The sequence below is a fragment of the Chiloscyllium plagiosum genome, unplaced genomic scaffold (assembly GCF_037043375.1).
Source record: "Chiloscyllium plagiosum isolate Xiang-an unplaced genomic scaffold, Cpla_swu_hap1 HiC_scaffold_18, whole genome shotgun sequence".
Classification (NCBI taxonomy): Eukaryota; Metazoa; Chordata; class Chondrichthyes; order Orectolobiformes; family Hemiscylliidae; genus Chiloscyllium; species Chiloscyllium plagiosum.
In genome coordinates, this window is record NW_028270156.1 from 107148861 (window position 1) to 107220949 (window position 72089).

Sequence of the window (72089 nt, forward strand, 5' to 3'; positions counted from 1 at the left end):
AGAGGTGGTGGAGGCTGGTACAGTTACACCATTTAAAGGGCATTTGGATGGATACATGCATGGGAAGTGTTTAGAGGGAGATGGGCCAAGTGTTGGCAAGGGGGTCGAGATTTATTTAGGATGTTTGGTCGGTATGGACGATCAGACTGAAAGGTATTTTTCCGTGCTGTACTCCTCTGAGACTCTATTGTCTCTTGAGTGTATAACACAGGAACAGGAGGAGGCTATTCAGCTTCTGAATTCTGTCAGTCAGCTTGTTTGCTCAATTGCTGAGAGTAAAATACAAAAATACATTATTCAGATTTTAATGGTGTTTCACAGAAACAGGGGAAAGGCTTTTAGTCAAGAGAAGCTGGAAGTAATGTAAAGAGGCCATTCAGGCCCTCAACTCCATTCCACAGGAGCAGCAGGTGAGCACAGAGATATTGGAGCCTGTTACTCAGTAGCAGGAGGAGGACATCTACTATCGCAAACCTTGGATCAGGAGGCAGTCACTCAGCTGCCCAAGATTGGGACACAGGAACAGGACACAGTCATTTAACTGCTTGAGATTGGGGCACAGGGAAAGGAGGGAGTCACTCAGAGCTCGAGACTGGGACACAGGAACAGGAGGCAGTTACTCATTTTCTTGACACTACGACACAGGAACGGGACGCAGTCATTGAACTGCTTGAGACTGGGAGACAGGGACAGGAGGGAGTCACTCAGAGCTCAAAACTGGGGTACAGGGAAATCTGGAGGTTAGTGAGGCCCCAGCATCCTGTTATGCAAGGACAGCAGAAGGTGACTCCCTCTCCGCCAGTATGGGACACTGGAAGAGAAGGGGAGTTTGCTTGGAACAAACAGAAATGTATGAGTTGCATTAGTGGTCCGTTCAATCCTGCCCCACCATTCACTAAGACCACGGCTGATCTGAATGTGATTCCCTCATTCCATTATACGGAGACGCCGCTCTCTGCAGCCTCTGGTCCTTTTGTTGGTACTGTTGGTCATGTTGCAGACTCAGATGTTGCAACAACACTCACCATGACTCATCCAGAAGGATGGGTCTAACAGGATGAGTCAGGATTTGAAGAGTCCAATCACAAGAATGAAAACTCAAAATAAAGGCATTGCCAGATGTTTAGTACTCTCACATTCGCAATCCAACTCGCATAATCAGCCCATCCTTTATACTTTCAGGATGGAGCACTGTGTAGATCCGGCTGCTGTACTGCTGAATGCAACCCAGCAATATCCAGAATGGAACTCTGTGCAACCCACACCAAACTTGATCTATAATCCTGGGCTAAATGTTCAGCTTGGGGAGCTGTGCAGACCGCACTGGTTCATTCATATATAAACCCAGGCTGTTGCATTGTTCGGTAACACTGTGTTAGATCACTGCCCAGTGTGGGGAAACATATAACAAATGCTGGAAGTGACAGGATGTGCAGTTCCCATCCATTTACAGCTCCATATCTCGACTGTACCTTGACAAGGGGTGCTGCGAATGTGAAAATCACTACGAGGAAGAGATGTAAATGGAAACAATTTAAATACCAATAGTTCTGATTAAGGCGCATATCACTCTAGCATTTAAAGTTGAAATAACTGAGATAATATCGAATGAGGTTTTGTGAACGGTGCAAAGAAGTAAGTGGTTGCACTATAAGCCTCCAACTAATCAATGGGAATTAGAGGAACAAATATTCAGGGAGACTGGCGAGACCTGCAGGAGCAATAGGGTTGTTATAATAGGTGGTTTTAATTTTCCTAACATAGACAGGGACATCTAGAGTGTTAAGAACTTAGATGGAACTTAATTTGTTAAGTGTGTTCAGAAAGCTTCCACAAGAAGCATGTAGAGGGTCCTACTCGGGAAGTGACTAGAGCTGTATTAATTTTAAAATAGGTATGGTAGGGACAAAATTGGTCCATAGTTTCAAGTTCTAAATTGGGGCAAGGCATATTTTGTTGGAATTAGACAGGGAATTGAAGGGGTTGATGGGAGTAGGTTGTTTCGAGGTAAAAGGATCCCGGGGAATTTGGAGGGCTTCAAAAGTAAGATAGCTCGAGTTCAAGGGTCTATATGTTCCTGTGAGGGTGAAGGAAAATGAGGCTAGAAGAGAGAACCCTGGATGACAAGAGATATTGAGGCTCTGACAAGTAAAGAAATGAGGCGTGGCTCAGGTACAGGCAGCTGGGACCAAGGGAATCTCTGGAGGTACACAGGGGATATAGGAGTTTACTGAAGAAGGAAATCAGCCAGGCGAAAAGGGGGTATGACAGAGCCTTGGCTGAGCAGATTAATGTGAATCCAAATTCAGTATAGGAAAGAAAAAGAACAACCAGAGTGAGAATACGATGCCTTAAAATCCAAATAGGCATGCATGTGTAAAACCTCAAGAAATGGGTGAGGTCCTCAACTTCCCCTCTGTGTTTACCATGAAGAAAGACATGAAGACCTGTGACCTTTGGGAGGTTAGTTGTGATGTCTTGGTACAGTCCATATCACAGTCGAGGTGCTGATGGTCATATTAGAATGCATAAAGTCAGATAAATCTCTTGATCCTGACCAGATATATCCAAGAGGACTGCAAGAGGCGAGAGAAGACAGTTCAGGGACCAAGAACCCGGAAGACTGGGCGGTAACAAATGTGCCCTAATTCAAGAAGGGCTGCAAATAAATGCCTGGGAAATATAGACTAGTAAGCTTCACATCTGGTTTCGGTAAGCCACATGAGAAGGTTCGGAGATATGAGATATGCATGCATTTGGAAAGACAGAGTTTGACTTGGAGCAGTCAGCTTAGCATTGTGCGTGGCAGATCATGCCTTACAATTTTTTTGAGGAAGTGACCGGGAAGGTTGAAGAGGGCAGGGTAGTGGACATAGTCTATATGTATTTCAGTAAGTGCTTTGATCAGGTACCACATGGTAGGCCGCTGTAGAAGGTTAGATCGCATGGACTCCGATATAAACTGGCAAATTGGCAACACAATTGGCTTGACGTTATGAAGCAATTGGCTATGGTGGAGGTATGATTGTCGGACTGGAGACCTGTGACTAGTGGAGTGCCTCAGTGGTCGTTCCTGGGCCCATTGCTGTTTGTTATCTATGATTTGGACCAGAGTGCACAACGCAATGTTAGTAAGTTTGCAGATGACTCTAAATTAGGAGGCATCATTTACAATGAGGAACATTATCAGAAATTGCAGCAGTACCTTGGTCAGCTGAGGAAGTGGGCTGAGAAATAGAAAATGGCGTTTAATATAGGTAAGGGAGACGTCTTGCATTTTGGAAAGTCAAATCTCGGTAGGAGTTTAATGATGAATGAGAGGGCCTTAAGGCGTGTAGTAGAACAAAAGGACGTTGGAGATCAGGTGCACGGTTATCTGAAATTTGAGTCACAGATACACAGGAGAGTGAAGAAGGCTGTTGGCACACTGGCCTACATCAGCACATTGAGTTTAGAGGTTGGGACGTTATGTTGCAGTTGTAGAAGATGTTGTTATGGCTGCAGTTGGAGTATTGTGTTCAGTTTTGTTCACCTTGCTCTGGAAAGGATATTATTGAACGAGAAAGAGTGTAGAAGAAATTTACAATGATGTTTCCAGGGCTAAAGGCTCTAAGTTATCGGCAGAGGTTGGACAGGTCAGAACTTATTTCTTTACAGCGTAGGAACTGTGAGGGTTCTTGTAGAAGTGTAACTCTTATAAAATCATGAGAGGCGTGCATGGGGTGAATACTTCAAAATTTTTCCAAAGGTAGTGGAATCGAGGACTAGAGGATATCCATTAATGTTTGGAAAGGAAAAAATATGTAAAAAAGGAACCTGAGGGGCAACTTTCTTTGACGCAGAGTGTGATACGCATATGGACTGAGCTGCCAGTGGAAGTGATTGAGGTGAGTACAATAACAACATTGAAAAGGCAGTTGGACAAAGACACAGATAAGTAAGGATTAGAGGGATACAGGGCAGGGAAATGGGGTGAGTGTGGATAGACATTTTGGTTGGCATGGACCAGCTGGGCCAAATGGCCAGTCATACTGGCAGTCTCGTGCAGTATGACTGTAAGTGAGTGTGTCTTGGAGTGGAGGCAGAGTGGGGGAGACTGAGAAAAAATGTCATGGATATGTTCACAGGTTTCAGAATGCTGAAATTAAGACTTTTCGATAGGATCATGCAACACGGGTCAGTATTATGAAAATTATGAGTGAAAGGGATATTGCTGTGAAAACAGGCGATGGAGAGTTTTGGATGAGCATTTGTTCTGCAGCTTTGTAACTGGGAGTGAGGACAGACGAGTCTTCGCCTCACTGGGCTGAACCTAACAAAAAACTGTCTCAGTGACATTTTCATTGAGTGTAACAGGGGGGTTGTCTGCACGAGGCGAGCTAGTTTCCTGGTTATCTTACTAAACTCATCTCATTAACTACCCACCCCACCCCATAGTGTCCCTCTCATACAATGCCAGACCAATTCTCCCAACCATCACGACTGGAGGTACTCACCATCGCCTGGATGCCCCTGGATATTCCTTGATCCCTGACACTGGGGTCATCTTTAAAAGGACAATGGGCACACGGTTGAGCTTTCTCAGTTTGGAGCTGCCCTGCACAGTTTGCCACGAGCATGCCAGATAAGGGGTAATTACACCACGGTTTCTTTACAGGGGCATGGAGGTCCTGGTGGATGGGCTAGTACAGAGGGGAACCAATGTCTTCCCAGAGGGATCACACCACCAGACCCACCGAGCGTTGTCTGAGCTCACCATCCACCTCAGTGCAGTATCTGCGGTCTGAAGAAATGTCCAGCAAAACAGGACAAGCATCAATAACCTTCCCCATTCTGTCAGGATAAGGATCACTGTATTGTCTCTGCTTCCTCACACTCACTGTATATCTGTTATAGCACGGACCCCCGAACAAGGCTCATGCTCCACCAATCTTACTACTGTATTCACCACCTCCCCTCTGTTTCTCTCTTGCATTTCTAATGCCCCCCCACACAGTTACAGAATATTCTGGAGAATGCCCATTATGGAATGTTTCAGACAATGTTCCAACTTATTCCCAGTTTCAGGAAAACGGCTGTGCCCCAGTGTGTAACACGTAAGAGGATGGAGTAGAATGTACGTTTTTCAAATCACACACAGTTAAAATCCATGATGAGGCCATTCGGTACTTTAAACATGCTCCAACATTCAATATGTTTGGGGGTGATGTGATGGTTTTTTCAGCCCCATGTTACAGGAACTTTCAGTCATTCACCCCAGCTTCCTGTTAGCGAGCAGATGATTCTCAGAAACTTTTTACCCTGTGTTTCTTCTAGCATGTGTTTAGAAGGCATTTCACATGGGGACGGACTCTCCTAACAATATATTTCATCTGCTTTATAAATTCATGCAACAATCAGCATGCTTTCCACAGACCAATCAAAAACATGCACTTATTTTATGGTTATCGATATCCAATCACCATTAGTCATTATGGTTATTTCACTTGTCTCGCCTTATTGTCTTCAGCCAAAGACAGCTTCCAAACACTTGTCTCATTATAAAATACAATTTCTAGCAGAGAACGTTTTTATCCTCAGCCGTTATCATGACGGCTATCTCAAATATACATTTTTCCTTGTCATGAATGTTTCTCTTGCTCTTTGTCTGTGACTGATTTTGTGTGTAACAGTTACACAGTCTCCCACTCAGTTGGCTGGATGGTTGGTTTGTGATGCAGAGGGAGGCCACCACCACAGGTTCAATTCCCCACACTGACTGAGGTTACCATGAAGGGGATGCTCTCTCAACCTCACCCCATCACCCGAAGTGTGGTGACATTCAGCGTAAACCACCATGAGTGGTCTATCTAATGAGAGTTATTTGGGACTCTATTCTATCAATGTTACCATTTAATTTTTTTTAAAAGTCATTTTTTCTGAAACATAGATCCTTACTATTATATCAAACCAATAACAAAACAACTCAAATAACTGAACAAAATTACACCCATGTGAATGTGCATACAAAACAAGTTAAAGTCTCTTAACAGACAGAAGAAAAACAAAAACAATCAATAAATAGTAAATAAATAATACGGCTCAACATAACAAAGTTCTTCGAGAGCATTAATTGATACACATTCATATGTTCACAATTCTTCATATTAGATTCATTAGACAATATTGTCATTGCTATATAAAAGCCCTTTGTAGATTGGCAGGTAAGCCTGCATCGCGGTAATCCAAAAAGGGCTGCCATATCTTATATAAATCTCTGCTTTTTGGTGCACCATTCTGGTGAGCAAGTCCAAAGGGATATTCTCCATGACGAGCTTATGACGACCCAACAGACCCGGCGGGGGTTTCAGAAATCCAACACAACAGAATATTTTTCCTGGCATAGGAAGTATAGGGGAGATACTAAACGAGTATGTTGCATCAATATTTACTGGGGAAAAGGATATGGAAGATATAACATGTAGGGAAACAGATGGTGACACCTTGCAAAGTGTCCATACTACAAAGGAGAAAGTGCTGGATGTCTTAAAACGGGTAAAGGTGCATAAATCCCCAGGACTTGATCAGGTGTACCCTAGAACTTTGTGGGAAACTAGAGAAGTGATTGCAGGGCCTCTTGCTGAGATATTTGTAATATGGATAGTCACAGGTGAGGTGCTGGAAGACTGGAGGTTAGCTAACGTAGTGCCACTGTTTAAGAAGGGTGGTAAGGACAAGCCAGGGAACTATAGACCAGTGAGCCTGACGTTGGTGGTGGGCAAGTTGTTGGAGGGAATCCTGAGGGACAGGATGTGCATGCATTTGGAAAGGCAAGGACTGATTAGGGATAGTCAACATGGCTTTGTGCGTGGGAAATCATGTCTCACAAACTTGATTGAGTTTTTTGTGGAAGTAACAAAGAGGATTGATGAGTGCAGAGGGGTAGATGTGATCTTCATGGACTTCAGTAAACGTTTCGACAAGGTTCCCCATGGGAGACTGATTATCAAGGTGAGATCTCCTGTAATACAGGGAGAACTAGCCATTTGGATGCAGAACTGGCTCAAAGGAAGAAGACAGAGGGTGGTGGTGGAGGGTTGTTTTTCAGAATGGAGGCCTGTGACCAGTGGAATGCCACAAGGATCGATGCTGGATTCACTACTTCTTGTCATTGACATGAATGTTTTGGATGCGACCAGAAGAGGTGCAGTTAATAAGTTTGCAGATGACACCAAAATTGGAGGTACAGTGGACAGTGAAGCAGGTCACCTCACATTGCAACAGGATCTTGACCAGATGGGCCAATGGGCTGAAAGTGTCAGATGGAGTTTAATTCAGCTAAATGCGAGGTGCTGCATTTTGGGAAAGCAAATCTTAGCAGGACTTATACACTTAATGGTAAGGTCCCAGGGACTGTTGCTGAACAAAGAGACCTTGGGGTGCAGGTTCATAGCTCCTTGAAAGTGTTGTCGCAGATAGATAGGATAGTGAAGAAGGCGTTTTGTATGCTTTCCTTTATTGGTCAGAGTATTGAGTGCAGGAGTTGAAAGATCATGTTGCAGCTGTACAGGGCATTGGTTAGGCCACTGTTGGAATATTGCGTGCAATTCTGCTCTCCTTCCTATCGGAAAGATGTTGTGAAACTTGAAATGGTTCAGAAAAGATTTACAAGGATGTTGCCAAAGTTGGAGGATTTGAGCTACAGGGAGAGGCTGAATAGTCTGGGGCTGTTTTCGCTGGAGCATCTGATGCTGAGGGGTGACATTAAAGAGATTTTTCAAAATTATAAGGGCCATGGATAGGGTAATTAGGTAAAGTCTTTTCCCTGGGGTCAGGGAGTCCAGAAGTGGAGGGCATAGTTTTAGGGTGAGAGGGGAAAGATACAAAAGATACCTACGGGGCAACTATTTCACACAGAGAGTGGTACGTGTATAGAATGAGCTGCCAGGTGAAGTGGTGGAGGCTGGTACAAGTATAACACTTAAGAGGCATTTGGATGAGTATATGAATAAGAAAGGTTTGGAGTGTTATGGGCCGGGTGCTGGAAGTTGGGACTAGATTGGTTTGGGATATGTGGTCAGCATGGATGGGTTGGATCGAAGGGTGTGTCTCCATGCTGTATATCTCTATGACTCTATTACTTGTATTAATCTCTGTTTTTTGGTGCACCATACTGGTGAGAAGGTCCAAAGGGATATTCTCCATGATGAGCTTACAAAGACCCAACAGGCCCTTGGAGTTTCAGACATCTAACACAACAGAATATTATTTCCTAGCACAGAAAGTAAGGATGTATTTTTTTCCCATGTACACAGAGAAACTGTATCCATCTCCAATTCTGTCCCCAAGACCCACTCTACCACACCTAACACAGTGATCCAACATATACAAAGCCTGCAGCAGGACCACATGCAATGAGTAAGAGTGCCTGTAGTCATTCTGCATTTAGGACATGCTGAAGATAATCCCACACTGATTTTGTGAGAAAATCTGGTGTCAGAAGAATTTTCAACTGCATAGAATGGGTTCTATTACAGATCAAAGTCCTTCGAGCATTTTCACAAACATCCTCCCATGTCTCCAAAGAGATCTATACCCCCCAACTCTTTCGCACAGATGTCACGAAGCTGCACAGTCTTGTCTGAGGGGACACACTTCAACAAATGATAAAGGGTACTAACAAAGAGTGTATCCTTAGCAATATGCACCCACTTCTCTGTATTCGATCTGGAAGAGTCTGTTAAAAGTGTTTTTAAAATCAATTCTCTAATCTGGAAAAAAAAAGCAGAAGAAGTCCCTACCAGGTAGTCCATACTTACGAGTTATTTGATCAAATGGTATAATTGTTTCTCCCTCACGTAACACGTGGTGGCTCAGTGGTTTGCATTGCTGACTCACCGCACAGGGTCACGGGTTTGGTCCAGTCTTGGGTGACTGGCTGTGTGGAGGTAGTATGTTCTCAACTGTGTCTGCGTAGGTTTCCTCCTACAGTCACAAAGATGTGCAGGTTAGATGAATCGGCAATAGCTAAATCGCTCATAGTGTTCCAGGATCTGTAAGTTTAGACATCAGTCAGGATAAATATAGGATGATAGGGGAATGGATCTGGGTGGGTTACTCTTCAGAGTATCGAAATGGACTTGCTGGTCCCAAGGGTTGTATCCACACTGTAGGGCTTCTACCAATTCTAAATCACCCAAGCAAGGTACCCCCCTCGCTGCCCACAGTTTAAACCTGGAATCCATTATCCCCGGTTGACAACCCGGCATACCAGTTATAGGGGTAATAAACATGGTTTTGGCTGTATTGCCCTCGATCTGACGCATTGTCCTTAAAGTTTTAACAGTATTGATAATCATTAGTTTTTAACAATACTCCATAAATGTTGTCATTTTATCAAAGAACAACAGACTAATGAGGGTTCACTTTGTCTGAGAGGGCTCAATGTCTAGCCGTATTGACGCCGAGTCCTCAGCGGCCCAGGCACTAACATAGGATGATAAAAGAGCTTAATTGATAGCTTTTAATTGGGGAGATCAACTCCCCACAATCTGTGGAGCAGTTGCAATTTTGTTAGCTTGATAAAGAATCGCTTATGATGCCAAATAAAAAAGCTAAAAGAGCCATTATGTTTCCAAAATATCTGTCTGGGAAACATCAAAGAAAGCATTCACATGGGGGGTAGGAAATGAGGAAGGACATTCATTTTAATAACAGCTATCCGAATTAGCCAGGATATTGGAAATGCCTCCCATTTTTGAAGGTCTTGTTTAATTTTGTCAAACAAATGGACACAGTTCACGTTAAAAAAAAAGATCAAAGACAGATGTAATGAATATACTGAAACAGGGAAACCACCCCAGTGACATTTAAAAGGAAATCAAGATTTGCCTTCAGTATCAGGTATTTCCCTAAGAACTTCCATAGGCAGAGCCTCCAACTTTGTAAAATTAATCTTATCGCCCAGAAAGGCAACAAGTGAACTAATGCATGACATCACATGAACTACCGAAATTACGGGATTTGACAAAAAGCATAAGACAATCATCAATGTAATTGTGAACAAACAAAGCTCACTCACTTCAATAATTTCAGTCCGAGACAAGATCTGAATCAGTAATCAGTAGTGTCATTTATTTTACCCTTGCAAGAGGGTGCGATGTCCACTGTCTACAAGGCAGGGACACACACACTGAATTCAACGAAAACACGATATTTATGTAATTTGGTTCCTTTTTTTATCCCATTGCTTCTCCCCGTTTACATCTTCCACTTCTCTAAGACTGGCACCCATTACTCCTGATTATCTCTTGCCTTATCCGGCCTTGTCTGTGACAAAATGCTTATATCTGGCCTCACAAGGCTGTTTGACCACATCCCGCTGTGGCCCATTGTTAGGTATATCGTTTCTTCACCATTATCTACTCCCTTCATCTGTGCTTTCCCCAACCACACTGATCCTTATGACCTGTTAATTGGGGTTTGTTTCTGTGTTTCTGTAAAAGTAGGAAACAGATGCTTATAACTACTGTTTGTGCAAGCATATCTGGCTTAACCTACATCCGCACAGCAGCTTATCTATTTGTCTGTAACATCTACCATTGTTTTGCAGTCACGTTTCATTCTTGCATACAATTTTAGCTAATACAAAAACAATTATGTATTTCCTTCACATAGTTCGCATTCTAGTTGACTCAGCTCTTAGCTGAAACAATTACACACTGGTGTGAGTTCATTTACCTTGCATAAGTAATTATAATTGCAGAAATAACACTACTTTACCTATATCCCCACAGTAATCTTACATGACTCCTGTCCTATTTCTGGGGCAGATATGTTGACATCCCTACCGATGGCCTCTGCCAGTGGGTCAATCACCAACGTAAACAACAATGGTGAAAGATGTCAGCCTTGTCGGCTGCCTCGAGAAATATTAATATTACTGGTTGGCACACCATTAGTGAGAACCGCAGCCAGAGGATCACCGTCAAGGACCCTCAGCAACTTGATAAAAACTTTGCATAGACCAAACCGTTCTAACGTCCAGAAGGGATCCGGCCACTCAACCCAATAAAATGCCTTCTCTCAACTAAAGAGATCAATAATCCCTGGATAGATTGTAGTCGACACTCTTGGATCATATTGAGTAACCTCTTCACATTGTCGGAAGATCTGCGGCCCTTTATAAAGCCTGTTTGGTCCTCTTTGGTAACGGAAGGCAGCAAAGTTTCCAGCCTTAATGCACGTGTCTCAGAATGGATTTTGAAACCCATATTTAAAAGTGAGATTGGCGTGTAAGAACCACAATCCTTCAGGGTCTTCCTTTCTTCATCATCCTTAAGGATGGAGGGAGGGGTTCGTGACAGTATGATTGATGGAACATGTGAAACATCAGCCCTGACAATAGGTTTATAAATTATGCATAAAATTCACTCGGAAATCCGTCAGGAGCGTGCGCCTTTACATTCTGAACCTGCTTCACACCTTCAAGTCCTGACAATGGTGCATTAAGGCACAAGACCTATTCAGGGGTTACTCCTTGAAGACCCAGGTTCTTGAAAAATTACTCCATCTTAATCCATCTATCCTCAAAATGTTCAGTCTGAAATAATTTGGAGAAAAATCTCGGACAGGAGGCATTAATCTTTTTGGAATCAAAAGTAAGGATCCCAGAACCTTCCCTAAGTTAGGTAATGGCTTGAGATGGGCGCTCGTTTTCCTGGCAAGATAGGCTAAATACTAGCCTGGCTTATTGCCATGTTCAAACAGCCTTTGTTTTGCAAAAATAAGTTCCTTCTTGGCTGTCTGTTTGAGCGTGGAATTCACTGTCGACCGAAGCGTTGTGATCCTCTGCAGCTTAGCCACTGAAGGTCTATCACAGTATGCCCTCTCGACTGCCCTCAGCTGTGCCTCAAACCAGCGTTCCTGCTCGCCCTTCTGCTGCATCCTAAGGAATAATTATTCCTTTGGCATAAGCCTTAGCAATTTCCCATAGAATGGATGGCTTACTGGTTGAATCTGAATTAATGGCTAAGAAAGATCTGAATACATTACAGAAATACTCAATGAACTAATTAGCCTTAAGAACGAAGGGATACATTCGCCAGTGTCTCGAATCTGTTATATTGCCCTTAATCTTAATCAATACGTATACTGCTTCATAGTCAGAAATGGTACTATTCCCAATTGTGCAGGATGCCACCGAATCTAACATTTCTGTAGGGATGGGGAAGATATCAACCCTCGTGCGGTATTTCTGCAGGTTAAAGAAGAAAATAAAATCCCTACTTGTGAGGTAGATTTGCCTCCAGGCATCCACCAGCTCTAGTTCTGCACACAAATCCACTAATTGCTTACATTATAACGAGGGTATTCGGGGACCTTTGGACATTCTGTCCACTGTGGGGTACGTAAGGCAGTTGAAATCGTCTATAATAACGTGGCACGAGGCAAGATAACTTAATTTGGAAAATGCATCTACCACGGTTTTAAGAGGGTGCGCCGGGAGGCATTAAACTTTCAAAATACTGTATTCTTTCCCATAGTTCAAGGATTTCAGGATTATGATCCTCCTGTGAATGTCAAATTTAATCTAGTAATTTAACTGGAAGATTCTTCCTATCTGGTATGGCTCTCCCCTACTCCTACTATTAAAATACGAGAAATAAACTCGACCAAACCCGCCCTGCTGTAATGTCAAATGTTCGTTGTCATCAAGGTGCATCTCCTGCAATAGGACAACATCCATCCTCTCCTTTCTAAGACTAGAAAGTACATTTTTCCTCTTGACTGGACGATGGTTCCGCTTATTGTTCCAGGTACACCATTTAAGAACATCATTATCCATCATATACTGTAGCAACATTTGAGGTCTAGAGAGGAAGAACTCGAATTACACATCACTGATCATGAATGACAAAAGACTCATAGAGCTTAAAAACAACACGAACGAAGACTACTACAACAACAAGCTCTCAAAACCTTCCAAAACTAAACTCATAAAAAAAAAGAAACAAAATCCAAAGTGCCAATGACATGCGATAGGGAATTTACCCCACACACGCCCAGTGGGGACAGTTCCATATCACAAAACTTTATCTTCTGCCCGCTACCAATATGACATCCAGGGCAATTAACAACAAAAATCGGGCTTCAACTGCCCTTTGGTCGGTATTTAATCATCACAAGTACCTTTGTAACCCGCTCCAGCTTGAGCCACACTCCAGACACAAGCAAGGAAAGAGAAAAAGTGTAGTAATTCTAATGAAGAAGTTAAAAGTGAATACTCTACCCATCCCCGACTACAATTTAACACTGGTTAATACCAGAAAATTCCAAGAAAATTTCTTGAAGAGAGAAACATGATTATCTAAACATCCATCTTACTTTAAAATGTCACAAAGTTTTCGCTTTCTCTGGAGTGTCAGACGAGTGTATGGATCCATTGAAAGCAATACGGAGCACCGCTGAGTACCGTAAGGAATACTGAATCTCGAGTTCCCTTACTCTTCTCTTGATGTCATCAAAAGATTTTCTTTCTTGAGTCACCACCGTTGAAAAGTCCTGAACGAACATAATACTGGAGCCCTCGTGAATTTAAGCCATCGGATCTGTCCCCTGTGTTCTGGAAGATTCCATCAGTCTTTGTTTATCCCAATAACTATGTAACCACACAAGGACAGGGCGAAGGCACTGGTCTGAGTCTGACCTCCGCACCGTAACCCGATGAACTGCCTCAGTCTTCACCTGTCCCTTTTCAGTTTTGAAGTGAAGGAATCACAGCAGCCAGTTCTCAATAAACTCACCCCCTGACCATCTTCCGTCCGGTCCAGCAAACCGACGATGTGAACATTCTTCATCTTACCCCTGTTCTCGAGGTCGTCGTCATGTTCAGTTAAGGTATGGACCTGGTTTTCAAAGGAATCAAATGAGAGGAATCGATCGCGGTCTGTGTCGCTGCAGTTCGGCGCTTGACATCATTTGTTCTGTTTCTAAGGCTGTCAAGTTGCTGCTCATGTTTTTGGAGCACGGCTGAGAGCGGCTCTAGCCACTGCTGAACCCTTCTTCAATAATGGCTTCAATCATTTCACAAACTTGGTGAACTCAGTGACCAAGGCTTGGTGAGGAACTGGGTCCATGGAACGAGCAGAGTGGGTTGCAGCTACAGCCTCAGGTAGGCTCGATGCTTCTGACGGGTGCACCGTGTGTTGGGACTTATTCAATCCTTTTCCATGTTTTGTCATCTCCCTTTGACAAAACGGGATTAGTAAAGATTCTATCGCTCTTTTAGTGTTGAATTTCACGTAAATGGCTGGGATGGGATGGGTTAGAGAACCACTTTGCCCGTGCTGTGATGCAGAGCCCGGCAAAGCAGACCTTCCGGATCGCCGGCATGTTGGATTCCCCCTTAATGTTGTATCGATATCATCGTTTAATTTTGCATTATATTCCTGTCTGTTCTGGACCACTGTACTTTGATACCATTGTCTACATGTTCCCCTACGCTGCAAATTGCTGCCCATTCGTCGTTAATCCCTGACTCTGTTGTTATTCATGAACCTTCTGTCAGTGCCTCAAAAATATTCAATATTTCTGCCTCCAATAGTCTATGGGGAAGAGTGTTCCAATGACTCACAGCACTTTGAGTAAACAAATATAGTGAGTGAACAAACCTTCAGCAGAAATAACACAAAGTAAGTTGACTATTTTGGCATGAAGGATGAAACCATTGGAATCAATTTAAATGGAGATAAATTGCAGAATTCTGTGATACAGGCGGTTTCCATGTTCTTGGTAGATGAATCATATGAAGTCAGTCTGCAGATGCAGCAAGTGATTTGGGAGGTAAATGGAATGATACTGCTTTTGGCAAAATGTATCAGGTTCAATCGCAGGAATGTTTAACTGCATCTGTACAGGGCATTGCTGAGACCACACCTGATGAACTGAGTGAAATTTTGATCCCCTAATCTAAAATAAAAGGATATAATTATTTTCGAAGATTCTCAAAGAGATTTCCCTTTACTCATTCCTGGAATGCCTGCCTTTTGTTATGGGGGATTATCAGTTTCAATCTTAGCTGAGAAATAGTATTGAACCATCCATGACTTTCTGAAAAGTGTATAAACTGGATGTGCATTCTCTCTTGAATAAATTTTAAGAAAAAGATGTATTGATATTAACACAAATACTATGACGACACTTACTGATAGTTCCAACTTACACAGACACATGGCTTTAAATTAAAAAACGCGAACATTTTTTGCGATTGAAAGGAATGACACACTTGCATGTAATCTATAATCAAGTTTTCCAGAGAATGTTCCAGGAGAGCACACATGGTCCAGTTTACTGTTCAGTTGACATTATTGTATGCTCCAACACAGAGAGGGAGAAAAATGTTCCCTGGCTGAGATGTAGCAGCCAATTGATCCCTCTCTCTTACTTTGTTCCGCCCGATAGCAAAGTGTGAGACCAGAAAATCCCTGAGTTATCTGTGCCACTTGTGAAGGATTCATGGTGAGGATTCATTGAAATCTCTCCACTGCCTGAAACAAAAGGAATTCAGCTAAGTCTAACTGTTCTCGGAAGAAATCCCACGACCAGTATATTGTGTGAGCAGAATAACTTCAAAGGCAGAATAACATTTGGGGCAATCCATCATTTTAACATTTGTTCTGAGTTCAGCTTTCTGTGTCTCATATTTCTCTCGAAAATGACCTACTCTGAGACCTATATCATTGGCCACTTCACTAAACTGGTTACATTTAAGGTTGGTGTAACCAGTGGAGGAGTGGGACTGAAAAGGAAAACAGTGACCCTCCAACTTTGGCTGGAACACAAATGAGAAATTCTCAAAGGGCTGTTCAAGTGTAATTCCCTTCCTCAGACGTTTGTGGTGCCTGGATGTTTACATTTAATCAAAGCTGTATTTGGTGAGATTTGACAGGCAAGTGAATTTAGGAAAATGGTATACAGACAGAAAAGTGCTGCTGAGACGACAATCACATCACCCATGATCTTTGTGTGTTTTAGAACGGTGACAAAGTGTCTAATGGCCCATTCCTGCTGTTCAGCCCTATGTTCCTATGTTCCATTCAACCCCTCACCGTTCCTGCAAGGAGCAGATCGAGGCCACTTCCTCCAAATACTTGGTCCACAGTAACACAGGATATCATTCATGCCCTCCAGACTATCACACATGGTTTAGTGTGGTTGGAAAATGTTATTGGGAAATAGAGGCTGGGTTCGAAAGGCGCCTGTGGTCTCTTTACAGAGTGTCTCCTCTCTGCAACTCGTGCTTTATTTGTTGGTCATATTATAGACCCAGATTGCGTGTGAATACAGCCCCCATACCTCACCCAGAGATGACTCACAAAATACTTTACTCTCTATAATTGCAACATTCAATAACAGAACATTCAGGAAATTTTCAACCATTAACTTTGTAATTACAGAATATGAGGACATAAGGAACAGGATCAGTAATTCGGACGATCAAGCCATTGTATACAATCATGGCTGATCTACTGTTGACTTTAACTCCTCTTTAATGTCAATTCGTCACACCCCTTAGCTCTTTGACAGGTCAAAAATCAATCTACATCCTCCTTAAATACTTTCAGTGATGTAGCTCCAATAACTCTCTAGCCCAGATAATGTCTGACAGTGATTACCCTCTGTGAGAGGAAAACACTTCCTACACATACACCGTCACCTATTGATGTGAAAAAGAGATGAACACAGGGGCTCAGAAAAGAGTGAATGGTTTGATATCAAGGCAGTATTTGACTGAGGATGGCATCGGGACAGCTTACTTACTTGAGCTGAATGGGAATCAGGTGTAACCTCCCACTTGTCTGGGTCTTTCAGAGCACAAAGAAAGATGCTTGTAGTCAGTGGCCAACAGTCCTCTCAGTTCCGGGACATCTCTGCAGAAGATCCTCAGGTTAACCTCCTCAGCACAAATATCTTCAGCTGCTCCATCAATGTCTTTCTCCATCATAAGTGGGGATGATGACTGAAGATCACACAATGCTCAGAACATTTTGTCCCTCATCAACCTTTCTGTGTCCATGTGCAGCAAGACGGGGGCAACATTCCGGTTTGAGCTGTTAAAGTGTCTGTGACATTCATGTAACTGCACGGCCAGACACTGCACATTTCTACAGTTAAAAGAGGAGCTCACTCACCATCTCAAGCCGGTTACACACGAATATATGGAAGCCATTCAGCAAACTACTGAACAAGAAGAGGGACATTCCATTCAGTCCTCTGCCTGTTCCATCGGAAGAAAAGGGGTCTGTCAGTTCATTGAGCTGTTAAACCGGAATAGGCAGAGCCCAATCAAACCCTTAAACCTGTTCCATGAGACCAGGAGGAAGATATTCAGCCCCACGAGACACTTATACAGGAATAGGAGGGTGTCATTGATAGTCCAACATGACAAACCAATGAAACCGAGACTGCACTGATAGAGGGCTCTATGGTATTTTTCTTGGCTCCACTATTTGTAGAACGTGTGCTACTATAACACGATTTGCTGGCAGTGAGGAGGGAAGAAAATTTTTTGTGTAAAGTCTCAAGGAACATCTTCCATCTCCGAGAAGACACACCCACATTCTTCATGAAGGTCAGATGTTGCTGGGAAGAGTTAACTCTTGTATAATGAATGTCTTTTGGCTGCTGTCGGGATTATGGATAACATGACGTTCATTGCAGGATTTCACACCAATTGAACAGTATTAATATTTGGAGAGTTTATTCAAAAGCCTGAATCTCTCTCTCTATCTCTTTCTCTCTCTCTGTGTCTCAATCAAAATAGGGAGTGCATGCTGTTGAGTGGAATGTTCGCAGAGGCTGCTAAACTATCGAGAATCATGTAACCCGAGTGACAAAAATGCCATGGAATTCATCTCTGTATCAGTGCCTGTTTAGAACATCATGAGTGATTGTCCATCTCCCTTAAGGTTCAATGCAATTACCTCTTATTCTCTCAGTGAGCTTCACTCACTGCTCATGGTGCCATTATCTCAGGGATTAGTCTAGTGAAACTTCAGAGAAAGTCTATCCACAGTACCCCAAATACTGCCTCAAAAACACTGTCAGGAATGATTGCAATAATCCTTATCTCTCACTTAGACATCGCCATTTTTTTTCCTGTGCCACAAAAAGCCATTTCTTCTCCATACACTATAGAGAAGCAAATCTTACATCCGTACATCAGCATCAATAAAGCTAGCACCAGCGATGCCTATGGAGATATGCAACACACTCGGGGAGAACTTCAATGAGATTGAATACACCCAGAATAGGGGATGATCGCTTACCTGAATAGAAATGAGCTGTAGGAAGTCTCTCACAGAATGTATGCAGCCCTGGTGAGGCCAGCATGTTATGCTGATCTTGAACTGAGTAGCTGGTTCAACTGTTCCACAGGACAGTAAAGAGTGAAACACATTGCTGGAGGTTTGTAGTGTTACAACACAGGAGCAATTCTCCTGCTTAATTAAAACCAGAAACAGAAAAAAGATTTATCCCATGCAGTAATATGTGATAATTCTAGAGTCTAAAACTAATAAAAGTAAAAATTAACAACTTTATTTCTTAAAGTATAAAAGAGAATAATAAACGAACGACTGTTTACAACTTCTTCCTCTAACCTATCTTCTACCTTCCCCCTCCACAATATTAGTCCGATAAAATGGCGAATGAAGATTTACAAAGCAAAACCTCTAACCTCAAAACCAGGAAGCTTTCGGTTCTTCTCCATATTCCTGTTTTCTTTTCGTCATGGGGATTCTGCTTCACCACTTGCTAATCAATAAAAGTACCCTTAAGAGAACAATTTTTCAGGCAGTCTTTGCATGCTAGTAGATTGGTAGTACTCCTCTCAACTGTTCAATTTTCCACCCCAAACCATTGGATTGTGTCATTGGCCTTTACGATTGTCAATTTCCTCAATTCAAACTTGATTAGAGGTGGGTATTTTGGAATATATTTTAAAGTGTTCTGCTGAATTTGTTTTTGGCTCGTGACACTGAGCTAATCAAGTTTTTCAACCAAAGGTTACATTATATCTATTTTTTCAGAGTACTTGATGCTGTCAGGTAGCTTTTGCTGGCTTTTAATTCTCTTAAAGGTACAGTACACCAACATGTTCATCACAGAAGTTACACGGAAACCTGACGAGGGAAGCATGACACATTGACTTCCCTAAAGGACATGAGGAAAGCAGATGGGTTTTTATAACAAATGATAATGGTTGCTTTTAAATTCCACCAATTTCCTTCATGAGATATTCTGTGGTTCTAAATTATGAGTCAATGCCTTGACCATCATAAACTGTCTTCCCATATGTGCACAGAACAAGTTAAACATCCTCAAGAGCAATTATTTATTGATGGACATGTGGTTAGAAGGAACTTAAAACTGTTGCATCCGGATTGTACAAAGTCACAATTCATGGTTTATTCAGAAATTGCACTGAGACTGAGGACGAGACTGGGATATCATGATGGTGGTATTGGACACGATTCGTGGGTGGGAAGGACATGGAGATGTATATCTGTGAAGGACAAAATGAATTATGGAGTTTCAGAGCAGTCTGGTTCCGTCTCGCATATCAGTGAGTAATTCATAAATAGTACTTTGTTAGTTATAATTTATAAGGAAATGAATTTTTGTTCGGAACTGAAAACATTGACTTCCACTTTCCAAAATTTATATATCATGAGCAGACATTCAGATCAACCCGGTTTAGTAGACAAATATAATGACTTACCAGGAACACCAACTATGGCGAGGATGGGATAGTAACCACCTTGGATAATCCAAAGGATATCCAGGATCCGCGATGTTAATGATATCCAAGGCTAGGAAAGCCAGTAAAGACCCGAGTATAAACTCCTGCCCATTGTTGGAACATTCCAGTCTAATGTTCTCAGATTCTGATCCATTGTTGGAACATTCCAGGCTAATGTTCTCAGCTCCTGATCCATTGTTGTACCATTCCAGTCTAATGTTCTCTGATTCTGATCCATTATGGAACAATCCAATCCTAGGTCCTTAGATTTTGAACCATTATTGTAACGTTCCAGTCTAATGTTTGCAGATTCTGATCTCTTCGACACCCCACTCCCCCCCACTCCGAGCTGCTGATCCCTATTAGTGCTGTCAGTGATGCTCCTACTCATACTATGGGATAACACATTTACAGAGCCCATTCATTAGTCAATGATGGAAACTCTCCACTGGGATAATTAGGATCCACAGAGATTGACATTAATCACAGTCACTGAACAAATCGCTCCAGTTAACCTCTTTCATTTCAATATTGATTTTATTAAAAATCAAAACAACGTTTAAAATTTACACATTTGTGATGAGATATATGGGGATGACTAAAGGAAGGAATATTGGAGATGGAAGTTTGATTGTATGTAATCATTCAATCTACCTTGGATATGGGAGTAATGTCAAAGGATTATCAGAGTATAAACACATTTCTCCGGTTATAAATGGAAACATAAAGTCTGTAATTACTGATCAGTGATTATAATGCAAGTAAAATATGGAGGGAACTTTTCAAGTCCACAATTAGACAGGAAAATGTGCTACAACAATATGAGTTATAGCAAACAAATGGCATGGATATGTTAACAGAGAATATGATGTGTCACACAATTCAGATGATTATTCGAGGATCAGAGAGGGCAGGTGAGGGTCATGCTGTTAATGTTGTCGATGTCAATCAATTGTGATTAAGTACCATTCACTGGATTTCAATTGCAGTGTGATTATGATATTGGTGACATGGCTGCTGAGACTGGAGGGAGGGAACATGATATTTCCCAGTCATCAGTATTGGAATGTTACTCTTTATAAATCATAGGTAGATCAAATTGCATGGTATATCTCCAATGAGGAATGAGGAGAGCCAATATTAACCAAGCAACCAGAAGACATTGGAGCAGAAATTTGGCCATTCAGCGCATTGAGCCTGCTCCACCATTCGATTATGAACTTTTCATCCCCATTCTCCCACTTTCTATCTGTAACCGTTGATCCACTTTGCATTCAAGGACCTATCTGTCTCACTCTTAAATATACTCAATGACCTTGCCTCGACGGTCTTCTGTAGCAGTGAATTCCATAGATTCACCACTCTCTGGCTGAAGAGTTTCCTCCTTACCTTTGTTCCAAAAGGTCTCCTCTTTATGCTGTCCCCTCGGGACCTAGTCTCCACTACCATTGGAAATTAATTTCCAATATCAACTCTGTCCAGGTAATTCAGTATTCTGTAAGTTTCAATTAGACTTCCCAGTATCTTTCTGAATTCTATTAAATATAGACCCAGAGCCCTCAGATGTTCTTCATATGTTAAGCTTTTCATTCCGGGGACTATTCTCGTGAATCTCCTTGAAAAACGCTCCAGGGCCAGTACATTCTTCCTGAGATATGGGACCCAAAACTGTGCACAATCATCTAGATGTGCCCTGACCAAAGCCTTATAGAGCTTCAGAAGTACATCCCTGCATTTATATTCAAGCCCTCTTGAAATAAATCCCATAATTGTATTTGTCTTCATAACTACTGACAACGTGCAAGTTTATCTTTCGAGCCTCCTGGACTGGAACTCCCTTGTCTTTTTGCACTTCAGACTTCTGAACTTGCTCGCTATTTAGAAAATAGTCCATGCCTGTATTCTTCCTGGCAAAGTGCATGACGTCACACTTTCCCACGTTGTATTCCATCTGCCACTTCTTTGCGCACTCCCCCAACCTGTGCAAATCCTTCAGCAGGAGAAAGTGAAGACCCCAGATGCTGGAGATCAGAGGGAAAACGTATGGTGCTACAAATGCACAGTCAGTCAGGGAGCATCCGAGGAGCAGGAGATTCGACGTTTCAGGCATAAAGCCTTCATCAGGAATGAGGGGAGTGGGTGAAATAGGGTTGAGAGATAAATGAGAGGGGCTGAGGCTGGCGGGACGTTAGCTTGGAAGGCGATATCTAGATGAAGGTGGGTGGTGATAGTGATAGGTCACAGTGGAAGGTGGAGTGGATAGATGGGAAGAAAGATGGACAGGTAGTTCAGTTAAATAGGGTGGTGCTGAGTTGGAGGGATAGGTGGTGGGAAGGGAGATGAGGAAACTGGTGAAATTGCCCTTGATACCGTATGGTTAGTGGGTCCCACGGCGGAAGATGATGCATTTTTCCTCCAGACGACTGCTGGCTAGAATTTGGCAGTGGAGGAGGCCAACAACTTGCACGTCCTTGGTGCAGTGGGAGGGGGAGTTGAAGTATTTAAGCACAGGGAAGTGGTGTTGTTGGGTGTGTGCGTCTGAGAGTGTTCCCTAAACCGTTCTGCAAGTTGATGTCCTTTCTCTCCAATGGAGAAGAGACCAGGAGCAATGGATAGATTAGGTGAAGTGTTTGGATGCATAGGATGTTCTTTGCATGATATAGAAAGATCCTTCGGGGCCTTGGATTGAGGTGAAAAGGGAGGTGTTGACACAGGTTTCATACCTCTTGTAGTGGCAAAAAGGGTGTCAGGAGTGGAAGGTGGCTTGGTGGGGGTGGGGGAGCATGAACCTCACGAGGTAGTTGTGAAGGGAATGGTCTCTACAGACTGATGATAGGGGTCGGGAAGGAAGTAAATCTCAGGTGGTGGATCTGACTCTTAGTGGATCTGACTCTTAGAAGATGATGCGTTGTATCCTAAGGTTGATGGGATGGAAGGCGAGCACCAGAGGGATTCTATCCTTGTTTTAGTTGGAAGGGTGGAGTGCAAGCGCGGAGGTATGGGAAGTTGAGGAGATGCGCTAGAGCACCCTCCTGCAGCCGAACCACCTCTACAATGCTACCTGTCCCTCTATCTGGTTTTGCACTGTTTCAAAACTTAGCTAGAATCCCCTCAGTTCCTTCATTTAAATCATTAATGCACAAAATGAATAGTTGTGGTCCCAACACTGAGTCTTGTGGAACACCACTTGTCCCTGCCTGCCATCCTGAGAAGGACCCTCTTATCCCTACTCTTTGCTTTCTGTCAGACAGCCATGCTTCTATCCATGCTAGCAGCTTGTCTCTAACACCATGGGTCCTTATCTTTCTCAGTAGCCTTCTTTGTGGCACCTTGTCAAAGCATTCTTGAGGAACAAGTGGATAACATCTATTGGTTCTCCTTGGTCTAATCTGCTCGCTACTCCCTCAATGTATTCTAGCAGGTTTATCAGGCCAGATGTCCCCTTGAAGAAACCATGCTGACGCTGTCCTACTTTACCAAAGACCTCCAAGTATTCAGAAGTCCCATCCTTCAGATGGATTCCAGGGTGTTACCCACAACTAAGGTTAGGCTAATCAGTCTGCAATTTTCCAACTTTTGCCTAACTTCCTTATTACATGGAGTATCATGTTAGACATTTTCCAGCCATTTGGCCCTTTCCTGATTTTAGTCATTCCTGAAAGATTACCAGTTAGGCTTGCACTACCTGTTCAGCTATCTCTCTTGCAATGCTGGGATGTAGTCCACCTGGTCCAGATTATTTATCCACATTCAGGCCATTCAGTTTTCTAACATGTTCTTCTTGATGATAGCCACCATACTCAGCTCTGCCCTCTCACTCTGTTCATTTTTTGGGAAATTACTCATGTCTTCCACCATGAAGACTGATGCGAAGTTCCTCATTCGTTTCTTTGTTTCCCACTACTGTCTCTCCAACATCATTTTCCAGTGGCCCACATTCACTTTTACCTCTCTTTTGCACTTTGTCTAGCTAATGAACCTCTTACAGTCTCCTTTATATTACTGGTTAGCTTACCCCTACATTTAATATTCTCCCTCATTTTTTTTCTTCCCTTCTGTTGATCGTTGTAAGTTTCCCCATCTCTAGTTTCCCTCTGCTCTTCACCAAATTATTTGCTTGTTCTTTTGCTTTGATACAATCCCTGACTTCCCTTGTCAGCCCTAGTTGTCTCATCCTCCCTGCACCATGCCTCTATTCCTCAGCATGAATCTCTGCAGTGTCTCCTGAATTAATCTTGGAATCTCCTGCCATTGCTGTTCCCCTGCCTTTCCTACTGGACCCCTCTCCCGGTCAATCCTACCCAGCTTCTCCCTTATGTCTCTGTAGTTGCCTTTATTCAGCTGAAATACTCTTACCTCTGATTATATCTTCTCTCTCTCAAATTGCAGAATACATTCAACCATGTTCTGATCACTGCTTCCGAAGTTCCCCTTCACTTTAAGCTTCCTTATCTAGCCTGCGTCATTAGATCCAGTATCATCTGTCCCGGGTCGGCTCTACCACTAGCTTCTGCAAAAAAAAAAACATATCATAGACATTCCTGTAATTTCTTTTCTTGCGATCCACTACCAACCTGATTTTCCCAATCTGCCTGCATATCAAAATCACCCACGATCACTGTATTTTGCCTTTCCTACACATCTTTTCTATCTCCTGGTGTATCTTCTGCCCCAGCTCCTGACTATATTTTGGAGCCCTGTGCAAGACTCCAACTGTGGTTGTCTTACCTTTGTGGTTCCTCAGTTCCACCAACGCAGATTCTACACTATCTGACTTTACTTCCTTTCTTACTATTGATTTAATTTCATTTCTTACTAATAATGCATATTCGCTCCACCTGCCCACTTGCTTATCTTTTCAATAGGATAAATGTCCTTAAATATCCTGATCCCCTTGCAGCCACTTCTCCGTGATGCTCATCACCTCATACCTACCGATTTCAATCTGTGCCACAAGCTGATTTACCTCATTCCTTGTACAGCATGGATTCAGATATAATATGGTCAGTCCTGTATTAACTGTACCTCCTGTCATGCCATTCATTTGACCAGTTTGCTTCAAGTTTGATTGTTAAACATTTCCAGATGCTCTATCCTATTTGTGTCTGTGCTGGATATTTTAATAACCTCTCCTGAGTTCTGTACTCTTACCCCCTCTTTTAATTCGGCTTTTCTAATTAAACACTGTAACTGAACCCCCACCCCGCACACACACACACTCCTGATCAGTTTAAATCTATGTTCTACAGTCCTAGTTAGGATTCACTCGGACTCTGGTCCCAGCACGGTTCAGATGATGACTGTCCCATTGGAACAGGTTTTTTCTTCCTCCGTAATAAAATTGATTTATTCAACACAAAACACAGGGACAAAATAAACTTTTCTGTACATACCAAAATATGAAAACTACAAAGAGACAAGGTGGTTAAAATACACTTACTATGTGGTGCTATATAAATTGAAATGTGAATTACAAAACCATGGAAGTGATGTGCAAACTTTGTCAATCATTATTTGACCCGCAGCTGAGATCCTGATTTCCCGTCTGTCAGTAATCCCCATCACTGAGATTCTCTCGCCCTGTCTCTCACACAGTGTCAAGAGGGGTTACAAGTTGATGTTGGCCCAGAATATTTAAATTAATCCACCTTCTCTCTGGAGCCAATCTATTGGTCTATTGGATTCTGATTAGCTGTCAGCAACTCAGCTCCGTGATGTCATTGGCGGTAAATGATCTGGGATGACAGCCAGTATCACAGGGTATGGCACCAGACAAAGCGCTTGCAGTCTCTGGGAGTTTGGAAATGAAATTCTGTGTATTTCTCCTCATGCGGCTTCCTGATTACTTCACACTCGTCTGACATCCGTTACTCTCACTCATTCTGTTGCTCCGTTTTCTCGCCACTCTGTTTATCTCACTTCACTTTCTTTCTCTCTGTTTATTCCTCTCTATCTCTCTCAGCCTATTTCCGATCATTCTCTTTATTTTCAAGTGGTCAAGTTGGAGAGCTCGTGGATGCATGGTGGCCTGATTGGCCTCCTCTGTGCTGTATTAATTCTGAATTTCACTGACCTAAAATAAACACTTTAGGTGCCTGGAGAGACAAGCTGATCCACTGAAGGACACATCGCACAATTAGACATTATTTCTCCCTGTTTTCTGACATGCAGCGATCTCGAAATATCTGTCCAAACAAACAGACTCCTCACATTAACATCAGCACACTTCAGACTGCCAGGTCCACTGTGTTCAGTACCTCTGCCTGCTTGCAGTTGGTCTTAGCTGTACTGAAATTAATCTACAACTCCTCCTCAGTCAATGTTTCTGTGGACCAATTGCTGTCGTTCCCCACGCCCCTTCCCCCGCCCCTTTCCCCCACCCCCACCCACCGCCGCCACACACTAGTTTAAACCCTCCTAAGGGACAATGGGCCACCCGGACGAACCAACCCAACCACCCTGTAGCACAGCATTTCAACTCCCCCTCCCACTCCACCGAGGATATGCAGGTAATTGGAATCATCCACCGCCAGACCACAACAACCCGACGGTCGGAGGAAGAGCGTCTTATCTTCCGACTGGGAACCCTCCAACCACAGGGGATGAACTTGGACTTCACCAGTTTCTTCATCCCCCCTCCCCCCACCTTGTCTCAGCCGAATCCCTCCAGCCCGGCACCGCCTTCCTGACCTGCAGTCTTCTTCTTGACCTCTCCGCCTCCATCCTACTCCGACCTATCACCCTCACCTTGACCTCTTTCCACCTATAAAATTTTCAACGCCCCTCCTCCAAGTCCCTCCTCCCTACCTTTTATCCTCTCCTGCTGAACACTCTCTGCTCATTCCTGAAGAAGGGCCTGTGCCCGAAACGTCGAGTCTCCTGTTCCCTAGATGCTGCCTGACCTGCTGTGCTGTTCCAGCAATAAAGTTTCAACTTTGATCTCCAGCATCTGCAGACCTCACTTTCTCCACAATGACAAACCTGCCTTCCAGGAGATTGCTGCCAGTTCAGGACCATCCCGTCCTTCTTGTGTATATCCTATCGACCCGGGAATCCCAATGATCCACATGTCAGAAGTGCTGCCTCCCCTACCAGCTCTTTGGCAGTGTAGTTAATTGTGCTATCTTCCTGCTTCTAATCTCACTCACACGTGACATATTCTAATGTCTCCAAAATTCAAATTTCCTTTTAGCACAACTCCATCAAGGCATTTTATTTAAAGTGGATAGACTTGATAACAAAAAAATAAGTGTGATGTCAGGAAAGTGAGACCACTGAATCAGTCCAATGACCAGAGGATCAGATATCTATCCCCGCCATTAAGCGTATTTGACAAGTCATACATATTGACCATCTGTTTGCCAATGAACGAGGATAAACAGAAGATTTGAAAATGTCAGAGCAGATGTATGTCATTCAACCTGTTTACTCAGCTTTGCTATTCAATTGGATTCTAGTTATTATGTTCTTTACAATGACAGGGTCTTTACCCAGCATCCCCAGCGGGCAGAAAGTTCCCAGTGTCGTTGTGTGCACAGTCCTGTGAAGTGAGTATCCAGTGCCAATGAATGGGGTGTGGGGAGTACCAGGGGTGGCACAAGGAAAGACTGCATGTAGTGACGATGGACTGAGGGACTGAAAGAGATGGAGTGGGTATCCAGGGACACTGCACTCACACAAGTGGCCGGGCAAGATTCCTCAACACCCAGAGCAACCCGCGAACCACGGCTGTTTTTACAAAAATCTGTCACATTTGCTGCATGTCTCCATCAAACAAAAGCAAAAATACTCTAGATTGTAGAAATCTGAAGCAAACACAGAGACGTACTATGGAGAGACAAAAGAGTTAATGTTCCCAATCCAGACACAGGAAGAATGTACAAAGTCCACATAGACAGGGCCCAGAGATTGAAGTTGAATCCGAGTCTCCAGCATTGTGAGGCAGCATTGCTGTGTCACCATGCAGCCCAATGATGGATACTTGGGGATAGTATAGTTAGAGGCATAGATACTGTTCTCCGTGATTGGGATTGAAAGTCTTGAAGCTTGGGTTGTCTACCTGGTGCTCGGGTTTGGCATATCTCATCTGGGTTGCAGAACTTGGAGCGGGAGGGGACTGATCCACTGATAAGGATCCGTGTAGGTACCAACGACTGGACAAACAAATAATAATAAGATCGGCGGGTAATAGGCAGGTGGGCAGAGAGATAGAGTTGTCTCATTATTAAGAATGGAATTGAGTCAATGATCAATAATAAGAAATAAAGTAAGGTCAGATGGTGTAGAATCTGTGTCGGTAGAATTGAGGAATCAAAAATGTGAAAAAAAAAGTTGGTGTTATGTACAGGGAGCTGGGGTGCAAGATACACCAGGAGGTGGAAAGATCTGCAGGAAAGGTAAAACTACAGTGATCATGTGGGATTTCATTATGCAGGTTGACTGGGAATTCAGGTTGGTCGTGGTCCGCAAGAAAAGGAATTTGTGGAATGTCTATGAGATGGCTTCTTGCAGCAGCTTGTGTCGCCAGAGTAGATGAGGGGAGCTTAAGGTGAAGGAAATCATAGGAGGCAAGGATCATAATATGATTGAATTTACTCTGCAATTTCAGATGGAGAAGTTAGAATCAGAAGCAACGGTATTACAGCTGAATAAAGACAATTACAGAGACATGAGGAGGAGCTGGGTATAATTGACTGGGAGACGGGCCCAGCAGGAAAGGAAGTGCAACAGCAGTGACAGGAAATCAGGTATAGCATAAAAGCAAAAGATAAAGGATATAATGTGGCATCGTGCAGTGGGAAACCTGAGGATTGGAAAGCTTACAAAGACAAAACAGAGTGCAAACAAAACAAAATAAGGAGGGAGATTTTTAAATATGGGGGTAAGCTCGCCAGTAATGTAAAAGAAGACTGTAACAGTTTCTTTCGATATATAAAGCACAAAATAGCGGCGAAAGTGAACAATGTACAACTGGAAAATGATACTGGAGAGATAGCAGTGGGGAACGAGAAAATGGTCAGGGAACTGAATAAATACTTTGCATCAGCTTTCACGGTGGAAGACACGAGTAATTCCTAAAACATTCGAGAGATTGAGGGGCCAGAGCTGAGTGTGATGGCCACGACTATTGAGAACATGCCAGAAACAATTGAATAACACGAAGGTGGTTTAAATAACCTTGACCAGATGGACCACTCCCCCGTGTTATAAGGGAGATAGCTGAAGAGGGAGTGCAGGCGATCGTGGTTTATCTTTCAGGACCCACTTAAGTAAGGAACGATCCCAGAGCACTGAAAACACACTAACGTGACACCCCTTTTTAACAAGGGAGTAAAGAAAAACACAAAAACTCTACAATGAATAGCTTAACCTCGATCATAGGTAAGATCCTCGAAACCATTGTGAAGGATGAGATTTCGGAATACTTGGAAGTATTTGGTAAAACATTGCAAAGTCAAAATTGTTTCACCAAGGGAAGTTCATGCGTGATAAACCTGTTGGAATTCTTTGAAGAGGAAATAAGCAGGCTTGACCAAGCACAGCAATGATAGTAGTTATGCACCTGGATCTCAAGAAGACCTTTGCCAAGGAGTCAGACAGGACACGTCTGAGTACGATTACAGAGACATGTGGGAGGAGCTGGGTATAATTGACTGGGAGAAGGGCCGAGCAGGAAAGGCAGTGCAACAGCAATAACAGGAGACTTTTGGATTTTTGTTCGAGGTAAGGTAGTGCCATTGTTAGAAGCTTGGCTGTCTGGCAGAAAGCAGAGAGTGGAGATGAAATGGTCGTTATCATGATGGCAGCCGATGACAAGTGGTGTTCCACAGGCTCAGTGTTGGAATGGTAACTTTTTACTCTAACAAGTAAAAAGTCTAACTTGTTACGCTAACAATCTAGATGAGGGAATCGAAAGTATTCTGGCTAGGTTTGCCGATGATGAAAAGATAGGCAAATGGACAGGTCGTACTGAGGAGGCGGAGAGGCAGAAGAAGGATTTCAACATGTAAAGAGATTGGCAAATGCATTCCAGTGTTGGAAAGTGTGAAGTCGTGAACTTTGGCACAAAGAATAGAGGCATGGTCTATTTTCTAAATTGGGAGAAAGTTCAGAAATCTGAAGTGCAAATGTACTTGCGAGTTCTAGTGCAGGGTTCTCTCAAGGTAAGCTTGCACATTGAGGCAGTAGTTATGAGGGCAATTGCATTTTTATTGATGGCATTTATTACGAGAGGAATTGACTATAAAACCGGTTGCATACGGCTCTGGCGAGGCCACATTTGGAGTATTGTGCGTAACCTTGAGCGTATCTCAGGAAGAATGCACTGGCCCTACAGTGTGTTCACAGGATGTTCACGAGAATGGTCGTAGGAATGAAACGCTTATCGTATGAGGCATGTTTGAGGAGTCTGGGCCTATACTCAATAAAGTTTAGAAGAATGAAAGGAATTGTAACTGAAGCATGCAAAATACTGAATGACCTGGATAGAGGAGATGTTGATAGATGTTTCCATTGGACGAGGACCCGAGAGCACAGTCTTAGATGAAAGGGAACACCCTTTAGAACAGTGATAAGGAGAAATGTCTTTAACCGGAGAATGGCCGAGTTTTGAAATTTATTGCCACAGAAGGCAGTGGGGCCAGGTCATTGATAATATTTGAGAAGGAGGTCGATTAGTATTGATTATCCAGGGGATCAATGATTACAAACAGAAGGTCGGAGAATGGGTCAGAGAAAACTGTCAGCGATGATTGTATGGTGGTGCAGACTCGATGGGCTTACTGGCCTAATGTCTGCTCCTATGTTTTATCGACTTCTGGTGTAAACCTCAAGGAGGCACCTTGCAGCTCTGAGAAGATAGATCATGTCCTTCATGAATGTCAGTAGCTGGAGGGAACAGTTAACTGTTTTAGAATGAAGGTATTGTGGCTGCTGTCCGGGTGGTGGATAATATGATATTCAGTGCGGGATCACACACCCACTGCACTGTATTAATGTGGAGAGAGTTTATTCAAAACCTGGACGTCTCTGTCTCTCTCAATCACCGTGGAGAGTGCGGGTTGGGGTGGGAGGGCGTAACGTCCTCCCAGGCACTTAAACTATCCAGCATTATGCATCCTGAGTGAAATAATAGTCATGGAAACTACGACCTTCTCATTGTATGTTTAGAATATAAGGAGTGATTGTCGATCCCACTCAGTGTTCAATGCAATCACCTCGTATTCTCTCACAGCGCTCCCGATAAACTTTCACTCACTCCTCGTGGTGCTATCATCACAGAGATTAATCTGGTGGAACCCCTGTTCATTCTCTTGAGGTAAGGAGCTCACACCTTATAAAGGAGAGAAAGTCTGCCCACAATGCCCCAAATAGTGCCTGAACAACACTCTCAGGTTCGATCGCAATAATTCCTTTCCCTCACTTAGCTGGCTCAGTTTCTTTTGTGTGAAATATGGAACTATTAATTTACGATGTACTGTCACTGATTAAAAATTTAAAACATCCTTACATCTGTAGGTCAGCATCAATAAAGCCAACACAAGAGGTGCCTATCGAGATGGACATCACTCTCAGCGAGAGACTCAATCCATCTAAAACATTGAATGGCCACCTACCTGAATGGAAATCAGCTGCAGGAATTTAGAAGAGAGGCAGAGGAAGGGAGGTATCTTTCCTTTTGATCTGCCCTTACGGGATGTGTGCAGACCTGATCAGGCCAGCATCTTATGCCTTACTTGAACTGTGTGTTCAGTTGCTCCACAGGACAGTAAATAGTAAAACACAGCGCTGTGGGATTGCAGTCACACAAATTCTGGATCAGTGGTGCTGGAAGAGCACAGCAACTCAAGCAGCATCCAACGAGCAGCTGCCTGAATTGGATGCTGTCTGAATTGCTGTGCTCTTCCAGCACCACTGATCGAGAACCTGGTTTCCAGCATCTGCAGTTATTGTTTTTACCTTGCAGTTACACAGAGTCTTGACCAGGGAAGGATGACCCACTGCTTTCTCTAATGAGCATGAGGCAAGCCGATATCAACAGATTATTATTCTGTGGCTCTAGATTATGAGCCAATGGTGTGACCACCATACACTGCCTTCCCATCTTTCAGATTTTGTGCAGAAAAGAAGTTAAACATTTCAAGTGCAATTACTTTACAATGGACTCGTAGTAAGAAGGGTCTTGAAACAGCTCTATCCCGGAATTAACAAATGCACAAATTATGGTTTATTCAGGCGTTGCACTGAGGCTGAGGAGGAGCCTGGACGTCATAATGGTGGTACTCGAAAGGATTGGTGAGTGCGGAGGGTATGGAGATGTAAACTGTGCAGGAGAAAATGGATCAAGGAAGTTGAGAACAGTCTGTTTCATCCTCACATATCGGTGAGCAATTTGTATTGAGTAATTTGCTAATTATAATTTCTAAAGAATGGAATCATTGATTGGAAATGAAAACGTTGATTAGCACCTTTCCAAAATTTACATATCATGAACATCAATTCAGTTCAGACCGTTTCACTAGACGGCTCGAGTGACTTACCAGAAACACCAACTATAGCAAGGATAGAATAGTAGCCAGCTTGAATAACCATCAGTGCATCTTCAATCCGCGATGCTAAAGATATCCAAGACTGAGAAAGCCAGGAAAGACCAGCGGATAAACTTCTGTCCATCCTTGCAAAATTCCAGTCTAATTGTTGTGGTTCTGTTCGCCGAGCTGGGAATATGTGTTGCAGACGTTTCGTCCCCTATCTAGGTGACATCCTCAGTGCTTGGAAGCCTCCAGTGAAGCGCTTCTGTGATCTTTCCTCCGGTATTTATAGTGATTTGTATCTGCCGCTACCAGTTGTCAGTCCCAGCTGTCCGTTGCAGTGGCCGCTATATTGGGTCCAGGTCGATGTGCTGATTGATTGAATCTGTGGATGAGTACCATGCCTCTAGGAATTCCCTCGCTGTTCTCTGTTTGGCTTGTCCTGTAATTGTAGTGTTGTCCCAGTCGAACAGTGACAGCCAGACTACTGCGACCACTAGGACTCATAACAGCACACAAACCAACAGCCACTCTCAGACAGCAACTCACCAGAACGAAGGACTCGATACCCAGCATGAGCAAAATCAATGTAGTGTACAAAATCCCATGCAAGGACTGCACAAAACACTAGATAGGACAAACAGGAAGATAGCTAAGGATCCGCATTCATGAACACCAACTAGCCACGAAACGTCACGACCAGCTATCCTTAGTAGCCACACACGCAGATGACAAGCAACATGAATTCGACTGGGACAACACTACTATTATAGGACAAGCCAAACAGAGAACAGCCAGGGAATTCCTAGAGGTATGGCCCTCATCCACAGATTCAATTAATAAACACATCGACCTGAGCCCAATATATCGACCACTGCAACGGACAGCTGGAACTGACAACAAGAAGCGGCAGATTCAAACCACTACAAATGCCGGAGGAAACATCACAGGAAATATCAGAAATAAGGTGGGTGAACTTAAGGCGTGGATCGGTACCTGGGACTACGATGTTGTGGCCATCACGGAAACGTGGATAGATGAGGGACAGGAATGGCTGTTGGAGGTTCCTGGTTACAGGTGTTTCAGTAAGATTAGGGAGGGTGGGAAAAAAGGAGGGGGGGTGGCATTGCTAATTAGAAATGGTTTAACGGCTGCAGAAAGGAAGTTTGAGGGGGATCTGCCTCTGGAGGTAGTATGGGCTGAAGTCAGAAATAGGAAAGGTGCAGTCACCTTGTTGGGGTTTACTATAGGCTCCCCAATAGCAGCAAAGATGTGGAGAAACAGATTGGGAAACAGATTTTGGAAAGGTGCAGAAGCCACAGGGTCGTAGTCATGGGCGACTTCAACTTCCCAACTATTGATTGGAAGCTCTTTAGATCAAGTAGATTGGGGCGGTGTTTGTGCAGTGTGTCCAGGAAGCTTTTCTAACGCAGTATGTAGATTGTCCAACCAGAGGGGAGGCCATATTGGATTTGGTACTCGGTAATGAACCGGGACAAGTGGTGGGCTTGTTAGTGGGTGAACATTTTGGTGATGGTGACCACAATTCTGTGACTTTCACCTTGGTTATGGAGAGAGATAGGTGCGCACAACAAGGTAGATTTTATAATTGGGGGAAGGGAAATTACGATGCTGTAAGGCAGGATTTGAGGAGCATACGTTGGGAGCATAGGCTGTCAGGGAAGGATGTGGTGGAAATGTGGAACTTTTTCAAAGAGCAGATACGACGTGTCCATGATATGTATGTACCTATCAGGCAGGAAAGAAATGGTCGTGTGAGGGAGCCTTGGTTGACGAGAGAGGTTGAATGTCTGGTAAAGAGGAAGAAGGAGGCTTACATAAGGTTGAGGAAACAGGATTCAGACAGAGCAGTGGAGGGATACAGGATAGCCAGAAGGGACCTGAAGAAAGGGATTAGGAGAGCTAAGAGAGGGCATGAAAAATCCTTGGCGGATAGGATCAAGGATAACCCCAAGGCATTTTATGCGTATGTGAGAAACCTGAGAATGACGAGAACGAGGGTAGGTCCGATCAAGGACAGTAGTGGGAGACTGTGTATTGAGTCGGAAGAGATAGGAGAGGTCTTGAACAAGTACTTCTCTTCAGTATTTACGAACGAGAGGGACCGTATTGTAGAAGAGGAGAGTGTGAAATGGACTGGTAAGCTAGAAGAGATACCAGTTAGGAAGGAAGATGTGTTGGACATTTTGAACAACTTGAGGATAGACAAGTCCCCCGGGCCTGACGGGATATATCCTAGGATTATGTGGGAAGCAAGAGAGGAAATGCAGTACCGTTGGCAATGATCTTCTCGTCTTCACTGGCAACGGGGGTGGTACCAGGGGACTGGAGAGTAGCGAATGTTGTGCCCCTGTTCAAAAAAGGGAATAGGGATAACCCCGGGAATTACAGGCCTGTTAGTCTTACTTCTGTGGTAGGCAAAGTAATGGAAAGGGTACTGAGGGATAGGATTTACGAGTATCTGGAAAGACACTGCTTGATTAGGGACAGCCAGCACGGATTTGTGAAGGGTAGGTCTTGCCTTACAAGTCTTATTGAATTCTTCGAGGAGGTGACCAAGCATGTGGATGAGGGTAGAGCAGTGGATGTAGTGTACATGGATTTTAGTAAGGCATTTGATAAGGTTCCCCATGGTAGGCTTATGCGGAAAGTCAGGAGGCATGGGATAGAGGGAAATTTGGCCAATTGGATAGAAAACTGGCTAACCGGTCGAAGGCAGAGAGTGGTGGTAGATTGTAAATATTCAGCCTGCAGCCCAGTTACAAGTGGAGTTCCGCAGGGATCAGTTCTGGGTCCTCTGCTGTTTGTAATTTTTATTAATGACTTAGATGAGGGAGTCGAAGGGTGGGTCAGTAAATTTGCAGATGATACGAAGATAGGGGGAGTTGTGGACAGTGAGGAGGGCTGTTGTCGGCTGCAGAGGGACTTAGATATGATGCAGAGCTGGGCTGAGGAGTGGCAGACGGAGTTCAACCCTGCCAAGTGTGAGGTTGTCCATTTTGGAAGAACAAATAAGAATGCGGAATACAGGGTTAATGGTAGGGTTCTTAGTCAGGTGGAGGAACAGAGGGATCTTGGGGTCTATGTACATAGATCTTTGAAGGTTGCCACTCAGGTGGATAGAGTTTGTAAGAAGGCCTATGGAGTATTATCATTCATTAGCAGAGGGATTGAATTCAAGAGTCGTGAAGTGATGTTGCAGCTGTACAGGACTTTGGTTAGGCCACAGTTGGAGTACTGTGTGCAGTTCTGGTCGCCTCACTTTAGGAAAGATGTGAAAGCTTTGGAGAGGGTGCAGAGAAGATTTACCAGGATGTTGCCTGGAATGGAGAGGAAGTCGTATGAGGATAGGTTGAGAGTTCTCGGCCTTTTCTCGTTGGAACGGCGAAGGATGAGGGGTGACTTGATAGAGGTTTATCAGATGATCAGAGGAATAGATAGAGTAGACAGTCAGAAACTTTTTCCCCGGGTACAACAGAGTGTTACAAGGGGACATAAATTTAAGGTGAAGGGTGGAAGGTATAGGGGAGATGTCAGGGGTGGGTTCTTTACCCAGAGAGTGGTGGGGGCATGGAATGTGCTGCCCGTGGGAGTGGTAGAGTCAGAATCATTGGCGACCTTTAAACGGCATTTGGATAGATACATGGATGGGTGCTTAATCTAGGTTAGAAGTTCGGCACAACATCGTGGGCCGAAGGGCCTGTTCTGTGCTGTATTGTTCTATGTTCTATGTTCTAACGGCTTTCCAGGAGGCTCCCAAGCACTGAGGATGTCACCGAGACAGGGGATGAAACGTCTGCAACACAAATTCCCAGCTCGGCGAACAGAACCACAACAACGAGCACCCGAGCTACAAATCTTCTCACCAAGTTTGAATTTCAGTCTTATGTTCACAGATTCTGATGCAGTGTTGGAACATTTCAGTCTAATGCCATCAGTTTCTGATCTCTCCTCAGCCTCTCTCTGAAGCAGCGGATCCCTGTTACTGGTGTGGGTGATGCTCACGCTCATACGATTGGATAAAACACTGAAAGCATTCCTTATTCATAGAAGAGAGACGCATAGGATCCATGGATACTGATATAATCACAATTGCTGAATAAACAGCTCAGTTAATCCATTTCAATTCAATACTATTTCATTAAAATTCAAAATAACTTTGAACATTAGTGCATTCTGAGTGCGATATGTGAGTGTGACTGAAGGAACGACTGTTGACGATGGAAGATTGTTTGCGTGTAATCATTCAGTCTGCCTTGGGTATGGAAATGATGCCAGAGGTTTAACAGAACATAAACATACTTCTCTGCTCTTACATGGAGAAACAAATCCTGTAACTACAGATCAGTCAGTGCAATATTCAGATTGTTATTCCAGAATCAGACAGGGCTGGTGTGGGTCATGTTGTTGATGTTATCGATGCTAAGAAACTGTGACGGTGTATCACTTACTGGACTTAATTTACATTGTGATTATGACATTGGGGAAAAGAGAGAAGTGGAGAGGATTCGGGGACATGGCTGTTCAGTCTGGGCGGAGGAACAATGATGTTCCCCAACCACTAGCATTGGAACTTTGCTCTTTATAACTCATACAAAGAACAGATTCAAGGATACATCTACAATGAGGTATTAACAGAGACAACATTAATGAAATGCATTTATGCAATACAAAATACAGGGAATAAATGATTTTCTATACAGAGCGAAATATGCACACTACAAAGGGATAGGTTGTTAAAATGCACTCCTGATATCGAGCTATATAAATTGAAATGTGGATTACAAAACTATGGAAGTGGTGTAAAATATTTATCAATGATTATTCGATCCACAGCTGAGATCCTGATTTCCCCTCCGTCAGTGTAATGGAAAATTAACAAAATTAACATTTTCTGTGAAAACTGAAAGAGAATGCTATGCTAAATTTCAAACTTTTCTGAACTTTGCTAATAGTTTGCTCAATTCTGCAGTCGAGGACACAGCTTGTCTTTGCTGAACATTGTAAACATTCAACCTGGTCTGGCGAGCAGTCGAATTCAGCAGAAAAGAAAAACATAGAGACAGTTATTTCCACGGCAAAGGAATGAGAAAATAAGAACTCGAATGTTTCCCAGCCCTTATTCTTGAGGGTGTGATAAGAACAGTTTACAGCAATAAATGAATTTTGTTCAGGGTCCTGAAACAAAGCGTTTTTTGCCAAGTGTATTGGTTCCCTCCAATGGTTAAAAATAAAGTTTTTTCTTTGCTCTTGATAGCTTCTGAGTTCAGTCAGTTTAATTTCCATGACAGTAAACGTGGGGGCTCGTCCAGTATTCCGCGTTTAGGTAAGATTCTGAAGATTCCTAGGAGGCGCAGGTGGCAGCGCCTTGATGGTCCTTCACATCATCTTGAGCACTGAAGTGTCCCCTTTGCGTGAGAGGACTGGGAGTCTGTGGGTTTGAATCGAATAGTGTCGGGGTAAGAGCAGTCGCTTAAAGATTCCTATGTAGAGACTCATCCTAAGAGAATAAATAAATCAGGAAGAGGGTTCAGTAAAATCTCGCATGGTATTCGAGCAAAACTCAAGGGAAAGGATTGCCATCTCTAGAGTAGTTAAGAGACAGCAGGCTAATGGTGGTTCTAGACTTGGAACCAACACAGGTTGAGTTTGACTCGCCAAAGTCACACCGGGTACGTGGTTTCTTGGTTAACAAAAAACAAGGCATTGTGGCGGACGCGCCCAATGCGAGAGGAGACCTCCAGAGGTAAAGGCAGGTCAAATGTAAAAGATAATGGTATCGCGAAAGAGCTGAACACTTTTCCAGTAACGTTGAAAATGGGCTTCAGCAAGACCAAACAAAAAGATGGTTAACAGAGGACTTGGAATGGTCAATCAACAATACAGTATATGTTAAATAATTACGGCTCAGAGTCTGTACAGCAGTTAGAATTGTGGATCAAGGAATGTGGTTTTAGTAAAAGGCAATTGGAAATACTGAGGTCACGGTTGGAGGACAGAGAGTAGGAGAAACGAAAGGTGGAAAATAGAACCTAGGAATTGGAGTGCTTATAATATGTGGAAGGCTGAGGCTGATATCAGAGAAAGGAAATCTCAAGTAAAAGACATATCAAATATGCATACAAACATTAGAGCACATGCAGACGTGTGAGAAAAGAACCTAACGAAGCTGAACAGTACCTTAAGTCTGTTTCAGATCCTGACATTGATGACTACCCTCTGAGATAAATGACCCTCCAAGATCTGCATGGTGAAGATCCCAAGTTAGCGACCGCAGCCTCAGGGTCTGCTGAATCACTGATGGCATGCCATAACCCCAACCAACTGAAGGAAGAGGGCCAAAAGAAGAATGCCCACTCCACGACAGGAAGGCATCCAGAGTCTGTCCACGATCACCCCATGATGGATGATGAGTCAGGCGGTGAGAGTATTGGCGTATGATCATCTTACCAGGTAGTTCTGCAAGCAACAATGGTTGATGTTGCAGGTCCAGAAGGGTGCCCAGTGTGGGTCCACTTTACATGGACCAGTAAAGATTTCGGACGTGCCTCTGGGCAGTTGCCTGATCCACGTACGATTGGAGGGAATAAGTTCACCGAAGAAGTGACGAAGTTCTGTACCGAGTTCTGTCCCACATTGTATGCGATGAGACGCCGCTTGGGACGAAGGCTTTGTGCTGATGTCACCAAAATCAAGTATAACTGGCCAGCCGTAAATGTCCATGCCAGATCAACCGACCCACAAGAGGAAGAAAATGGAGACTTTAATGCTTTTATTGCAGCGCTGGCAATCGCCTGTAGGGAAGCATTCCCAGTGCGAATGGACATGACCAAAGCTGCAATGTGTAAACAAGGAGAAGGTGAGACAGTGTCCCAGTACCTTACGCGCCTCACTGAAGTCCATAACATCCATAATGGACTGAGGCCACCCGACGACATAATGGCAGAAATCACGGCATATGAGGAACACCTGAGGAACAGCTTCATCAATGGAATGAAGGACGAAATAGTGAAAAAGGTAAAAGGCACATATATATTACCTGGGACACGGGAAAGCTGAATTTGATAGAACAACATGCGATACATGCTGAAAAATTGCTTATCCAGGAGAAGGATAGGTGGAAACTAAAGATAGACAACAAGTGCATAACGCTCAGCTTACTTTGATGCAAATGGTCATAAAGCCGTTGGAGGGATGTGCTGCAGGAAAAGAGAGAGGCAGAGGGGAAGGTTGTGGAAGTGGAAGAGGAAGGGGTTGCAGAAGAAGTGCTGGCAGAGATCGATCTGGCGGGTGCTTAGTTTGTGGAGCAATGGACCACTGGGCGTGACAGTGCCCGCACAGACAGACTCACTCGGCCCTGGAGGCTAGGCAGCAGTGTGACTGAGTTGGAGGTCGGCAGCCCACAAGGTACAGGTTAGCCTCTTTCCTTTATGCTTAGCAACGAAGACTCGCTTATGCTAATCTCGTCTACTAACCTTATTGACCCTGAGACGTGTCCCACCTCGATATTGAGCACTGCGATTGTGAAGTGTGGACAATACATTCATTATAACAACGATGCCTATAAGTCGATGCCTCCCTCTATGTTATATGTGGAAGGGACACCAGTTACTTTTTTTAGTAGACACAGGGGCAGCATATTCAGTCATTAAATCAAGCCAGTTCAGAGAGTCAACGCCAATAAAGTTGAGTGGATGGTTCCTGAACTCAATGGGTGCATCAGGAGTTGTGCTACGAGAGAGATTTACGGCACCGCTGCAGAGCAGAATATCCGTTAAAACCTGAGGCTATAGCAGGAATTACTCCAGTCTTTGAATTCTCCTTTTCAGGCAATAACTCTGTTGTTCCGCGCGCATCAAATGTTCCTAACCCCTGTTCTATATTAGATCAAATTCCACCGGACAGTAAATTATTCTCTATTGTGGATTTAGCAAATACCTTCTTAAGTGCACTGGTACACCCAGATAGTCAATTCTGATTTGCTTTTTTTATTCAAAGAGAAATCATATAACTTCACATGACTTTGTCAAGGTTACTGTGAGTCCCCCACCATATACAATTAGGCTCTATGCAGGAGTCTGGAGACTTTTATTTTAACCCTGGGGTCAGCGCTTCTGCAGTGTGTAGATGATTGCTTGATAGCAGCATAAACTACACCTACATTGGTGATTCCGAATCCAGCTGAAACTTTATTGCTGGAACAGCACAGCAGGTCAGGCAGCATCTAGGGAACAGAAGATTCGACGTTTCGGGCACATGCCCTTCTTCAGGAATGAGCAGAGAGTGTTCAGCAGGAGAAGATAAAAGGTAGGGAGGAGGGACTTGGAGGAGGGGCGTTGGAAATGTGATAGGTGGAAAGAGGTCAAGGTGAAGGTGATAGGTCGGAGTAGGGTGGAGGCGGAGAGGTCAAGAAGGAGACTGCAGGTCAGGAAGGCGGTGCCGGGCTGGAGGGATTCGGCTGAGACAAGGTGGGGGGAGGGGGGATGAAGAAACTGGTGAAGTCCAAGTTCATCCCCTGTGGTTGGAGGGTTCCCAGTCGGAAGATAAGACACTCCTCCTCCGACCTTCGCGTTGTTGTGGTTTGGCGGTGGATGAGTCCAATGACCTGCATATCCTCGGTGGAGTGGGAGGGGGAGTTGAAATGCTGTGCTACAGGGTGATTGGGTTGGTTCGTCCGGGTGGCCCAGAGGTGCTCTCTGAATCGCTCCGCAAGTAGGCGGCCTGTCTCCCCAATATAGAGGAGGCCACACCGGCTGCAGCGGATGCAGTAGATAATGTGGGTGGAGGTGCAGGTGAACCTGTGGCGGATATGGAAGTTTCCTTTGGGGCCTTGGAGAGAAGTGAGGGGGGAGGTGTGGGCGCAAGTGTTGCACCTCCTGCGGTTGCAAGGAAAGGTGCCGGGAGTGGAGGTTGGGTTGGTGGGGGGTATGGATCTGACAAGGGAGTCGCGGAGGGAGTGGTCTCCACGGAAATCTGATAGAGGAGGGGAGGGAAATATATCCTTGGTGGTGGGGTCCGTTTGGAGGTGGCGGAAGTGACGGCGGATGATGCGCTGTACATGGAGATTGGTGGGGTGGTAGGTGAGGACCAGTGGGGTTCTGTCCTGGTGGCGGTTGGAGGGGCGGGGCTTAAGGGCGGAGGAGCGGGAAGTGGAGGAGATGCGGTGGAGGGCATCGTCGATCACGTCGGGGGGGAAATTGCGGTCCTTGAAGAAGGATGCCGTCTGTGTTGTGCGTATTTTGAACTGGTCCTCCTGGGAGCAGATGCGGCGGAGACGAAGGAATTGGGAGAATGGGATGGCGTTTTTACAGGGGGCGGGGTGGGAGGAGGTGTAGTACAGGGGGCGGGGTGGGAGGAGGTGTAGTACAGGGGGCGGGGTGGGAGGAGGTGTAGATTCCGAATCCAAACAAGCTTTTTTTTTACAAAAGGTAGATGAGAAGCGTGGCTGCATGACATCTGTCCTGTTGCAAGCTTATAGGGGAATGATTGAGGCCAGTAGCTTATTTTTCAGTTAAACTAGAGCCCATAGCGGCAGGATTGCCGAAGTGCTTGCAAACCATGGCCGCATCTGAAAAGGCTGTTGTAGCATCCAGGGATATAGTCAGCTATGGTGAATTAAATCAACTGGTCCCACATGCAGTATCCTTACTGTTTTCCGAGTAAAAGACAGCACACATGTCCTCAGCACGTTGGCTCAGATATAACACTATTATTAGAGACGCCTGACATTGCAATAAAGTGATGCAACGTCATTTACCCTGCTAGCCTTCTACCCACAGAAGGAGACGGAGACCCACATGAGTGTGTTTGCTGTAACTAATGAAATTTGCAGCCCGAGACCATACTTGCAGGATTCTCCACTTCAGAATCCGGATATGGAGGCTTTTTTGGATGGGTCAATATTCAGGAGCAAGGAGACAGGCCAGAAATGTGTTGCATATGCTGTAATGACTACCCAAGAGGTAGTCAAAGTCGGATCATTCCTTTCTCAACATTTGCCTTGACTGAGGCATGTAAATTGGCTGCGGGAAGGCCAGTGAATATTTACACTGACAGCAGATATGCATTCGAGGTGGTACGTGACTTTGGAACCCTATGGAAACATAGGGGCTTCTTGACCTCCACTGGAAAGCCCATCACACACCGTGGTCTGATTTCTGACCTCCTGGAAGTGGTCCTACTGCCCAAATCAATTTCTGTATGTAACTGTGAAGCCCCCACAAAAAATAACGATTCTATTTCTTAAGGCAATGCGAAGGCAGACACAGCAGCAAGGTCGGCAGCCCAGTTTGACATGTGTATGACAAAGATTTGCACCCCAACAGCAGATGTACGGGAATTACAGTCACAGCAACGCTGGAGGAGAAGCGTGAGTGGACAAGGGCAGTGTGCAGCATGAATGAAGGGGTGTGTTGTGGCCCAATTGTTAACCCTGTCTACCACAATCATTATTTCCATTCTATGCCAAACTGACACACAGTAAGGACCATGTGTCAAAACAGGGGATGTACGACAGTATTTCAGTATACTGATACACTAAGGGATTTACTCATTAATCCCAGAAATATTGTGAATGATGTGTTATCTGTGCCACTAATAATGTGGGGAGGGGATTACAGACGAGACAGACAGCCCACCCCCAATCCCAAAGACACTTTGAGCATATACAGATGGATTTCTTTGAACTAACTCCCAGCGGAGGGAACATATATTGTCTGATTATAGTTGGTATGTTTTCCAAATGGTTGGAAGCGTTCCCCACGTCAAAACAGGATGCCCGTGCCTAGGCTTTTCTAACTGAAATAATTCCAAGATGGGACATCCCTGAAAGCCTTTGTAGTGACAATGCGACACCATTTGTCAATAATGCCTTGCAGCAGAACCATGATTATTTGGGAATAAACATGAGACTACATTGTGCCTACCACCCAGCGAGCCTTGGGGCAGTGGAAAGAAAAAATGCTACCCTAAAACATATAAATGGATGAAATGTTGTGAGGAACTAGGGTCGACATGGACAAAGTTTTGCTGACGTATATGAGATCTAGGAGGAGAGGAAGATCTAATCTTAGCCTGTTTGAGATTTTGTTTGGTAGGCCATCAATTACAGGAATGGGCCCATGACCTAAGGTAAGACAGATAACACACCACTGTGAGGATGGGATGTTGTGTAAAACTCTCTACACTTTTGTGTCAAGCATCGAATCAAGTGAAAGCAACACTACCCCAATCAGCAGAGGGGAAGTTGCACGATCTGAAGACCGGATAGTGGTGGAAAAAACCTCAGGAGGAAAAGTTAGAAGGCGAACAGGTGACTGGGACAGTTTGAAGTGCTCCTTACAACACGGGCAGCTGTTAAGATCGCCGATGTATAGATATCTGGCTCTTTTTTTTTAAATGTTGGTTTGTACATTTCTTTTTTAATTCTAGCTCTGGTTTCTTTGTGCTTGTTGCCATAAAATGACAAAAAAAGGGAAATGTTAGGGGAAATTTATAAAATAAACTTTTGCTGTGAAATCTGAAAGCGAATGCTGTGCTAAATTTAAAACTTTTCCGAACATTGCAAACACTTTGCTGAATTCTGTAGTCGAAGAGACAGCTTGACTTAGCTGAACGTTTTAAACATTCAACCTGGCCTGGCGAGCAGTCGAATTCAGCAGAAAAAGCTAAGGAAAACATAAAGACAGTTATGTCCACGGCAAGGGGATGAGAAAATAAGAACTCGAATGTTTCTCAGCCCTTGTCCTTGGGTGTTTGATAAGAAGAGCATTAAAAAAATCCGTTAATTATGTTCAGTGTCCTTACACAAGACGTTTTTTGCCAAGTGTACTGGCCCCTAAGTAGTGGGTAAAAATAAAGCTTTTTCTTTGCTCTTGTTAGCATCTGAGTCCAGTTTAATTTCCACGACAGTCAGTGATCCACCTGACTGAGATTCTCTGGACCATTCTCTCACACAGTGGGGGCTGTCATCATTTCCTGCTGGTCTTGGAATAGTCTATTTTTAAAAATCCACCTTCTCTATTATACTAATCTATTGGACGAATGGATTTTGTTTAGCTGTTAGTAACCTAGCTCTGTAATATTATTGGGAACAAGTGATCTGGGCTGACAGCCAGTATCGGTACACTGCTCACAGTGCATGGTACCGAGACAAAGGGCTTGCAGTCCAGAGGTATTTCTAAATATAACTTCTAACTTCTGTCTGTCCATATCTATCCACCTTCATGCTGTCTTTTGATCTATTTAACTTCACCCTCATCTAACTCCTCTTCATCTACCACTCAGTCACACCACTTTCTATTCTCTCTCAGTTTATCTCTCTTCACTTTCTTTCTCTCTGTTTATTTCTCTCTCACGTAATTTATCTTCACATACTCTCTCTAGCTCCAATTGTGCCATTGACGAGCTTGTGGCCCCATGATGGGCTGACTGACTCTCATTTGTGCTATTATAATTCCGCGGTTCTCTGATCCACAATATTTACTTTCGGTGTCTGGACAGACACGCTGGTCCGGTGACAGGTACAGTGCACAATTTCCATTACCTCTTCATGTTCTTCTCTGATGTGCAGCTGCCTTGACATGTCTATTCAAACAAAACAGACTGAATGGAATTCGAGCAGTCGGGATGACTTTCATCACCATGCATTTCAATCAGGATTTAATGAAGGATGAGGTTCCACAATAACATAACAATGATAGAAAAACAGGACAACACAATGAATAACAGTTGAGTACAACATGTGGTTCCAAGTAGGCTTAATGGTGTTACCGCGAGATTATCAACCCAGAAAATCAGCTCCTGTTCTGTGGACCGAGGTTCGAATCTCGCCACTGCAGATGGTGGCAATTCAATTCAATAATTTTGAAATATCCCTGGAATTAAGAATCTACCTATGAGAATTAAATCGTTACCGATTGTCAGAAAAATCCATCTGGGTCACTGATATCCTTCAATGAATGAATTTTCCATTCCCCATCTGGACTGGCCGACCGTTGACTCCAGACCCAAAGCAATGTGATTGACTCTCAATCACCCTCTAAAATGGTTTAGCGAGTCAGTCAGATGTGCTACAAAATCTCAAACAAATGAAACCGGATGTATTGGCCTGGATACCGGAAAAGTGAACGTTAGAAACATCATTGTCGAACCTGCAAAGTCCTCCTTACTAACAATGAGTGAACGTGCTAAAATTGGGACAGTTGTTTTATAAACCAATCAAGCAACAGCCTGACATCGGCATAAACATGGAATTTTACCTTACAGATATGACCCAGACAGCACCATCACCATCCCTGGATATGTCTTGTCCCAAAGGCAGGACCGATCCGGTACAGGAGGCAGCTCAGTGCGATTGAGTCGGGCGGTCAATGCTCTGGGAGTCCCTGTGATCTGAAACCTCATATACCCAGCATATCCCCCACTCACCCATTACCATCAAGCAAGAGGATTAAACCTGGTTCAAAAGAGAGTGCAGGAGGGCAAGCCAGGCATACATAAAGATAAAATGTTAATCTGCTGAAACTTCTAAACAAAAGTATTTGCATGCCAAATAGCATAAAATGCAAGGGACAGGCAGAGCTAAGCGATCCCAGAACCAACACATCAGATCTAAGCTCTGCAGTCCTGCGAATCTGATCGTGGATGGTGGTGGACGATTAAACAACTCACCCGAGCAGGAGGCTCCACAAATATCACCAACCTCAATGATGGAGGAGCTCAGCACATGAGTGTAAAAGATAAGGCTGAAGATTTCACAGAATTCTTCACTCAGAAGTTTCGAGTGGATGATCCACTTCGGTCTCCTCCCGTGGTCCCCATCATTACAGATAGCAGTCTTCAGCAAATTCGATTGACTGATATCAAGAAGGCACAGGATACTGCAAAGGCTATGGGCCCTGATAACATGCTGACAATAGTCCTGAAGAACTTTCCGCTCCCTTAGCCGAGCTCTTCTAGTATGGTTACAAACCAACAATGGGGAAAAAAAACTGTTCAAGTGTGTTCTGTACATAAAAAGCAGGACAAAGTCAACCCGGCCAAATACCACCTCATCAGTCAACTCCCCATTGTCAGTAAAGTGATGGAAGGGGACATCAACAGTGCTATCAAGCCAGCACCTGCTCAGCAATACCTGCTCAATGACACCCAGTTTGGGTTCCACCAGTGACACTCAACTCCTGACCTCATTACAGCCTTGGTTCAAACTTAGAAAAAAAAAAGCTGAATTCCCGCCCTTGACATTAAGGCTACATTCTTTCGAATGTGGCTCACGAAACCCGAGCAAAAACGGTATTGCGGGAAAATACTCTATTACTGGAGTCATATCTAATAGATAGGAAGATAATCATTGTTGTTGGAAGTCAGTCATCTCAGCTCCAGAACATCTCTGCAGTAGTCCCTCAGGATAATATGGATGTAGGTTAGCTCGCTGAACTGGAAGTTTCATTATCAGACATTTCATCACCACACAAGACAACACCTTCAGTGACTCTCCGGATGAATCCTAGGTCCAAGCATCTTCAGCTGCTTCATCAATGACCTTCCCTCCATCATAATGTCAGACGTGGGGATATTCGACGATGACTGCACAATGTTCAGCACCATTCGCAAATGCTCAGATACGGAAGCAGTCCATGCTAAAATGCAACAAGATCTGTCCCTCTCCATGCTTGGGCTGACAAGTGGCAAGAAACATTAGCACCACACAGATTCCAGACAATGACCATCACAAATAAGAAACAATATAACAACTTAGTATTTGCAGCATTATCATCACTCTGTTTCCCACTATCAATAGCCTGGGGGTTATATTTGATTAGAAACTCAACTCGACTCACCACATAAATGTAAGAGCAGATCAGAGGCTAGGAATACTGCGCAAGTAACTCACCTCCTGACTTCCTAAAGCCTGTCGATCATCTAAAAGGCACAAGTCAGGAATGAGATGGAATTCTCCCACTTGCCTGAATGAGTGCAGACCCAACAAGACAAAAGAAGCTTGACACCATCCAGGACAAAGCAGTCCATTTGATTGGCATCACATCCACAAGCATTCACTCCTTCCACCACCGACGCTCAGTACTGGAAGTGTGTACTATCGACAAGACACAATGCAGAAATTCCTCAAAGATCCTCAGACAGCATCTTCTGATCCCACGAACACTTACATTAGAATGACAAGGCCAGCATACTTATGGGAATGCCACCACCTATAAATTCCCTTCCAAACCAATCAACATCCTTATGTGAAATATATCGCCGTTCCTTCACTGTTACTGGTAAAAATCCTGGAATTCCCTCCTTCATAGCATTGTGAGTCAACACACCGCAGGTGGACTGCAGCGGTTCAAGAAGGCAGCTCAACACCAATTTCTCAAGGGGGCAATGAGGGGCGGACAAGAAATGGTGGGCCCATCCAGCGATGCCCGCATCCAAAAAAAGATTTTTTTTAAATAGTTCCAAGTTGAGCTTCTTGATGGGACAGGTTATCTGATTTGAGCATGAAGAGGAAAGCAGTGTTTCTTATACAGAACATTATCAACGTTTCTGTTATTAGAAGGGTGTTCAGTGTTCGATGACTTATTGTTGCTGTGTGCTGTGATTAATTGCATCTGTTTTGTTAAATTCAACAACACTGGCATAACAGGATCGAGCCTTCGAAAATACCAGCCTGAAAATGGCAATCATTTGAGAGACAGTGTACTCCCGCCAAATGAGACTCACAGAGCTGTGTATATTCAACGTTTAATAGACTACTGGCCGACACTGAATCCTCCCATCGTCCATATCACAGGGGTTACCATTGAACAGAACGTGAAGTCAAATCAACATACAAATACAAGCGTTACAAGAGCTGCTCAGAGACTTACAATTCTGCACTGAATAATAGACCACATGACCATAAGAGCATGCGATATTGCTGTAGATTGAGGCCATTCAGCTCAGTCCTTCTCTGTGAAACTGTGCCATTTTGTCATAGTCTCTATGACTAGTGGACATATTTTCTACACACTGACTGTCTCAATCTTTGCAGTAATCAATTAGTTTCTAGAAGATGCCTCGCCTCCCGTTCTTCTAAATTCCATCGAGTACACACACTGCCGCTACTGACAAGCCACCATCCCCACGATGGATCACCTCCAATACCAGCTGATCTTGCCCCAGAGATAGTGCCCAAAACAGCTCCCAATATTCCAAATGCTGTCTGACCATTGCCCATTACATTCTCAGCGGCATGTCTCCTCTCTTGTATTCTAGGTTCCTTGAAATGAATGCTAACATTGCATTTGCTTTCCTAACTGCCAACTGAACCTGCACTATAACCATAACAGAGGACGGGTGCTTCAAAATTCTTTTTGTGCTTCAGATTCAATTAGAACATAGTGTCTGCCTCTAGTCCGCCTACCAAAGTGCATAATCTCACACGATCCCATATTGTATTCCATCAACCACGTATTTGCCCACGATCCTAAACTGTCCAAGCTTTTCTGCAGCCTCCTAACTTCATGAATATCGCCTGCCCATCCAACCATCACTGTATCATCTTCAAACTTAGCAAAAATGTCCACAGGTCCTTTATTCAGGTAGTTCATGTAAATGGCACTTCCTGACTCCCTAAGGACTGTCCACCATTGAAAAGGCAGAGCACTCAAGGTGGTTGACTCCATTCAGGTTCAAGCAGTGAGTTGACTGGAATTATACCTGTAACATCTTCACTCCCTGCACCACTGACACCCAGTAGGAGCACACCCTGCCCCCGAATTGTTGTGAATTACCCCGTTATGGTGACAAAGGTCTTGATGCCGCACAATCCCAATCTAATGATGTCACTCTGTCTCACCACTAACTGTTTGCTGCTCACAACAGCCAATGTCACCGTTGATGATGACGGAGGGAGGTAGTGGAGGGAATATCTATGATGAATGACTGTCAGCATGAAAACTGCCCTGACAGCCTCGGATGTACCTGTGCCCGCTGTCACCACTGCAGACATGATCAGTCTTCCTGCAGGTCAAATCAAGGAAAGCGACAGGCCTGGAGAGTGTTCCCGGCTGAGCTCTCAGATCCTGTGAGGACCAACTGGCAGAGAGGTATTTACAAACATCTTCAACATATCCCTCCTGAAGCCGAAATCCCAACCTGCTTCAAGAAGACCACCATCATCCTTGTAAGTGAGAAAGCACATGCAACGTTCCTTAATGACTCCCGCCCAGTGGCTCTGACCTCAATAAACATGAAGTGCTTTGAGACGCTGGTTGTGGCCCACATCACCTCCAATCTTCCAGCCTGACCTGCTGTCCTATAATGTGCGGACTGATGTAATGGGTCCACAACGAATGCCATATACCGGCTCTGCACTCATCCCTGGGACATCTGGACAACAAGGATGCCTACACCATTGTCCTGGTCATTGAATACAGCTGTACCTTTAACATCATTATCCCCTCCAGGCTGATCTCAATACTCCGTGACCTTGATCACGGCGCCACCCTCAGCCACAGGATCCCCGGTTTCTGACACACAGGCGACAATCTGTGAAGATAGGTATCTGCACATTCTCCACAATAAAACTCAACACTGGAACTCCTGGAGGATGTGTTCTCTGCCCCCTATTGTACTCCCCGTGCACCCACAGCAGTGTCCTCAGCCCTCTTCTGTACTCCCTGTACTGACAATTGATCCTCATGTACGCACCCTCAAATTTCTGTGACCATATACATGTCCAGCAGTCTCTTAAATGTCCCCAATGACCTTGCTTCCACAACTCCTGCTGGCAACGCGTTCCATGCACTCACAACTCTCTGTGTAAAGAACCCGCCTCTGATATCCCCTCTATACTTTCCACCAACCAGCTTAAAACTGTGACCCCTCGTGTTAGCCATTTCTGACCTGGGAAATATCGACTCTATCTATGCCTCTCATTATCTTGTATACCTCAATTAGGACCCCTCTCCTCCTCCTTTTCTCCGATGAAAAAAGTCCGAGCTCAGTCAACCTCTCTTCATAAGATAAGCCCTCCAGTCCAGGCAGCATCCTGGTAAACCTCCTCTGTACCCTCTCCAAAGCATCCACATCTTTCCTATAATAGGGCAACCAGAACTGGAACGCAGTATTCCAAGTGTGGTCTAACCAAAGTTTTATCGAGGTGCAACAAGATCTCACGACTCTTAAACTCAATCCCCCTGTTATTGAAAGCCAAAACACCATATGCTTTCTGAACAACCCTGTCCACTTGGGTGGCCATTTAAAGGGATCTATGAACCTGCACACCAAGATCCCTCTGTTCCTCCATACTGCCAACAATCCTATCCTTAATCCTGTACTCAGTTTTCAAAATCGACCTTCCAAAATGCATCACCTCGCATTTATCCAGGTTGAACTCCACCTGCCACCTCTCAGCATCTCTGCATCCTGTCAATGTCGCGCTAGCCTACAATAACCCTCTATACTATCAATGACACCTCCAACCTTTGTGTCGTCTGCAAAATTGCTGACCCATCCTTCAATCCCCTCATCCAAGTCATTAATAAAAATTACAAACAGTAGAGGCCCAAGGACAGAGGGCACTCACCACTGACTTCCAGGCAGAATATTTCCCTTCTCCTACCTCTCGCTGTCTTCTGTTGGTCAGCCAATTCTGTATCCAGATAGCTAAGTTCCCCTGTATCCCATTCCTCCTGACCTTCTGAATGAGCCTACCAGGGGGAACATTATAAAATGCCTTGCTGAAGTCCATATACACACATCCACAGCTCGACCCTCATCGACCTTTCTAGTCACATCCTCAATGAACTCGATAAGATTTGTGAGGCATAACCTGCCCCTCAAACAGCCGTGTTGACTGCATTTAATCAAGCCATGCTCTTCCAGATGGTCATAAATCCTATCCCTCAGAATCCTTTCTAACACCTTGCAGACGACAGACGTGAGACTTACTGATCTGTAATTGCCGGGGATTTCCCTATTTCCTTTCTTGAAGAGAGGAATTACATTTGCCTCTCTCCAGTCCTCAGGTACGACTCCAGTGGAGAGCGAGGATGCAAAGATCTTCGCAAGTGGCGAAGTAATGGCATTTCTCGTTTCCCAAAGCAGCCCGAGGACAACTCTGGTCCAGGCCTGGCGACTTGTCAATCTTAATGTTTGACAAAATTTTCAGCACATCAGTTTCCTCTGTCTCTGTCCATTCCAGCATGCTCACCTGCTCTTCAAAGGTTTCATTCACTACAAAGTTCGTTTCTTTCGTAATGACAGAAGTAAAAAACTCATTTAGAGCTTACCCTACCTCCTCGGAATCGACACACAAGTTCCCTATGGTATCCCTGATCGGCCCTACTCTTTCATTGACCATTTTCTTATTCCTAACATGAGTATAAAATGCCTTTGTGTTCTCCCTAATCCGTTCTGCCAAGCCATTCTCTTGCCCCCTCCTGGCTCTCCTAAGACCATTTTTGAACTCGTTCTTCTAGAACTGAGCTTTATCCTAGCTACCTCCACCTTATGTAAGCTACCTTCTTCCTTTTGACGAGAAGCTCCACCGCTATCCCAGATTACTGAGTGAAGGGGGAGAGGAAATAGTTGGGGCATTAACAGATATCTTTGTAACATCCTTGAACACAACTGAGGTCCTGGAGGACTGGAAAGTTGTTGTTTAAATAGGGTAACATGAATAATCCAGTTAATCATAGACCAGTGAGCCTGTCATCAGAGGTTGGGAGCTGCTAGAGAAGATACTGAGGGACAGGGTCTATTCTCATTTGGATGAAAATGGCATTATCAGTGATAGGCAAGATGGTTATGTGCAGGGTAGGTCATGTCTTACCAACTTAATAGAATTCTTTGAGGAAGTGACAAAGTTGATTGATGAGGGAGGGACTGTAGATGTCATGTATGTGGACTTCAGGAAGGCGTTTAATATGTTTTCCCATGGTCGGCTTATGGAGAAAGTGAAGTCACATGGTGTCTAGGGTGTGATAGCTACATGGATAAAGAACTGGCTGGGCAACAAGAGCTGAAAATGTGTTGCTGGAAAAGCGCAGCAGGTCAGGCAGCATCCAGGCAATAGGAGAATCGACGTTTCGGGCATAAGCCCTTCTTCAGGAACAAGATCCAGAGCGTGGTCGGGGAAGGCAGTTTCTCAAAATGGAGAACGGTGACCAGTGGTCCTCCATTTAAGATGTTTCCAGAACGATACATGAATGGGCAGGGAGAAAAGGAATAAATACCCTGAGAAAATAGGCGACAGAACTAGACAGAAGATCTGGATCTGCACAGGCTTTGACTGCCGAATGGCCTGTTCATGTACTCGAATGTTCTTTGTTCTAACATTACCAAAGACCCATCACATGCCTGTAAAGATCTCCCACAAACTCTTCAATCAGGCTAAAAGATACAGAGGCTTGAAAACACAGAACAGCTGGTTCAGTAACAGCTTCTTCCTGACTGTTGTTAGACTGATGAATGGGCTCTCGAATCTTAGATAATGTTGATCTTGTTCATGTTGATCTCGCCTAGCGCATGCGCTGTGCAGCGTAACCTATATGTCTCTCAGACATGTTTTACAACCATCGTTCTGTACATCCTAGCTTACTATGATCTGCCGGGACATCTTGTTACAGGTCAAAATAAACCCTCACCTCCCTCCTCCCAGCTCCCTCCATTGCTCACTCTCGGGTCTCTCCGGTCCTCACCCCCAACTTCACCCATCACCCCCAGCACCCTGTGATCCCATCCCCAGCTACCCGTGTCCTTTACCTCTCACTGTGTCACTCACACTGTCTGTTTCCCTCTGTTTACCTTTTCCCTGCCTTCTGTTTCTTTCCCTGAACCTAGTATCTTCCCTGCTGCCTGTCCATGTGACGGCTTGTTTCCTTGTTTTGTTTCCTTTCTCTCTTTGACTGACTGTCCATCTGTTTCCCTCACTGTGTTCTCTCTCTCTCCTTCCCTTCGTGTCTCTCTCTTTCTCCCTCGTTGTGATGGTGATGGCTTCTCTATTCGCTTGAAGCACGTCATGGCTCATTGGGTCGATGTGGGCAATACAACGAACTCAACTGGATTTTGGTATCGAAGACATAATTTAAAATTATTGGTTAAATTTCAATTGTTGTCAAAACAGCAACCAAAACATGGGTATCCATTTAACAGCCAATTGTTAAATCTAACTACTTTGGAACAACCCGTCTCCCAATGTTCCATTCACTGGCAACTGAAAACATTCTATTTCCGTGCATAATGGTCTGACATGGTAACTGCTGTGCCCAGGACCATAAGAAACTACAGACGGTTGTATGCACAGCCCAGCCCATCACGGAAGACCACCTTCCGTCATTTATACTTGTCATTGTCGCAGAAAGGCTGGCAACTTCAAAAATCTCTCCCAAACCGGTAATGATCTCCTACAACCTCTTCCAACAGGGAGGAAACACAGAGGCTTGAAAACATGGACAAGCATGCTCAGGAACACTTCCTTCCCTACTATAATTAGACTGACGAATTGACATCTCTAACTTTTCAAATAATATTAATCTTGCTAATGTGGATTTTGCTTTGCTCACCTCCTGTGAAGTTGTATGCCTCACTTTGTGTATGTACCCTACGATCTCTGTTTTCTTCTTTACTATCATGTGCCTGCATTGCTCGCAAAACAGACCTTCCTATTGTACATTTGACCGAAGTAAATCAAATCAAATCAGATCAATCACGTGGCCTGCAGTGGCTCAAAATCTTCTTAAAGGCAACTGTGAAAATGAACTAATGTTGGCCCAGTCAGAGATACCCATATTCCGTTAACAAATATAAGGAGATGACCACACTCAGGGGATACGGACAGGGGAAATCAAATCGCTTAAAACATGGTCTTAGACAAATACAAGTTTCCCTCGCTATCTGAAAGAAACCGTTCGCAAGCTGATATGGTGTAAAGTGCAGTAGCACTAATTTATATGGGACAAATTTCGCCTTTCTTCGTAAAAGTGAAAATCCTCTACCGATTTCTTTTGGTTAGCGAGACAAGGCCCTAATGTAGGTCATTCGGAAAGGGAAGTGGTGAAAAGCAAACTTTTGAAAAGCGGGGAATACCTGTATGTACATGGGCATGATATTCAGGAAGATGGGAATGGCGAAAAATAAATGAGGTGATTCTCACATTTTATTTCCAGCCCAGCTAATCATCATTCCCTTTGTTTCCTCTTTTTCTTCTATATCCCTCTTTCTCTATTGATTCCTCCTTCCCTTCAAAGCAGACTTCCCTGTCAACGGTATTAATCACACTCTTTTCCAGCTGCTTTCTGTTCGGGAAAGTTCCCCGACATTTTCTGTTCGTTTCGTTGCATTGCCTTGTATAATTTCAGATTCCTTTATTTGATTTCACCTTCAATTTTGTTATTTCGTGGGACGTTGGCATCTCTGCCAAGGGCAGCATTTGGTGACCATCACGAATTGCCCTGACTCTGAGGCCATTCCACAAGCCAATATAAAGTAAAGTATATTGTCATGGGGCTGAAGTATCACTTAACCCAGACCGGGTAATAACATTAGTTTTCTTTACCGAAGGTGATCACTGAAACAGGAAGGCTTTCAGACAAAATGTTGCTTTTATGGTTGTCTTTGTGAAATTCACTTTTATTCCAATTCTTATCAGTTTTATTGAAGTTCTGTCATCAGCTGTTCTGGAATTGAAACAAATCACTGAAACAATATCTTTCGTTTAATAAGCTTTGCTCCTGAATTACATCCAGCGACATTCCTACATTCATATATTGTCCGAATCATGAAGTAACGTCCAAGAGAAGAACAATTTTATGATTGAAATATTTGTAATCGGAAAAGTGATCAGAAGAGAGCTTGAAACATTAAGTCTGAATTTTACCAATGTGTAGGCAATGGATTGATCAGCAACAGCACTGACGCAGAGATGAAGACTGGGGATATTAGGAGCTGGTAGTGGACAGGTTTGGTGACAGAGAGAACAGAAGACATAAATCAGTTCAGGGCAAAAAGGGATCTCGAGGTTTTGCACAGTTTTGTTCTCAGATGTTTTAAGGGAGTGGTCTGCAATTCATAGATAATGAATGGAGACTGAAACTGAAACTGTAGACAATAGTTTCTTTCTCTGACAAATATAGATAAGAGAATTTGCAACGAGGTTCAAACTTGTTTGGGGGATTAATGAATGGAGAGAGGTGGAGAACACCAACAATAGCGAGAATAGGTGAGTAGCACACCCTCCACCCCGCCCAGAATAATCACCACCATCGCTGATATCCGATATGGTAGAAATTCCCAAGAGGGGGAAATCTTGAAAAGAATCAAGGAAAGCCTCCTCTCCATTGTTGTAATGCTCCAGTCCACTAATCTCAGATTCAGATCTGTCCTCTCTCTGTCTACGCAGCTGTTGATCTCTGTTACTGTTGGAATTGATGCATTTGCTCCTACACTGGGATAGCGCACTGAATGAAGCCCTTCACCAATAGGAGAGGGAAACCCTCCAGTGATACAGTTACATTGCATGGAGACTGACATTAATCATAGTCATTGAGCAACCAGTCCCAGCTTTCAATACAGCACATTCAGTTCACAATATAACTGGACTGGACTGCATGTTGACATTGCTGGCTATTGGTCAAATCTCCCATCACCAATTGCTCGAGTGAAGGCAGTTGTGAGGGAGAATGATGAATGTTATCTTTTCGTAGGCGAGATGATCCTGTTCTGTTGTCTGTTTACTATGCTGCAGGATGTTGTTACTGTGCTGATCTCTCCTCCACGGGAACAACTGCTAGCCAACACACTGTCACTGGGCAGAGTTGCCCTGGACATAGACAGAAAGTGTGGACTTTTCTGAATGTTCCTCTCACTGCTCTAATAAGACAACTTTGGAACTTTCATAGGGAATATGCTTCAGTAATGTATTTATACAAATTGACAAACTTCTAAATGCAGTTTTATTTGCTGTAAAACAGTATTTTTTACACATTTTGGCCTCAGTCCAAAACCAAAAGTGATAATTACAATGAACTTACTCATTAAGACTTATGAATTAATGAGTCAGCTTCGAATGAGCATGACATTGGCTGGGAGATAGGACAGAATGGGGATAGTGGGTGTGGAGACTGCATGGGGAGTACAATGATATTCCCCAGTCATCATCACTCTTTCTGACAGACAGAATAAAATCTAATACACAACAGGGAAACAGCCAACATTTGGGAGATGCAATGCTGAATGACAATGCGAACTGAACAGGATCATTTCAAATGTGATAAAGTGAACTATATATTATATACACACCATTTAATCAATTGGAATACAGATTGAGTAGGATCACTGGACCAGAACATTAACTTTGATATCTCTTCACAGATACTGCCAGACCTGCTGAGCTTGCCCTCTAAGTTCTGTTTTTTTTTATTTGAGTTTGATCGTATTGTCCATATCTGGCAGGATACTTAAAAGTAAAAGCAGACACTAATAACAAAATGTGAAGGGCAATGGGGACAATACAGGAGACTAACAGTAGAGATATTGTCGTTCCAAGCTGGAAGAGACAATGGGCTGAGATTCCCCCACTTTTGCTGTAAATAATTCTGTGATATGTAATCAAAGCCTTTGGAGAGGGGGTAGACAAGCTAGTTCAACGAAGGACACAGAGTGTTCCACCATCAATAATTTATTCCTGTTATCTCATGAAATTTCAGCTGCCTCTGAAATGTCTTTTCAAACAAAGTGGAGTTCCTGAGATTTACAGGATATTCAGAAAAATATTCTTTTTTCCTTTGAATCTTAAAGAAGAAACAGATTTCGGCCGTAACACTGGTGTCACAGACACACCAACTATAACAGGAACAGGAAAGGACTCCCTTGTTCATATATAACCAAATTCAGCACGTAACCCTGTCAAGAAACATGAAATGTAATGATACGGAAACATGAAACACAAATAAAAATAGTGGAGAAGCGCAACACATGAGGAAGTTTCTGCAGAGAGAAACAGAGTTGATATAACGAATATGATGCGACACTGTTCTGAAAAAGTCATATTGGAATCAAAGGTTAATTCTGTGTATCTCTGCTCAGAGGGCGCCAGACCTGCTGAGTTTCCCACAATCGATTTATTTTTCTTTCTGAACTGTGACAAATTGACTGATCTGAACGATATAAGCAAAGCTGCTATCTCAGTTGAATCTCGAGTAATTTGTAACCAAAAGAGAAAGTGCTGGAAAATCGCAACAGGTCTGGCAGCATCTGGAAGGAGAGAAAACAGCTGACGTTTCGGGTCCACCCGCGGAATATGAGGTGGTGTTCTTCCAGCTTGCGTTGAAATGCCCTGGAACACTGCAGCAAGGCTGCCACAGAGATATTGGCCAGGGAACAGGATGGGGTATTAAACTGGCAGGCAACTGGAAAATCAGGGTCTTTTGCATAGGTACAGCTTGGATATACTGTGAAGTAGTCACCCAGTCTACCTTTAGTTTCCCCAATGTAGAGCAAATCATAATGTGAGCAGGGAATGTAGTAGACTGGATTGTAGGAAATGTTGGTAGGATGCTACTTCACCTGGGAGGTATGTTTGGCCCTTGGATAGTGAGGAGAGGGGAGGTAAATGGGAAAGTGTAACATCTCCGGCAGGAGAAAGTGAAGTGGACCCGTGGTGGGGGGTGGGGGAGGTGGGGGGTGGTGTGGGCAGTGAATAACGAGCGGACCAGGGTGTCCTGGAGGAAATGGTCACTTCAGAAGGCGGTAAAAGGGAGAGGAGGCAAATATGTGTCTGGTGGTGGTATCTCGCTGGAGGTGGGGAAATGCAGACTGATGATCTTATGCATGTGAATGCTGGTGGGATGGTAGGTAAGAACAGGGAGAACTCTTACACTGTTGCAGGAAGGAGGAGAGAGGGTGAGGGTAGAAGTGCAGGAGGTGGGTCAGAACAGGTTGAGAGCGCTGTCGACAAAAGTGCTGGGGAATTCCCGGTGGAGGAAGAAGGTGGACATTTCAGAGGCCACATTTTTGAAGTTGACATCATCAGAAGCAATACGGTTGAGAGGGTGTAACTGGGGGAATGGAATGGAGTCGTTGCAGGAAACGGGATGTGAGGGTGCATACTCTAGGTAGCTGTGGGAGTCAGTGGCTTAATAGTGGATATCAGTGACCCGTCTATCCCCAGAAATAGAAGCAGAGATGTCAAGGAAAGAAAGGGAGGAGTCAGAGATAGACCAGGTGAAAGTGAGGGAGGAGTGCAAATTGGAAACAATTAACTTTTCCAATTCTGGACAAGAGAGAGGAGGAGCAGCTATGATATCATCTATGTATCGCAGAAAGAGTTGTGGATGAGGGCTAGAATAGAACTGGAACAAGGAATGGTATACGTACCCCATGAAGGATCAGGTATAACTTGGGCCCACGTGTGTATCCATGCACACCCTCTGTATGGCAGGAGCAAGCTGAAGCAATGGGTCTGCCCAGGCAGTTCTGTTTGTGGATTTTCAGGAGGACATAAAAGCGAGCTCTGCTATCAGAAGACTATCAGCTTCGGGACTGTTATGTGGGGGCGAATGGGTAGGAATCTTCAGATGAAATGTTGTCAGATTTAGTTAATAAAATGGCCTGATGTGCCATGGCAGGGTTATGGAACAGCAGGTGAAATGTCGAGGTATCTGAGAGCTGGCACTCAGCCTCTGAAATGGAGAGGTGAGTCCATCAGACTACAGCAGCACCACCCTTATCGGCACAGGCTGAATAACACAGTCAGGGTTGGATCGAAGCATACAGCATACAGTCTGTTCAGAGAGTGATAGGTTGGATAGGGTGACGGGGATGCAGAGAAATTAAAACAACCAGTGTCACATTGAAAGTTCTCAAAGAACAGATTGAGTCAAAGTAAACGCCAGAGGAATGGGTCTAGGTGGAGGGAGAGTGTTGGAGCTGGGGGAAGGGTCTGTGGGATGGGGAATGAACTATTGCCCAAAGAAATGGACACTGAGGAGAAGATGGTGGAAGAGAAGTTCAACATTATGTCGTTCCTGAAATTCATTAAAGTGGTGGCACAGAGGGATAAAGCTGAGATCTTTGCTGAGTACAGAACATTCAGCATTAGAGCGTGGAAGGTGAGGAGGGCTGGTGAATACACGTCAGGAGGTGGGCTTTGGGAAGGGATGGACTCAGAGCGCAGGGCATGTGTGGGGTGGCAGGTTCCAGAGGCTCATAGGCATCTCTAAGTTATTACATCTTGTGGGCCTTGTATATCTGGCGATCACGGCAAATGAGCTGGAGAATGAAGTAGAATTGGGGAATGGTGCAGCCTTGAGACAATGTGATGAGATACTATCGGACAGAGAAAATGTTGATCTCAGTGGCACTGACATCGCACGATCAGTCCTCATAAAGTAACTGATTGAAAATAATCAGAATCGTTATCTTATTGTGATGCTCTGATTTCATTGGGGTAACACTCAACCAGCAAGGTGTTAGTTTTCTGAGACTTTAGACCAAACTGTGAAAACAGATGTGTCTTGATGTTATTAATAAGACAAATCCATCCATGGTTTTGGAAGGTACTAGCAAAGGCAGAGTTTATTTGTCATTCCCAATAGCTCTAGGGAAGGTGTCATTGTTCATTGAGGAAATTACCAGCACGGAATTTCATCTGATTCCCGTTAACCACAGTTTGCTGAGGTTTAATGATGCTACATGAGTCTAATATTACTTTGATGCAAGGGATGTTACTCTGATCTCACCTCTAATGACATTGGAAAATCAGTTAAAATGGTAAAGAGCAAAATGATAGAACAGGGCTTATTTGAACAATGTGGTCACTGTCCTCACAACGTTTAAGGAAAAACTGATCCATGGACATCTGATTCTGAGGAGAGGTTTATCCTATTTGTAATGAGGCTGTTTGGTTAAGCGTTGTGACATAGAGACAGAAAAAAAGTTCCACTCTGTATGGGGAACAAAACCACCCTGTTCACGGTGCATTGGACAGTGACACACACACACTATTGTCTGTTCCTATTGGACATTGATCAACTCAATCCCATCATTCACTGATGACAAATAGCAGCACAGAAGCCAGCAGTTCCCATCACCCCAGTTGGAAAGCAAAAAGGAAAAGGAATGGCCAGTGGAAGTGGGAGTAACTAGGGAATTCGTGTAACTTACAGTGGGAGTGGGAGAAGAAAGATGTGAAGATATATCATCAATGGAAGAGTATGTAGCAGCAGAAGGGGTAATGTAAGGGAGGTAGGAGTGTAAAAAAAGAGTAGAAAGGCGGAGGAAGAATGGCTAATGAAGTTTTAGTGACTGGGAAAAACATACTTTAGCAAAAGTGAGGTTGGGTGAAAAACATCACTGTTCAGGAAAATTGGGATCTGGTTCCATTGAAAATTAAGTTTTGATGTATTTCTTTTTCTATCACTTGATTCTTGTTCAGATTGCACATTCACTCTGTATTTCTGCATCTCCATCAATTGCGGATGACATGTTGTTTTTCCCCTGGTATGGTGTCTCAACATTTTTGAATTTTTTAACAGTATGTATTTGCTTCCAATTAAATGTGGACATGAGAATGTGATTTGATCTCCTGCAGTTTGTCCATAACGTAGAATTTAATTGAGCATTTATCCTCATCACATTTACTGATTCAAGCAACGAGTCAGTGTCCATCCTGCAGATGAAAAATTTCTTCAGCTCTGACTATTGTTACGAAGAGCAGTGCCACACAAAAGGTTCCAGTGCAATGTGCCAAACCCTAGTTCATCCTAAATTAGGTACACGCTTTATGAATAAGACATGCTGAGTGTTACAGTGTAAAAAGTGAATTCAACTCTGTGTCGAAAATGCTATTTGCAGCTCCCTCATAATAGATGTTAACTACATCACTCTGTAAATTCCCCAAAATAACAAAAGCAAGAGACTGGAGTTCTTAATTCCTCTTCTGTGAATAACATCTGGAGAACATGTAGGAAATCAAGGTTTGTTTGTGATATTCATAAATGATGATGGTGAGAATGTGGAAGATGGACGGCAGTGGGCTGATAAATAATGTTGGGGATGACACAAAGATTAAATGGGTGGTTCACAGTGAAGAGGAAATGGTTAGCCTAAGGACGATATTAACAGATGATTTCTATACTCAGATTAATGGCCGATGAAGTTTAACACTGATAAATGTGAGATAATGCACATCTGAATTAACAAGACAAGTGAGTACTCAAACTGTGAAGTGCGCGGGTTAAATTTGCTCCTTTTTTCATTGCAGCAGGGAAGGTCGAGGAGGAAACCTGGTACAGGTGTACAAAAGCATCAGGTGAATGGAGAGGATGAAGAGACAGCAGCTGTTTACCTTACTCGAAGGGTCAAAAACAAAGAGATACATACTTAAAGTGAAAGTCATGGGATTGAGAGAGGATTTGTGAGTCTGTTTTGAACTGAGAGGGTGGCACAGACATAGAATATAAAATTCATACAGTGTGGAAATAGGCTCTTTGGCCCAACAAATCCACACTGACCCTCCAAAGAATAACCCACACAAACACGTTCCTCCTATATTTACCCATGAACAATGCACCTAACCTACACATCCCTGAACACTATGGGCAATTAAGCATGGCCAATTCACCTAACCTGCACATCTTTAGATTGTGGGAGGAAACCGGAATACCTAGTATAAACCACGCAGACACGGGGAGAATGTGCAAAACGCGTACAGGCAGTCACCCGAGGCTGGAATCAATCCTGAGTCCCCGTACTCTAAGGCAGGAGTTCTAACCACTGAGCCACCGTTCTGCCCCTGGTGACATGCGACTGGAATGCAATCCCTCGGCGGGTGATTGATCAGATAATCTCACAAACTTTTAAAAAAGCCTTTGGATATGCAATTAGTGGTGCAGGCTCGCATTTTCATTCAATGATTCCATGTGGAAGCAACCATGAACACTGATATATTCTGAAGCAATAGCTAATGGCAGTTCCTGGTTTGTTCCATTGACTGTGTCAGTAAGTGAGCCTCCAGTGAAGTGCTGGTGTTATCTCCCACTTTCTACTGAAGTGTTTCGGTTTCCTTGCGTTGGTAATGTAATTTTCTGTGTCGATTATGTCATTTCCGGCCCTTTTTCTCAGAGGGTGGTAGATGGAGTCAAAATTGATATGTTTGTTGATGGAGTTCCGGTTGGAATGTCATGTTTCTAGGAATTCTTGTGCTTGTCTCCGTTTGGCCTGTCCTAGAATGGATATGCAGACCTAGTCAAAGTGGCGTACTTCCTCAACAGTACGCAAGAAATTAGTGTTGGGATCAAGTCTTTTGTGGCTAGTTGATGTTCATATATCCTAGTTTTCTGCTTGTTTTCCGTTGTAGTATTTGTTACAGTTCATGCAAGGCTTATTGTTCCTGGAGCAGAACAGAGAAAGAAATGAATTTATTGCGGTGCTCAAAAGTATGAATAAATTGTCAGAATGAAAAATAATGTTCTATTGGTTGGCATTACAGCATCAGGGAATTCTAATTTCAAGGTTGTCAGAAAAAGAGCTAGGAATGAAATAAGGAAAAACGTCTTTATTTACGAATTGGAATTGACTGGCTGGGAAAGTTATGGATGAAGATTCAAAAGAGAACTGGAGTAAGCTTCAAGGCAAGAGAACTGGAGAACTTGGGTTGGTACCTGGGACTTCGATGTTGTGGCTATTACGGATACATGGGTAGAACAGGGACAGGATTGGCTGTTGCAGGTTCCTGGGTTTAAATGTTTTAGTAGGGTCAGAGGTGGGGGTAAAAGAGGGGGAGATGTGGCATTGCTTGTCAAAGATAGTATTACAGATGTGGAAAGGACGATGGATGTAGACTCGCCATCTGAGGAAGTTTGGGCTGAGGTTAGGAATAGGAAAGGTGAGCTCACCCTGTTAGGAGTTTTTTACAGGCCTCCTAATAGTCCACGAAACGTAGAAGAAAGGATTGCGAGGATGATTCAAGAGAAGAGTGAAAGTAATAGGGTGGTTGTTATGGGGGAATTTAACTTTCCTGATATTGATTGGGAAAGCTATAGCTCAAGTTCGTTAGATGGGTCGGTGTTTGTTCAATGTGTGCAGGAGGGTTTCCTGACACAATATGTTGATAGGCCAACAAGAGGTGAGGCCATACTGGATTTGGTTCTGGGTAATGAACCAGGCCATTTGTTAGAATTAGAGGTAGGTGAGCACTTTGGGGACAGTGACCACAATTCGGTGACTTTTACTCTAGTGATGGAGAGGGATAAGTGTGCACTACAGGGCAAGAGTTATAGCTGGGGGCAGGGAAATTATGATGCGGTGAGGCATGACTTAGGATGTGTGGCTTGGAAAAATAAGCTTCAAGGCAAGGGCGTAATTGATATGTGGAGCCTGTTCAAGGAGCAACTGTTGAGTGTCCTTGATAAGTATGTACCCGTCAGGCAGAGAGGAAAGAGTCGTGTGAGGGAGCCGTGGTTTAATAAGGAATTGGAATCCCTTATTAAATGGAAGAGGGCGGCCTATGTAAAGATGAGGCGTGAAGGTTCAATTGGGGCGGTTGAGAGTTATAGGGTAGCCAGGAAGAACCTGAAGAGAGAGCTAAGAGCAACAAGGAGGGGACATGAAAGGTCCTTAGTTGGTAGGATTAGGGAAAACCCTAAGGCTTTCTATAGGTATGTCAAGACTAAAAGAATGACTAGGGTAGGAATAGGTCCAGTCAAGGATAGTAGTGGGAAGTTGCGTGTGGGGGCTGAAGAGATTGGGGAGACATTGAATGAATACCTTTCGTCAGTATTCAATCAGGAACAGGACATTGTTGTCAATGTGAGTACTGAGTCACAATTAAGTAGAATGGATGGCTTTCAGGTATGTAGAGAAGAGGTGTTGGAAATTCTGGAAAGGGTGAAAATAGATAAGTCCCCTGTGCCTGATGGCATTTATCCTAGGATTCTCTGGGAAGCAAGGGAGGAGATTGCAGAGCCATTGGCCTTGAATTTTATGTCCTTGTTGTCTACAGGAGTAGTGCCAGAAGATTGGAGGCTAGCAAATGTGGTTCCCTTGTTCAAGAAGGGGAGTAGGGATAACCCTAGTAACTCTCGGCCGGTGAGTCTCACTTCTGTTGTGGGCAAAATCTTAGAGCGAATTGTAAGGGATAGGATTTATGAACATCTGGATAGGAATAATGTGATCAAGGATAGTCAGCATGGTTTTGTGAAGGGCAGGTCGTGCCTCACAAACCTTATTGAATTCTTTGAGAAGGTGACTAAGGAGGTGGACGAGGGGAAAGCGGTAGATGTGGTGTATATGTATTTTAGTAAGGCGTTTGATAAGGTTCCCCATGGTAGACTACTGCAAAAAATACGGAGGTATGGCATTGAGGGTGAGTTGGAGGTTTGGATTAGGAGTTGGCTGGCTGGAAGAAGACAGAGGGTAGTAGTTGATGGCAAAGGTTCATCTTGGAGTGCCGTCACTAGCAGTGTTCCGCAAGGATCTGTTTTGGGACCATTGCTGTTTGTCATTTTTATAAATGACCTGGAGGAAGGGTTAGAAGGTTGGGTGAGCAAGTTTGCGGATGATACGAAAGTCGGAGGAGTTGTAGACAGTGAGGAAGGATGTGGCAGGTTACAGCGGGATATAGATAAGCTGCAGAACTGGGCAGAAAGGTGGCAAATGGAGTTCAATGTAGCTAAGTGTGAGGTGATTCACTTTGGTAAGAGTAATAAAAAGATGGGGTACTGGGCTAATGGACGGATACTTGGTAGTGTGGATGAGCAGAGGGATCTTGGTGTCCATGTACACAGATCTTTGAAAGTTGCCACCCAGGTAAATAGTGCGGTGAAGAAGGCATATGACTTTTATTGGTAGAGGAATTGAGTTCCGGAGTACTGAGGTCATGTTGCAGCTGTATAAGACTCTGGTGCGGCCGCATCTAAAGTATTGTGTGCAGTTTTGGTCGCCATACTATAGGAAGGATGTGGAGGCACTGGAACGGGTGCAGAAGAGGTTTACCAGGATGTTGCCTGGTATGGTAGAAAGATCGTATGAGGAAAGGCTGAGGCACTTGGGGTTGTTTTCATTGGAGAAAAGAAGGTTTAGGGGTGACTTGATAGAGGTGTACAAGATGATTAAGGGTTCAGATAGGGTCGACAGTGAGAATCTTTTTCCACGTATGGAGTCAGCTATTACAAGGGGGCATAGCTTTAACTTAAGGGGGGGTATGTATAGGACAGATGTTAGGGGTGGGTTCTTTACTCAGCGAGTCGTGAGTTCATGGAATGCCCTGCCAGTAGCAGTGGTGGACTCTCCCTCATTATGGGCATTTAAGCGGACATTGGATAGGCATATGTAGGATAGTGGGCTAGTGTAGGTTGGGTGGGCTTGGATCGGCGCAACATCGAGGGCCGAAGGGCCTGTACTGCGCTGTATTCTTCTATGTTCTATGTTCTATGTTCTGTATATATTTGGGAATTATGCATTTAACGGGCAGCAGAGAGAGGGCTGGCAAATGGGAGGTGCTTAGGAGACGTGTTTGGAGCTGATGCATACATAATGGCCAATGGCTTCCTCCTGTACTTTAAAGTTTTTTACTCTATCATGTGTCAGCTGTGAATAAAAGTCAGTATCCAATTATTTCTCAGTGTAAATGCTCGCAAATATCTGATTATTTGGTGCAGCATAGCATTTAAAATGCAAGTATTGCAAGGTCACCTTCATTATGAAGTCTAATTATTACTCAGAACATGAATACTTTACATGTTGTATTCCAATTACTAAAACAAACATATCATTGCTTTGGCACAAAACCCTTTGGAAAGCTCTGACTTTTCCCTGACATGATATTATGTTCGTTGTTTTTTTCCACTCTCCACATTTCAAATTCAATATCATTCATTCTATAAACTGGAAGTTTTCAACTATTGTTCACTGAAATTTGATAACACAAATAATTTATTTAGTTTAATATTCACAGTCCATGTTTAATTATTGCCATTTTAAAATTGCTGGCAAATAGCTGAAGATCATACATTTCAGTGAGAAATTAAACTGATTGATATATATAAATGCATATGAACGCGAATTCTATTTATATGTTCAAATTTCTGCTCACTCTGAACATGCAATCACTCAGAAGCCAACCATTTTAAAAATATTGGAGTGGCAAAACATTGCTTTGAATCCGGACATTGAATATCTAATTCTGATAACCACAAGAGCTATGCTCTTTCTTCGATAAAATAAAATGTACATTCTTTATTTCTGTGTTAGAAAATCTTGACCGGAGTTTATGTTTTAGTTACATAAATATAGAATCAACAGAATTGATTTAAGAGATTATCGTTCAGTTAAATGATTATCGTTCACATCTTATTGTTGCCCAATTCATGAAATATAGCAAACATCCGATTATTGTTCGGGTCAATAAAGTCAACACTTTGCAATGAGCTACGCTGAAAATTGCTTCCAATTTATCTGAAATCATTTACAGTGTTATTGGACCTCGCAGCTGCCTGTGATACAGAGAGACTTAGTGGCCTGTTCCAAAATCTGTGCATGGAGCCTCAAACCTGGTTCAGGGCAGTCAGTCAAACATTACCTCAAAACAAATAATTTGGAATCCACCTTGGGCATGGGGAGAACCCGCCAACAGACTATCACTGGTCTCAGTGCAGGTACAAATATTGTCCAGGTTAAATACTAATGGCTGACCAGCAACCAGATTTTGAAATTCATCTTCAGTCAGAGCCTGTCCCGGAGAGCAGGCGTGTTGACATGGAGAGCCAGACTCACACCATACAAGTTACCTAATGTGATGAAACCTGACCTGCCTCCCAGACTCCATACTTCTGCACACCGGACCAGACATGGGTGAAGACGTTAACAAGTTGACAATCTATTGCAGTGCCTTGTGTCTCACAAAGAAACATGTAAAGCCATATCCAATACATGTCACCTTCACAGTATCAAAGTAAAATTGTACATCTCTGTGAATGGTCAGAGATTACTACATGGATCACACAGTAGAATTTATGTGAAGTAACCAGCAGCAAACGGCAATCCACAAATCACATTAATAACTGAACTTGGTGGAATCTGTCTGGTCTAAGTAACCACAAATATTATACTGGCTTTCAGGTGACTGTAACAATGCACACCATAACTGGAGATTTTGGCCTTACACCACTCCAAGCTTCCTGATCTCACACACATCACCCCCTCACACACACAACAATTGATGAGAATCCACTAGCTGGGTGAAACTGGAAACATAGAACAGTGCAGCACTGTGCAGGTCCTTCATCCTTTGATGTTCTGTCGACCTTTTATCCTACTCTAAGATCAGACTAAACTACATACCTTTCATTATACTATCATTGATGTGCCTATCCATTTAAATATCCCTAATATTGCTGATTTAACTACAACTATTGGCTGTTCATTGCACACACACACCAGTGTCTGTGTAAAGAACCTACCTCTGACATCTCCCCTAAACCTTCCTCCAATTACCTTAAAATCATACCCCCTCGAAATAACCATTTCAACCCTGGGAGAAAGTCTCTGGCTATCCACTCTATCTATGCCTCTCATCATCTTGTATACCGCTGTCAAGTCACGTTCCATTCTTCTTCGTTAAAATGAGGGAAACACCCTAGCTCCCTCAAATATTCTTTGCAAGGCATGTCGTCCGGTCCAGGCAGTATTTTGATAAATTTCCGCAGCATTCTCATCAAAGCTTCCACATCTTTTCTATAATGAGGCAACCAGAACTGATCACAATATTCTAAGTGTGGTCTCACCAGAGATCCATATAGTTGGAGCATAAACTTCCAGCTCTTAAACTCAATCCCTCGGCTAATGAACACATCAAACACCTTCTTAACAACCTTAAAACCTGGGTAGAAGCTTTGTGGGAGCTGTGCTATGGCCCATATGATCCTCCATTCCTCCACAATGTAAGAATCCTGCCTCTAACCCTGTATTCTGCATTCAACTTCGACATTCCAAAATGAATCGTATCCCACTTTCCACATTGAACACCATCTGCACTTAGCAGCTGGGTCCTGCATCCTGTCAATGTCCTGTTGCAAACTACAACAGCCCTCCACACTATCCACAATTCCACCAATCGGTGTTACAACATCAGACTTACTAGCCTACCCTTCCACTTCGTCATCCAAGTCATTTATCAAAATCACAAATGGCAGAGGTCCCAGAACTGATCCTTACGGAACACCACTGGTCACCTAATACCACACTGAATACTTCCCATTTACCACCACCTTCTGTCTACTATGTGCTAGCCAATTCTGTATCCAGACAGATAGATCTCCCTGTATGCCATGCCTCCTTACTTTCTGAATGAAACTACCACGGGGAAGCTTATCAAACACCTTGTTAAAATCCATGCACTCTGCATTCACTGCTCTACCTTCTTCAGTGCGTTTAATCCCATCCTCAAAGAATCCAATAAGAGTTGTGAGGTATGGCCTGCCCCTCACAAAGCCATACTGACTATTTCTAATCAAACTATGATTTTTCAGAATCCTCTCCAATACTTTGGCCAATACTGATGCAAGACTGACTGGTCTGTCATTATCAGGACAATCCCTGTTCCCTTGTCTGAAAAAGGGAGTTGCCACCCTCCAATCAACCGACGCTACTCAAATGGAGAGTGAAGACGCAAAGACCATCGCCAAAAGCACAGAAATCTCTTCCCTCTCTTCCTGTAGTAACCTAGGGTGTTTCCTGTCTGCCTGAGGAATCTATCTATCCTTATGTTTGTACTTCAATCAGTCTGTATTTCACCTCAACTTGTTTATTCCCTGTCCAACCAACTGATTGACTGCTTTCCATTTCAGGGCTCTGTCCAGTGCTGCCTTCCTGAGCAAGTATGGTTCCCAATATCCTGTGTATTATGTAATGGAAAACATGGGAATGCCTTTCTCATGAAGGGCAAATGCCAAAACTTTGATTCTGCTGTTCTTCTGATGCTGCCTGAATGGCTGTGCTTTGCCAGCGCCACACTTTTCGACTCTGATCACCAGGATCTGCAGTCCTCACGTTCTCCATTACTGAGGGCTGTTCCCTCTGCACACTGAGCAGGCAATTAAACAGCAGAAACCCGTTGTATTTAGAGCTGACTGTTCAGTTCTGGAAAGCTGCATTTGACGAACACTTTTACTAAAAACGAAATTACAATTCAACAAATTTTCATTCAGTCCCAGAGCTACAGTTTTCGTTCATGAATTAGACAGCTTGATAACGAGCAATGAATGACTGAAGAACTCCGAGGTGCAGAGTATTCCAGGTGAAATATTCCATGTTGGATGTGCATTACCTTAATGCTAGTAATGTTATCAGACAGACAAATATGACAACGAAACGAGGTGACATGTGGAAGTGTGACATTTTTGCCATTACAGAGATGTGCTTGAGGGAGGTCATGGCTAACAACTCAATATTCTGTGGTACCAGAACTTTTGTCAGGACAAGAGAGAGGGTAAAAGAGGAGGTAGTGGTGCCTTATTAATTATGGAGTCAGTTACTGGCATAAGAAGGAACGATATCTTGAAAAGATCTTCTAATGAGGCTTGGTGGTTAGAGCTCAGTCTCAAAATCATGACAGAAACACTGCTTGGGCTATATTATAGACCCCAGATAAAGGAAAGTACGGAAGCAGGTATATAACCAAGTTATTGAGGTGTGTAAAAACAGTAATAGGATCATTATATTCAGGCATTTCAATTCCAGACATTCATTACGGCAGTGATAACTTCTTAAGCGGGGACAGGTGCTTTGAAATTTATTCCAAAGAGCGTCTTATATCAACATAGAGCAGATACAACAATGGGCAGTGCAGTGCTGGGACTCACTGTGGGAAACGAAGCAGTCAATTGTTCCAGGCAGAAGTGGGAGAGCATTATAGGACCAGTGACTGTGATATCACGCATTTTGATTTTGCTGAGGAAAAGACCCTAAAACTGTTTGAAACATAAAACTTTTTGGATTGGGTAGACACATTTTATAAAAAAAAAAATGACAGGATCTGGGCAAAGTGCAGTTGCGTCTGGGTGAAACTGTATGAGAACAAGGTGGGGCGGGGGTTGGGGGATCATTTGATGAAAATGGAATTGATGATAGAGTCGGCCCAGCATGTTACACCGAAGATAAAATTTAGGAAAACAAGCCCAGAGAACTTCAGACGTCGGCACAAATTCCAAACAGGATGAAAAAAGAAAGAGAAGCTAAAAGCAGTTACAAAGTTAGCAGGTCAATGAAAGTCCTAAAAGAATATAGAAAGTGGAGGACTAAACGTAAAAAGTCAGTGGAAGAGCAGAAGGAGGGTTGATAAAACTTTAGCAGGTAAGATTAGCAAGAATCGAAAGTCTTTTTTTTTTTGTTTATTAAGGGGAAGACGATAACGTGGGAAAGAATGAGAGTGTTAGGGTCTAAGGGGACAGCCTGTTCACAGAGCCAGAGAATATGTTAAATACATTCTACGAATCGGTCTTCAGTTTTGAAAAGCAATTTCTGGATTCAGGGAGAGTGACCGTTTGACTATTGAGCAAATTGACATAGGAGCTGAGAAAGAATTGGAAGTTTATGCAAGATAGAGTGGGAAAATCACCAGATTAAAGACCACCAAGCCTCACATCAGTGAGACGGAAACAATTGGAGAAAATTCGGAAGGCTGTTGAGGCAGGATCACTAAATATCTTCAAGACTGAGACAGACAGATTTTTATACAAGTGTTACGGGGAAATCGCAGGCAAGTGGAATAGGGGATTAACAAAATAAATACAACCTAATCGAAGGAAAAGCAGACTCAGTGAGCGGATAGACATATTGTTGCCTCTGTGTCTAATGGTGTTCTTTTCCAATAGCCCTGTATTCACAAGAAAATCAACCTCTCTCACTATGGAGACAGACACAGCATTGAATGCAATCGAGCGATTCAAGGAATGCATAAACGCGATACTAATCGACAGAAAGTACGAGAGGACTGCGACAGCACGGATTGCCTGTCGGGGTGAGGATTTGCATTGGCACAGTCACCACCACCAGAAGGAAGAACTCAGCAAGTCAACCTCCAAGGTCAAGCAGAGACCCGCACTGGGACCTGGTAGTCAGTGGACATGTGTCAAGGAGTGCTGAAGGCCTAAAGACTACATCACTGTCGTCTCTCCTTCTTTCCCTGACCAAAATTAAATGTGGAGGGGTAGAGAGACATGCCGTTGTAGCAAAGTTAGCAGTAAGGCTTTGGCACGAGAGGGTTCGGACAGCTCCAGCTCAGAAAAATGTACAGGGAAACTGAAATAAAGTCCTTTTAACTTTATTGCTACAGCAGTCGAGAGGGCAGTAAGGGCAGTCGCACGTTCCTCGTGTGGGATGTGGGAGCTCATGGAGATTTCCACCATCCCTGATGGCTGCACTTGTGGACTGTGCACCAACTTCAGCTCCTGGGAGACCGTGTTAGGGAGCTGGAGCTGGGTGGCACGGTGGCTTAGTGGTTAGCACTGCTGCCTCACAGTACTAGGGACCAGGGTTCAAATCCTGGCTCGGGCGACTGTCTGCGTGGAGTTTGCACATTCTGCCCGTGTCTGCATGTGTTTCCTCTGGGTGATGTGGTTTGCTCCCACAGCCACAAAGATGTGCAGGTTAGGTGAATTAGTCATGCTAAATTGCCCGTAGTGTTAGATGTAGGGCAGTGGGTCTGGGTGGGCTGCTCTTCGGTGGGTCGGTGTGCATTTGTTAGGCCGAAGGGCCTGTTTACACAGTGT